Here is a 53,727-nt window from a genome sequence, read left to right on the forward strand (position 1 = left end):
TTCTTTTACATCTCCTTATCAAAGAGTAAAGGACATTATTATAAAATTTTGATATAAAAATGTGGTGTGGTACACAGAAAATTACTTGATTTGGGAATGGTCACAGTGTAAAGTCATCAGATCAGAAAACACAGCGGTGGCTTTCCCCAACTTAGCTTTGACAGAGATTGAGTGGTGGCTTCCGGAAAGGAGAGGCTGATGGGAGGTGGGGAGGGGGCAGCACTGGGCAGTCAGCAGAAAGGCCTTGCTCTACTATTAGAGACCCGTGCTTGGCACACACTGAAAAGCCCACTTACTGATATCTGTGCCCAAACTACCAGAGACAACAAAGAATTAGTCACAAAAAAAATCCATTTCGGGGCTTATTTTTTATCTTTGTGAAAAGGAATTATCTCTCAGGTGACTTTTTATAGTATCTCAAGAACTGTAAGCTATCCGTGACTGCTATTCTAGGTTGTCAGCTTGACGCACCTGTGAGAGGTCATTTTGCTTGGTTTGAAGTGGGTGAATCCATTTCTACTTCAGACCTTTGAGGTAGGAAGGCAAAGGGCTTTGATCCAGATCTTGAGGAGGGAAGGCCACACCTATAATCTGGGCCTCACCATCTGCTAGATGGCTTTATAAGGAAACGAAAGAAGGAAACTTCTGCACTTTGCCTGCTTGCTCTTGCCTTGCTAGTAAGTCCATTCCTTCGCCAGCATGAGACCTTCCTTCTTCAGAATTCCAGTGCCTCCTAAAGACCAACTGAGACAGCCAACTTTATGAACTGAGCGACTGTTGGAACCTTGGACCTTCTGTTTATCACCTGCCTCTGTTGGATTTGTTGGATCGTAGCCTTCCCTCTATACATACATACATACACACACATACATGTGTGTATATACATACATACAAATATACACATACATATGTGTGTATACACACACATACACACATATATACATGTGTGTATATATACATACATAATACACACACATACATCCATGTGTGTATATATACATACATACATACACACATATATACATGTGTGTATATATACGTACATACATACATACATGTGTATATATGTACATACACATATATACATGCATGTGTGTGCATACATACAAACATACACATACATGCATGTGTGTGCATACGTACAAACACACACATACATATATGTGTGTATATATACATACATACATGCACATATATGTATAAAGAGATTTCTATATGTACATATAAAATATACATATATCTATGTACAAATATATGTATATATAAAGAGATTCATTCTATGAGTTCTATAAGTTCTGCCACTCTAGAGAACCTTTACTAATATACCATCTCTGGTAATAATCATAGAAATTGCCTTTTATTGAACTAAAATTGGAGTGTGATTTGATAAAGAATCATCCCAGATTTAATAAAGTCTTATAGGGAAAGCACCACATGTCAGGAAATGAATCCTATCAGACAGCTAATGAGCATTTTTTATTGAAATGAAAAAAGTTCTGAAAATGTATAACCTAAGATTGCTTTAAAGCATCAAACAGAACAGACAGAGAAGTGCTAGGTGTCCACTCTTGCCCTCGGGTGGTCTGATTAAATGTGTCACATGAGACAGTGGCTACACCCAAGGAGCACTTGGTTTAATGGGAAAATCAGTTGGGGGAGGGAGGTACCATCCATGCAGTGCAGTATGTGTGCTGGGTTGGGACTGACAGGAGATAAGAAGGGAGACAGGATTGAGATCAGTGCTTGAAGGAAAGATTTGCAGAAAAAGCAGCTTTTGTGGGGGAGAGAAAAGCTAAGCCTCACACGCACCAGGTCAGTACAGTTGGAAGAGTCCCACAGTGACACACTGCCGAGGTCAGTGTGGAAACAAGAAGGTGGGCCTTGCCATCTTACCTGGAACACAATGTGGGGTAGGTGAATTCCACTTCACAGAGGTGGGTGCTCTAGCAAATAACAGTACAGCGCCAGGGCTGTGTGTGCGACTCAGGGAACTCATCCCGAAAGGTTCAGAGGACACTGGCTCTGTCTGTGCTGACGTGAATTTAATTCCTACGTGGGGACCCTCTAGCCTTTGTATGTGTCTTGATGGTACTCTCTTCTCCATGGAAGCCTTTGCCCCATCTGGTTTGGCAATTGAATCTCTCAAAGGTTTATACTGAATGCTTGGGTCCCCCAAGGTGTGAGGTTGTAAAATTCAAGCTGAGGCCTAGTGGGAGAGCCTTAGCTTATTGGAGACAGGCTCTAAGGCGGATAGTAGGACCCCCACCCCCTTCTTTTCTCTTTGCTTCTGGCCATGAGTGAGAAGTTTTGCTCTGCTATGAACTCATACCACAAAGTGATCTTTCACCACAGGTCTAAGATAATGGGTTCATTAATCAGAGAACCCCAAAGTGTGAGGCAAAACAAATGGTTTCTCTTTATAAATTAATCATTTGGGGCTTTCACTGTGGTAACAGAAATCTGGCACACACATCATCCGTGGCAGGAGGATGTGAGCTCATGAGCTAGATGCGGCCATTAGATCCCCAGCCCTCAAGCCTGATTCTGATACAAGCACAGAAACAGCTTTGGGCCACCCATTGTCCTCTGTCTGTCTCTGCTGCATGACCCTGAAGCCACCTTTGATCCCAGCTGCCTTCTGACTCAGCGGCTCAGCTCTGCCAGACATTGGAGGTTATTTAATATTCTTACTCACGACGTGTGGAGACAGGTGAATTTTTTTTCAGACAAGCGGAGAGTGGGTGAATGTAAGACAATTAATTAATGAACAGAGTCTTTCTCAGCCTTCAGGTACGCGAGATTGATGGGCAACTGTGGGAGAAAAGACACAAAGTGGATGCAAGGAATAGAATCAATGCCAGGCAATTTAAGCGACAAAACCAGGCTGGGGACCCCCTGAGAGGCCTGCAGGGAATATTGACTCTGTCAATGTGCAAAGAGGAGAGAAAGGCACTAACATCAAGACCAGAGTGCACAAAGGAAGCTAGAAAGATGGAGACAGCAAGAGAAACTCTGAGGGGAAACCATCTGAAAATATGTCAAAGGACACAACCAAAGTTCAGTGTTCAGTGACTCTAAACCAGACAATCAAAGGACGGGAACGAGTTTCTCACTGTGGCCACCGGAGAGGAAAGGGGGTTGCTGGAGGGATGGTTCAGTGGTTAGGCAGGCTTACAATTTTTGTCAGAGGACCTGAGTTCAGATCCCAGCACCCACAGTGGGCAGTGCACAAACACCTGTAACTCCAGCTCCAGGGGATCAGATGCCTTTTATGACCTCCACGACGGTTACCTGTGTACACACGAACACACACACACACACACACACACACACACACACACACACACACACACACGAAACAATTTAAAACAAATCTTAGAAAATAAAGTCTTAGAAAAGAGAATATTTTAAAAGCCATTTGGAATCTTTTTTATACATATTTATTTTAAGATATTGTTTCAACTATATATGTGACATGATAAAAACTATCATTCTATTGAGACTGATATAACACTATTAGCATGTTGATGTGTCTGATTCTATTTTTAATTGCCTAGGATGTTTTTATCTTGCTGGTAACTTTTTATTCTGATTTCCCATTTATTGTATTTTTGTTTTTTTAGTCATAATATGAATTAACAATTAATTGTATGATATCACTGAGGAAATATCCTTAGTTTCCTTCATTTAAAATGGCGTGGGGTTGGGGCTGGAGAGATGGCTCAGCAGTTAAGAGCACTTGCTGCTCTTGCAGGGGACCTCAGATTCAGTTCTCAGCACCTATGTAAGAGTTCACTCACTCACTCACAGTGTACATACACATACATGGATAAATGCTCATATGCATAAAATAAGAGTAAATCTTTAAGGGATTGGGGATTTAGCTCAGTGGTAGAGCTCTTGCCTAGCAACCGCAAGGCCCTGGGGTCAGTCCCCAGCTCTGAAAAAAAGAAAAAAAAAGGATTTTAAAAAATGGTATTTGTGTGTGTACGTGCGTGCGTGTGCATGTGTGGGTGTGTTACTCATGAGATACCTACTATGTAATAAGGGCTTAGTATGCTCTTTAATCCTCAAATGATCCTGTATCCAACATTTGATCTCTGTTATAAGTTCAGAGAGACCTGCAAATGTCTTCCCCAAAATGCTAAAAGGCAACACGTCAGGTTGTTGTTTTACTGAAAGTGTGTCTTGGGAGTGGGGGGGGGCTTTGGCTTCCATAGTTGAAAACTCAGGGGGCTGAACTAAGTGACTGTTCTGATTTATTTTCACTCTCAAGTTAAACGGTTGATTCTGCTGGCCTGGAGAGGGATGAAGTGGATGACCATGGTGAGTATGTGTATGCACGGTTCTTACTCTTATGACAGTTAACATCACTAGGGATCGTTTCGTCCACTCTCGGATTGTGCAAAGCTGGATTTGAGTGTCACTCACATATGAGGTTGAGTGACTCATTCAAAACGTCATTTTCTTCCTAGCCTATGAGGATAATAACAACAATAATCGCTCCCTTAACAGGGCCGTCGTGAGTTCTGAACTAGACAGTACAGACCTAACTGAGAGTACTTCGCAGTTATCACTGTTAATCGTAACAGTAACCACCACACTCCCACAGCACACCATGGTCGATAAAGTCAGTCGGAAGTACCCACCTCCCCCCAGTCTCCGCTTTGTCCTTTCCGATACAGAACACCATCTTCCAAGATAAAGCTGAGTTCCTAGGTCTTAAAATAGACACGAGAAGAAAAGTCGTACAAAGCTGTGTTGTGGGGAGCATGCATAATTCTCCAATAATACATGTACTGCCTTGATCATGGTATCCTATCCCATAAAGCTGCTGCTGTTTGCCACGCTGCTGTCTCACTCGGTCCTCTGTAGAGAGAGTAGCCTGTTGCTGTAGATTGCGCCTTCTGAATATAACAGCCATTAGCATTTTCAGCAGAGCCGCTGTGACTGCTCATAAGAGAGACTCAAGATGGGGCTTGTCCTTAAAACCTTGCCTGGGATCCCAGCCACTCCTTCCTGCATCCCTCTCCCAGATGTGCACAGCTCTCCGCCAGCTGCTAGATGGTGCTAGCTTATAGAGAGGGTAGAAGATTAACTACATGTGGGGACTCCATCTCCACAGCTGTAGGGGAGCTGCTACCTACGCTTATGTGGTGACACTTCAGTGGTACCGATATTTTGGCCACTTGGGCTCCTGTAACAACCACTTCCCTAGCTGAGGTGGGTAGATATCATTTATGTCTCCCCACATTCATGCACTAGCAGGGAACAGTCTCCCATTCTTCCATAAGATTTAGTCTGCCTGACTCTGGCAGTATCTCCCTCCCCATCTATGAAATGGCGATGTGGACCCCGGAGAGGACACAAGATCATTCTGGGGTCAACAGGTGGCATTGGTGTGCTAATGTCTAGAGAAAGGAGCAAAGCAGAAAAGTCTAAATCTCAGACACAAGGCTCTCTAGAGTTCAAAGTCGGTTTTCAACTGCGTGCGGTCTTGGGGTATGAAAGAATATTAAAAAAAAATGACCCCAAAACACAGAGGGAATCCATTAACAGTCTAGTGACATATTCAACATTAGGGGAAGCCAAACAAGAAGGAAGGGAGGGAGTAGGAGGTGAAGGGCATTGCAGGCTACTCTGTTCCCCAGGACAGACTTCAAAGTCCTTAGAGAGAAGCCCGGGTTGTGGATGGCTGTTGGCAGTCACAGTGAAACTGTCTTCCCTGGATTCAGCTTTCCCGTTGTTTACTTCCACAGCATGATGGCCAGTACAACCTAGCAGTATACTCAGGTTATGGCTCAGATAAAGAAAATGCTGGGAAAAGGACTTGAAATATATCGCTCGCTCACTCGCAGGCTTGCCAGCTGTTATCTGAAGGTCATTGTAACCTTTAAGACGAATAAGAATGAAAAACCTTAAGCGACAAAGAGGAAGAACAAAGAAGCTGTCAGAGCTCAAGAGCTGGGCAGAATCTTCCCTCAGCCTCTCCTCAGAATCCTTAATGCCCCAAAGCGCGTGCACAAAGGGGCAGTTTTAAGACAGAAACGTAACAGCTAGGAGAAAGCTAAAGTCCTCAGATTGGAAACTAGGACACTTTAGGGGAAGCAGAAAGCTGAGGAAACAAATTATATTTTCAAAAGTCAGGCATGCCAAAGAGGGAAATACTTAGCTATCCCAGAGAGGGGTCAGATTGGGAGTTCTAAGTGACCAGAAATTTCCAAAGCACTGAAATCAGATTTAGAAATCAGAGTCCTGACTGGAGGTATTATTCAGTGGTAGAATTATTCAGTGGTAGACTATGTGCCAAGAAGGTAAAGAGCTCAGGTTCAACCCCTGAAACCGTACAGAAAAAGAAATTAAAAAACAAAAAAACAAAAAAACAAACAACAACAACAACAACAACAACAACAACAAAAAAAAAACAACCAAGCTGTAAGTCTCAGGGTCCTGGGGGACGCAAACACTACCTGAAGAGTTTGTGTTCACAGTGAACACAGCCAGCAGGTGTTTCACTGGCAGGAAATTTAAATTAAGTATTACATAAATTTAAGTCGATAATGTTAAATCGATTGTCCTTGTTGGAAAAAGGAAGGAAGGAAGGAAGGTAGGTAGGTAGGTAGGTAGGTAGGTAGGTATAAAGCACATAAAAGAAAAAACTAATTTACTCTGTCTTTTCCCCCACCCCCACCCCTCCTCTTAAAGCCCGTTGGGATTCATTCTTGGGGTCTACCTACTTGGATGACTTTTCCTATGATACTTAGCCCCGCCTCTCAACACCACCATCAGATAACACTTACGCCTAATTCACAATAGGAATTTAACCCCAACAGGAATTTGGGTGGTAAAGATTCGATTCAACCTTTAAATGCCTTTAAACAGCACAAAGTTGTGAATGTGTGGTTCTGAAATGATTGTACTGAGTTACTGTCAAAATGTCAGAAGGGCAGCAGACCTTCCAGAGGCTCCAGGGGAGAACTCGTTTCCCAGTCTAGAAAGTGCCTCCCCCGAACCTCTGTTTGCAATATTGCAACTTCTGCTTCTATCAATCACTTCCCTGACTCTAGGCTCCCCGCCCCCTTTCTTTATAAGGACCCTCATGGTTCCACTGGCCTGGTTTCAGATTCCAGGACAATCTTGTCATCTGCAGATCCTTAGCACATCTGCAAATCCCTTCTATACAGTGAGGTGATACATTCTCGGATTCAGAGGATTATGATGCGGGCCATTATCCCACCTACCGCCCACCTGGAACAGGGAGTAATTTTTTTCACTTCAGATAACCACAAAATCCATCAGCAAACAAGACTGTGTTTTATGAGCTTTTAAAATGAAAGAAACCAAGTCCGCGAGCTGGCCTCTGACAAGACTCTTCTGTGTCGGGGTAACTGGAGTCCAGAGCACAGTCTCCTTGTAGTTCCTGATTAACTTAAAACCCAAGGTGATTTCCTCACCTCTGCATCCCCGCCCCTCCCCCCACGTCCCCCGCCCCCTCCCTGTTGGAACAGAATCACAGCAGTCTACTGAGAACGAAGCAGGCTAGAGGATGGAGGAGATTGTTTGAGACCCACCTTTGATTATGGGCCTCTCCTCATTTACAGACAGTTATTTAGGTACGTTTCACTCGGAAGATCCTGTTGACAGCTTGGATGCACACGGCTGTGTAATTACAGGGCTCTCAGAAATAAGATGGTGGAGAAGAACTTACATGATAAGCATAATGCTGGCACAGCTTTGACTGACAGCTCAGAGCTATGCCAGCACCCCTGCTCCATCTAGACTTTTCCTTTCTAACCCGTGTTCCGCCTTGGCGGGGGTGGGGGTGGGGGTGCCAAAGAAATTTGAAGAAGTGATTTCTTTCCTGTTTGGTTAGAAATGAGCTTCAGAGACCTGGGACATCCCTGGAGTCTGAGGTTGGTAAGTTTATTAGGTAGAACCACTTTGGGCTTTACTGGAAGTCTCAGAGGGGAGGGGGAGGGAGGGAGGGAGGGATTGAGAAGGAAGGGAGGGAGAGGGAAAGGGAGAGAGAGGGGGAGAGAAAGGACAATAATGAAAGGGAGAGAGAGGGAAGGGAAAAGGGAAAAAAGAAAAGATATATTGACCTTGTCATGGACTTGATGTTCTTCCAAAATATTTGTGTTAAAATGCTACCTGCTATTGTTGATGATGTTTGTCGATGTGGTCTTTAGGAGTTCATCAGGAATTGATGAGGCCAGAGGGTAGATCCCTCCTGACTGGATATATACCTTTTATAAGAAACACAAGACAGCTTCATCCCAATTTCTGCACTTCTCCACATGAGCACAGAAGTGAGTAGGGGCGGGGTTGGGGATTTAGCTCAGTAGTAAAGCGCTAGCACAAGGCCCTGGGTTTGGTCCTCAGCTCTGGGGGTGTGGGGAGAAGTGAGTAGGGGCCAGATGTGGCGGCACATGCCTTTAATCCCAGCACTTGGGAGGCAGAGATAGGTAAATCAGCATAGTTGAAACAAATATATTTTCAATCAGAGTTGTATCTTGCACATCCCTTGAGGGCTATGGGGTTTCCTGTGATATTGTCAGTCCCAAAGGAGCTACATTTGGCTAAACAGAAGTCATCTAAAGATCAAGAATATTTAGACTGAAGTATGATGTCCAAGTTTACTGAGCTTCTGTGTGGACAATTTTAAGCTACTAAGCCCTATACCAAACTCGTCTGAAGTAAGAAAGTATTCACATTGTTAGAGATATTCTGGATCAACAGAATCCACAGAAGCCAAGTGCATAGTCTGTGATCGGGAGTCAGATTGTTCACAATCTCCGTCTGTTTTCTGTCCCTTTTATGAGCTGCTGCCCTGATGGCCCCTCCTGAGTCTTCAGTTTTCTCACTGTGATTGGTTCAAATTACAGAATAATAAGGCAAAGATTGAGAAAGGTTGGGAAGGTATGAAAGAGAATCACTTTAAAAAAATATTTGTGTGTGTGTGTGTGAGCATATATTTGTGTGCATGTTTGTGCGTATAATGCATGTAGAGATTACAGACAGCCTGAGGTACAGTTCTCACCTCTGCCTTGCTTGGACAGGCTCTGTAGTCTACCTCAGCACACGGCAGGCTAACTAGGGCATTTTCCCATCAGCACCTCCAAACTTGGGGTAAGAGTGTTAGGATCATTCATACATAATAATATACTCGGCTTTTTGTGGGTTCTGGGGATCCAGACTTGAGTCCTTGCGTGTGTTTTTCAGCCAGTGCTTTACCCTCTAAGCCATCTTTCCAGCCTGAGGATCCTTTCTTACCTGCTGAAATAACCTGGTCCAATCTGTAATAATAGAAACAGCATCTTGTACAGCCTGTCAGAGCGGAGGGTTGGGATAATTTTCATCCTAGCACCTGGTTTCCACAGATTCATGAGGAAAAAAAACATGCCTTCTGCTCCAAGATGGATTTATTCTGACAAGGGAGTCACACCAAAGAGAAACGAACACATATAGCCCAAGCCCTAAGGAGTGCAGGCAAATGGAGAGGCTGTAACAAGATACTGGATAAAAATCTCAGGCCTAGAGAACCTGGAGAAAGAGGTGCTCACACAATTTGATCTGATCCCAATGGTGCATCTTCAGAGGGAGAAAAACAAAACAAAAACAAAACCAAAAGCTGATAGTCAGTGTAGGCCACGGAGATTAATGAAATAACCTGGGGTAGGAGGATTCTAGGAAACTGAGGCAGGACTATTTTGAGGCCAGACATGTCCCAAATGCTATACCACAGTACGATTAAATAAAAAGATCATAGAGGAGGCAAAGGGAGTTGTTTTCCTACCTGCTATGATAGACAGACTAATGTTCCCTGCTCTTGAGATTTCTGAGTTCAAATCCCCAGGACCTATGAGTTTCTTATGACAAAGGAGAATTAAGATCTTAATCAGGTGATGAGGGAGCTGTCCATCAAGGAGGGGCAGGAGGCCATGGGAATTATAAGGACCCTCAAAAGTACAAGAGTCCAGAAGACAAGATGAGAGCAGTGTGAGGTGGTAAGTAACTTGATAGCTTTAAAGATGGAAGAAAGGGCTTAGCAGTTGGAGAATGTTCCAGAAGCTTAAAAAAAATGAAGGAAATAGTTTTCCCTAGAGCCTCCTGGAGGGACACAGTCCAACAGATACCCCAATTTTAGCCTACTGGGGTCCGTTTTAATTCCTCCCTGTTGTAAGATAACGCATTTGTGCCAGTTTAAGTCACTCAGGAGATGATCGTCCTAGCAGCCCTGGGGCATGCTGAGTGAGGGCTCATCACAGATGGGTGGCTAGACCTTGATGAGTGCTATCGTGTGCCTCCTGTTACCCAAGGGGACCTCACAGCCCTGAGATGTTCTTAGAGTCACTAACTTTAATGCCTCAGTACTAAATTAATGTGCCTGAGAAATGCAGAGGGTTCACTGCTCCCTGGGAGAGATTGCAGAAAAAGTACTACACTTCTTTGCTAGAAACTAGAATTTCATATACCAAAGTCCTGGTGTAGCACAAAGCTCCTTAAACTCTGGGGTCCATAACAGAATATGGGGCAGTAAGACTGGAGGACTAATAAAAGGTTTCCTAACACATGATGACCAGATATCAATTCAAAATGAAATGAGGGAAGAAGCTGAGGGGATCACGGCAGGGCCAGATCGTGTGGCATCCTGTGATGTCACCTCGGTTTCCTAGAAGCTGTTAATCTTCCTTTGGGCCCACAAAGATTCTAGGTCCTTGTCTTTGGGCTAAAGAGGCACCATTGGGAATCAGGTCAAAGTGCTTAAATACCTCTTCTCCCAGGCATTCTATGCCTCTCTGCTCCAAGCATTTAGATGTTCTGAACATACAACATGCATACTTTGCTCTGTGCGTGTCATCATGCCACACCCTGCTCATCATGCCAACAACTGCTGTCTGAAGCGACCTGGCTCTGGTCTGAGACCATTGCAGGTGATGAATTATAGTACGTTCTCTGCCGTACAGAAGAAGTTTCTTGTCCTTACAGAAACATAACGCTCATGTTAAAACAAATCCTCTTAATATTTTCCTGGCAGCATTCTCAGTACGCAAATATCAAATGGGCATACCTTACCTCTGTGTTGGTCAGGGTGTCTACCTTTAAAAACTGATGTTTGTACTGCCGACTTGATTTCATACGAAAAAAAATATCGCGAAATGAATATTAGCCAGGGAGTAAGATAGAGTATCCAAAATATCCCTAACTACACTTCCGCTGTTTTACACTATGTATTCACGTGAAGTGGTGACCTCATCCCTCATTTTTACAAAATAAAAACACAAGTCAGTGTTGAAGACACTCTATATTCTACAGTACCAAATATTCAACTAAGATTTAATTCTTTACGTAAAAACAAACAAGTAAGTCTATCTCCTTAGTGTGCAAATTTGTTTTATCTTTAATAGATGGTAAATTATATGCTTATCAAAGAATTACTTTAAAATAAATTTATTTTATTTATTATAACCAAACGGTGGCTTTGTATACCTATATTATAAACCTGTACACCCAGGGAGCCCTTGTGTAGTTGATAATATTGATAGTGAGTAAAAGGTCATTATCTCCTTAATTTCTGAGGGAGGCCCCATTTTATTTAGTATCTACTCCTCCCTATAAAAGAGGTGATTGATGTCAGTCTATCATGATGCTCACCTTTGTCTGTGACTAGTGTCCACATAACCCATGATGCAATTGTATCCAATGAGCTATCCATAGCTATGGAGCCTTCTAGTTAAATTTGGACAGCCTCTGGCTGTTGTGGTGAATAGGTGATGTCTGGAGTTTTCAGCGACCGTCTCCATGGAGACCAGAAGACTACAGGTTAAAGGTGGCAGAGGTGAGGACATTCCTCGGGCACTGGTTTTGCCAGTGGCCCCGAATGAGCAAACACAGAGTTGCCCTGTCTGTGCTGTTTTAATTATGGATTGTAATACCTTGGCTTCTCTGTTGGTTGCCACTAAAGTGTTGCATCTCACAAATAGGTGGCTAACTAAACATAGACGTTAATGAGATAAGATGCCCATTCCAGTTGAAGGTGCACCTCGGAAGAAAGTACACCTTTCCTGTTTTCCTCTGGCTTCCTGCTTTGAAGTGAGGTTTACTGTCATGATTACAGGTTACAGTCCATCACAGCAGGATGGACAAGGCAGCAGGAACGTGAAACAGCCGGTCATATCACGTCGACCACAGTTAAGAATCGAGAGAAATGAATGCATCCATGCATGCTTATTATTGAGTTAACTTTCTCCACTGTTATATACACCAAGACCCACATTAAAAAGCTTGCAATCTCTAGGAGTGGTGGTGCATGCCTTTAATCCCAGCAATCCGAAGGGGCAGAGGCGGGCAGATCTCTGTAGGCCAGCCTGGTCTACAGAGTGAGTTCCAGGACAGACAAAGCTATTTAGAGAAAGCCTGTCTTAGAGGGTGAGGGAGCTTGTAATCTTAGCACCGAGAGAACTGGAGGGCATAGAGAGGGGGGTGGGGGCAGCAAAACTAATCAGACTCACTGGTCAGTCAAACTCCCTGTAAATAATACAAAGGATGATTTCATTCTAACGTAGGCTGTTTTAAAGCTGAGCCTGTTGTCTTAGTTAGGGTTTACTGCTGTGAATAGATACTATGACCAAAGCAACTCTTATGTAGAACAACATTTAATTGGGGGTGGCTTAGAGTTTCAGAGGTTCAGTCCATTATCATTAAGGTGGGAGTGTGACAGCATCCAGGCAGACATGGGGCTGGAGGAGCTAAGAGTTCTACCTCTTGTTCCGAAGGCAACTAGGAGAAGACTGGCTTCCAGGAAGTTAGAAGGAGGGCCTTAAAGCCCACTCCAATGGTGACACACTTCCTCCAAGGCCACATGTACTGCAACAAGACTATACCTCCTAATAGTGCCATTCCTTGGGCCAAGCCTATTCAAACTACCACATTCCACTCCCTGGCCTCCATAGGCTTGTTCAAACACATAAGTCTCTGGGGGTCATACAGAGCCATAGCATAAGGCAAAATACATTTAGTCCGACTTCAAAAGTCCCATAGTCTCTAACAGTCTCAAGAATGTTAAAAGTTCAAAGTTCAAAGTCTCTTCTGAGATGCTTCCAATCACTTAACTGTAATCCCCAAAGCAAGACAGGAAACCAGTTAGGCAAACTCCAAACTCTGCATTAACATGTCAGTCACATTTCTCTATGATTTAAAAAGTAGTTACCGAAGCACAGCATGTCTCCATCACAGCTCCCTTAAAATGAGCTTCAATGCACTGAGAGGGCTGACCGAAGAAAACTCATGTGGCCATCGCTAGGTAACCACCATTCCTGTCACTGGCTCTTTCTTACACACCAACTGCTTTCCTCACACAGAAATCTCTGCTAGACACCATTCTAGTCACGTGGGCTTCCTTCCCCTTCAGCCCCAACCTGCAGGTCAAAGGTAGGGTATATAAATGCAGTGTTTGTCACAAAAATAGAATGTCCAAAGTCAGTCAGCACTATTATTGTTCAGTCTCTACATATGCTCTCCTGACTTTCCCTAGGAATTCTAGTTCTATGTCATTCACTTGCCTGCCAGGTGTAATAAATAATAAGTATACACAGATATGTAAGCAAGCCAATAAATATGCACAGATATGTAAGCAAGTCAATAAATAAATACAGTGCTCATTCCTGATCTTAAAAAAATCATAGCTGTGTGTGCATGTGTGCATGAGTGTGTGTGCGTGTGTGTGTGTGTGTGTGTGTGTGTGTGTGTGTGCATGAGTGCATGTGTGCGTGTGCGTGTGTGTATGTGTGTGTGTTAGGAGTCAGGGATACAGATGTCATGATGTACATGTACAGGTCATAGGATAATCTGTAGGACTTTGTTCTCTGCCTCTACCATGTGGGATTGAACTCAGGTTGTCAGGCTTGGCAGCTAGTACCCTTACCACATAAACCATCTCTTCAGACTCCTGATGTTATCTTAAAGAAGGGATAGTTGTGATCAATTTCCCAAACAGCTCAGGTTCCATACCTGCCTGCAGTCTATTCCCACAGTTTCTCAACTGGGATCCCTGAGGCCTGCTTTGAACAATATCTTCTTACCAAGTGACATATTGAAGCTGGTTTGTACTGGATCACCATAGCTGGTGGTTGACTTTTCGAAAATAAAAATAAATCTGGTCCAATATCATGTGACTTTTTCTGAGGAGATATGAACAAACATCCACTTCCACAGGTCAAGAACCAGCAACAGATCAATGAAATGGTGCCCCAGTCTAGCTTTGGGGAAAGAGTGAATTTTCTGTTTACTTCGAGGAGTATGAATGGGGGTTCCTTTCAGGACCATGAGTAACCCAAAATCCCACCTTAATATGAATGATAAATCAGAAAGCTATGTCCCCAGAACTACTTAAACCACTTACAGTCAGCTCTGCCTGCCTGAGAGCACTTTCCCTCCAGCACTTGCTACCTACCACCTTGTGAATCTTGTAAACTTCAGGAATTTCCTAAGCCTTGTAAGTTGCTGTTTACTCCCTGAGTCTTAAGAAGCCTCTTTCCAGAAAGAAATGTTTCAATTAAAATAATAACTACACAGCAGTTGAGGAGTAACTTAATATTTACAATGCTTTCCCAGGATACATGATGGCCTGATCCCAGCACCTTGCTGTACACAGAATCAAATATTTTATAGTTAATTGAAATCAGCCCTGGCAGAATGTTCCACACAGTGGAAATTGATGACCACTGCTAATGACTCAGTGCTTTGCCCCACAAGGACAGGTTGATCAGCCCATTTCCATGCTCAACACTCTTACCTGCCTGAACGTGAGTTGTCTGTGCCAATCCCTGTTTGTGATGACTAATTCTGGTTGTCACTTTAACCAAATTAAAAAACATTTTTCAGCCAGCCATGGTTGCTCATGCCTTTAGTCCCAGCATTCAAGAGGCAGAGAAAAATGCATGGTCTTCATAGCAAGTTGAGTTCCAAGACAGGCAAGGCTACAAAGAGAGACCCTGTCCCCAAATAAGAATAAGAATAACAGCAAACAATTTTTTGAAAAAAGGAAAGACAGACAGACAGAGAGGCAGACTTCCCAGGACATTAGGAGGATTGATTGAGCCCAGGAATTTGAGGCTAGCCTGATCTAGGTGTTCCAGAGAGAATTAACCCAGAGAGAATTAACAGAGAGGAAGACCCCCCATGAATATAATAGTACTATGCCATCGGCTGGGGTCCTTGGCTGAGGAAAAAGAAAGAGGGGGAAGTGAGTTGGAGCTTACATCCCCCTCTGCTTCCTGCTGCCACAGGGAAGGACTGCACCCACCATGATGCTCTCCATGCCACAGAGAACCTCAAAACATGAACCAGAATAAATCCTTCCTCTCTTAGGTTTCTTCTTGTCAGACATTTAGTCTTGGAGACAAGAGTAATAGCTAATATCACCCTCCCAGAGTCTTATCAACGACCAATTGTTTATAGCTTGGCCTTCACTCAGGTGAGTCTTCACCTAGGTGTCCAGCCTCTAGCTCCTTGTTACCCAGTGTGGCAGATGACAGGACCCCAGACTTTGCACTGTCCAACAAACTAAAGCAGACCCTAGACATCCCAAGGGAATCTCTGCTGTATTTACAATCAAGTTCCCATATATCTGAGACAGTTCCTGTCAAAATAAAGCCAACAGACCATTTCATACATTAATTATCTCAGGCTAATGGGATATTTCAGAAGCTCCTATGAAATAAACAAACCCTGTCAATACGCCATATAAAAGATCCCCAGAAGATGGGGATCTAAATGACAATCTTCCAGCTGTATTTTAATTGAGATGATTCCACGTGACAGAATGAATTCCATCCACGACTTCCTGTCAGGCTTCATGTGACCTTTCCCCCCGCCATTTCTTGACAGATTCATCTTGCTGAACATCTTGTGGAAAATGTGAGGGGGGAAAATGCTTTTTTTTTTCCTGTCATGCTGAGATTTGAATCTCATGAATTTATTTTTCTTAAAATAACAGTTGTTGCATGTTCTGATTGCTTCTTGCTTCAATTATATTTGGCTTTAATTCCCTTCTCTAAGGAGCTACATGCATTTTCTCTCTCTTCTTCCTATCCTTCTCTGTAGATTTTCAATGGAGTAGAATAGCTTTGACTTTTGACCAGAGCCACAGAAATACTAATGGCATCAGGAATTCATTACATAGCCATAAATGGAAGGTTTAGAGTCCTGTATTCTTGGCAGTCCTTAATGTTTTTTTTTTAGGCTAAAATGAATAAGAAAATTCATGTTAGGTACAAGATAATTTGGTACAGGCACTTCTGTCGACTTATACATTAGTTCATTCTAGTCCTGTTTATGTGACTTATAACGAGCTAAGTCCTCTGATAGACTCTGGAGCTCTTGAGACTTCATAGGGAATGAACCCCATCTAATAGTAGAGATAAGCTATGTGCAGTAGCACGCACCTATGCTCCTGGCTATTTGGGGGCTGAGACAGGAGGATGATCTGGGCCTAGGCATTTGAAGCTAGCATAAGCGACGGAGCAAGACCCCATCTGAAAATTGAAGACAGTAGCGGGCAATGGCCAGACAAGCAGATGAACAGGAAGGACTCTGATATGAGTGGTGAAGTGGTGATGCGCGGAGAACAAGATGGGAGTGGAGAGTGGCCAAGCCAATGCAAGTGGACGTGGATTGGTTTCTTCTCGCGAGTGCAGTAACCTACCAAAAGTTCACTGGCTAACAATAACAAGATGGAATTCTCAGGCTGGCAAGATGGCTCTGTGTGTAAAGGCACTTGACACCACAAGTTGGTGGTACATAAAAAGCACTTGATGCCCCAGGTTCAGTCTCTGGGGCTCACTACAGTAAGTTGTTCTCTGACCTCCATGTGTGTATTATAGCATCACACACACACACACACACACACACACACACATCCACGCGCACACACACACACACTCCCCAAAGGGGGAAAATGACAACTTTTAAACAGGTAAGTTTATTTTATTTCTGTTTATGTGTATATGTGTGCTTTTGTGCCACATATGTGTGTGTGCAGGCATGACACAGAGGAGGGCATCCGATCCCCTGGAGCTACTAACTACAGGTGGTTGTGAGCCATCAGCGTAGGTGCTGGGAGCTGATCTTGGGGCTTCTGGGAGAGCAGCCAGGGCTCCCAACCCCTGAGCTGTCTCTCTAGCCTCATAGCATTTGCGTGTGTGCTCAATGACACTTTGTGACATACACAACTTATTCCAGTCAATCCTTAAAAACAGCTTCTAGGGGCTCACGCTATCTTTACCCCACATTCAAGACGAGTATTGCAGAAGTGTGAAACGAGTTAACTGTTTCATTGCCGTAGCCCCGCACAATATTTCTCTGGTGCCTGCATGAATTGATTCTCCTTCTAGAGAGGGGATGAGTAGATGCAGAGGAAAAACGAAGAGTTTGGGTCATGGACTTTACTCACATAGACGCTCATAAACTTCATGCAGTTACTCATGTCCTGTGTGCATCAGTTTCTCACCTACAACCTAATTGATAATTATTATTATAATATTTGATAATTGATAATTGATGATAATATTACCTAATACAATTAAAATAAGGATCATATGAGGTGATATTTACAAATATTATTTATGCACATGGTGCAGAATTAGCAATCAGTGATTATTCTTCTTTCTTTCCCTGCCTGCCTGCTTTCTTTATTTCTCTTTTTCCCCCTCCTTCTTTCTTTACTCTTTCTTCCTTCCTTTTATTTACTTATATATTTAATTTCCCCAGTACTGAGGACTGAACCCAGGGTCCTGTGCATGCTAGGGAAGTACTTTCCCACTGGGCTAACCCCCTAACCTCTGATGCTAGATGTTTTACTGTTGGGTAATTGGTAAAAGCTGTTGTGAGCAGAGAAGGAGGACCGACATGGGAAAGGATAGGTGTTAATATGAAGTTGGAGTGAAACGGCACACGACTTAGGTTCCAGTAAGCTTGGCTCTGCTCTGCTGCAAATGGCACGCACACTCATTGCGAGGTAACTGCCCCCAAGCAGATCCTTGCCTGTCTATTCTGAGGTGTCTCTCAGCTCTAAACTCGACCTTCCACATTTGTTTCTGTGATACTGGGACCAAAACTTAGCATCTTTTACGGTCTACGATTCCAAGGTATGCTAAATAAACACATGGAGGTGTCTGTCAGCCTAAGGCGGACGCCTATCAGCCATCCAAAGACTGAATGAACCCACGCATGCGCGCATGTTCATGGCAAGGACTGGACACTCGGTAGCAAAACTGAGAAAGCTTATACTCTAGGACTTGCCTTTTGGACTTTTGAACCCAGGCACCACCAACAGAGATAAAAACAAAAGCAAAACCAAAACCCAGCATATCAGCACGCACTCCAGGAGTTCAAAGGACAGTTTTCAGATCCCTAAATGCAGGTCGCTCCTTGGCTGAGTCGTTGCTAGTAGAGCATACGATCTTCTATGTCCTTTGCCACTTATGCAATAAAACCGTCGTGTGGGTTTATCTCTACATTTTACCCCTTGCTTATCTTAACGCTTTTCAGACACGTGACCTTATCATGTCTGCAGTTCCTTGGGCAAGCCTGGATGTTAATTCTTATGTGTCGAATGGGAGTGCAGGGTAGCTAGACCAGACCAGCGGCATTAGCAGGGACCAATTGTCCCCTTGTTCCGAGGTAGCTGGACCTAACCTGACTTGGTGGTGCATTTGAAAATGGACCACTGTTTTTTTTATTTCTTGTAGCTGGACAGTCGGATCTACATATCTAGTGCTTCCTTCCCTACCTCTCTGCTCTCTTTCAGCATCACAGGGTTATTTTCTAAAGTTAAATAGATGGATTTATACATTACCTATTTTATATACCTGTATTAAACCATCTAATGGCTTATTTGGCAGAAAAAGGCATAGGAGGAACATTTCCTGATGTCTTGTAGCATTTATGTAGCCCCAGAGGAAGGAGATGCAGGAAAAACAGAGGAGGAGCCCAGAACACAGCACCAGGAGTTACTCTCCCAGATCCAACACAGTTGGTCGGTATATAACTCAGGCTGCCCTCAGACTACACACAGACTCATGAATCACACTGAGCATCTCCATCGTGCCCTTTACTGTCTTCAATCACTAGCCAAGTCAGACATGTCTGGCTTTAAACCCAATCACAGTTGCTTTTTCTACTGGTTGACATCCTCATTGGTAACTACTGGAGGGTCCTTCTGGAAACTGCTGGAGGGTCCTCCTGGAAGGAGACAAAGAAACAGACACATTTTGAAAATGGCCTTTGAATTCACCTTTCTCCTTGTTCTTGATGAGCCTTGTAGAATCATGGGAGCAGCCGTGTCTTGTAAGTGGTTTCTGTAGAAGGCGCAGACAGAAGTTCTCTTCCCGATCAGCGCAGCATCCGGGCTCACCGCCGAGCATTGCATCTTGTTCTTCTATGTGTCTCTTAATCAAATCTCCCATGCCTAACCTTTCCAAGAGCCCTGGGAATTAATCACTTCCAAGTCAAGATGGAGAATGCCCTGTGGTCAACCTAAAGATACAAAAAGGTCGCAGACAGGCAAATGGCTTCCTCCCTGATTATAATCATCTAAAGATCTTTGTCACTCATGACCCTAGAGAAAAATTCCCTGGCCCTTTCTTCTTGGTAGCCATTCTTCATTGTAGTGAATTTTCTCTAGGGCCAAATCCATCAATGTCCAGTATAAAATCACCAACAGTTTGATGTTTTATTAACCCTTTGCAAGGACTTCCCACAGGTAAATAAGCACATGCTACAGAGAAGTACAGTGGTTCCCATAGCCACAGCATCCATACCATCTGGACCTCATTAGAAATGCAGATTCTCGGGTCCTGTCTGACCAATCAGACTGTGGGGGTGGAGCTCAGAAATCTTTGGGGATTTTGTTGTTGTTTTTAAAGCAGGATTCAGGAGTCAGATGCGGGGGTGAAAACCTGCAAGCTCAGAGAGGCAGAGAAAACATCCACCTGAGCTTCCTACTCCACCGATGTCCCAGAAGGAAAAGCTCCTTCTCCTCCTCCCAGCTGTCTTAAATACCCTGCAAGTCCATGTCTCTCCCTTCTACTTCTTTGTGTTCTCTCCCTGTCAACTGGTTGCTTGCTCTGTCTCTTGACCTAGCGTTAAAGGCAAGTTATAGGGCTAGTCACACCACAACAAGATTTTTCCAGTTCACAACCTTGGAGTTCATAATGTGATCAGATATCCTGCAACAGTTTTTGTCATATACTGGAGTGGAAAGATAGTAAGGTAGTGAGCTTATTAAGCCCTCCAGGCTGGCCTTGAACTTACCATCCTTCCTCTGCTGAGATTAAAGCCATGCAAATGTCTGGTAGCTTCTACAGAAGGAATTCCAACCCTGATTCTAGTCTCCTTAGACAAATGACAGCTACAGAACTGGAGAGATAGCCCAGCAGTTAAGAGCATTGGTTGCCCTTCCAAAGGACACAAGTTCAACTCTGAGCACCCATTGGTAACTCACAGACATTTGTCATTTCAGTTCTAGGGGATCTTAGACCAACCCTCTTTTAGACTCCTCAGGCACTAGGCATGCCAAGTGATACGCAAACTTACACATAAAATAAAGCTAATGTAAAATTTGAAATGGCAGATGCAAGTGTGTTGAATTAAGATTAGTCGCTTTCTACATAGGGGAGGGATGTAATCATGCCAGCTCCTGATTGGCTAACACTTGCCTAGGCCTATAGCTCAGTATTTATGTCCACAAAACATTGGGAGGCTTTGAGATGGGATTCTGTTTATCTTCATGGTTGGAAAGGGAGTTTACCTCTGCCACAGAGCTACAAGTGTAGGCCTTATAGAGGCTCCAAGGCTGTGCTACCCCACAATCAGTCAATTGCTATCAGGTTCCATTTCGAATTTGAGGTCCAGTTGGCTGCTTGAGGTCCTATCTTGTCCTCATATGTTATTTGCTTTTATTGTTAATTAATGTCCTTGGTTGAGTCTTAACAAGATGACCCAGAACTCACTTTAAAAAAAAGCTGACCTAGAACTTGCAATAATTGTTTTACCTCAACATACCACTTGGTGATTACAGATCTGTACCATTCACTGCTATTCTTAACCTTGTCAAAGAAGGTTTCAGAAATATAGCAGTGCCACCATTAGAAAGGAGGGGAGAGAGGAAAAGAGGAAGGGAAGGAGAGTGAACAAAAGAGAAAAGAAAGAGAAAGACAAAAAGAGAAAGGAGGGAGGGAAGAGAGGAGAGAGAATGGGAAAGGAAAGAGGAGGGGGGAGAGGAGAGGAGAGAGGGTGCTGACCAGCTGACTCTTAACTTCCAGGGCTCTCACACAGCCTCCTCCTTCCTCTTATTGGCTGTAATTGATGGCCTGCCCTTGCTACAACACCAAGTCAAGACAGGCTCTATTCTTCAAGTTCCCAGACTCGCATGCTGATGGAGGGAGTGTCGTTTACAGCTTCTCCTGCTAGAGTCTCCGTAAATTACAGCTGGGTTTATGGGCTAAATGTTCAGCAGAAATACCCAGCTTCGTGCCCAGGAATTTCCCTGCAAGAATGATTACTGTGGAAACGAAGGCTGTGTCTTTCTTTCCCTACCAGTCTAGGCAGTTAACAGTGAATTAATACTTCCCTGGGAGCTGCAGAAGCGTCTCCCACACTACTTCTTAGTTTATTAAAATGAACATTAAGTATTGGGAGGAGAATTAAATTGTAGTGTGGTGACAAAAATCACAGTAAATCACATTGGTGTGGCCACCCCTTCTGTAATAGCTCAGCTTGCCCTCATCTGAATCTGTGAGAACCTGTAATTAAAGGAGAGGCCTTCGTCTCAGCTCAGGAGGGCCCCATCTGGGATGCTCTGGCCTGGTACCTCCAAGGCAAGCAGGGAAGGTGGGTAATTTCCCTTGCACAACCTCTCAGGGATTAGTCTGTGCACTTATGTTTGAGCAACAGTCAGCAACGAAGCCTAGGAGCTAGTTCTCAAAGTCTGAAATGAGCTGTTTGAAATTAATGGTGTCTGTCTCCTACCCCACCTCTTGATTTAATTCATCTTGTGTATAATGTGGCTATTTAAAAATGTATAAATCCCCCAGACAGGTAGGTGTAAGCCCAGTGGGAAAGTGCATGCTTCATATTCATAAAGCTTTGAATCTGATAACTAGCAGCATAAAAATTGAATGGATGGATGGATGGATGGATGGATGGATGGATGGATGGATGGATGAATTTCTTCCAGATGACTTAAATGTATAGCCATATTTAGGAACAAGTTGCAGAGAAGTCAAGATATGATGAACATTAAGGCTTTATCAAGAATGGCTGGACATCCTTGGTAAGTTACTCTTTCTGTACCTCAGTTTCTTCATCTGTCAAATGGGTAAAACCTACTTCACATGTCACATGCATTGTTAAATGAAATTAATGCATCTACATCCAATTGTCTTAGTGCCAAGGGCCAGTAAGTATTATGTATTAATTATCGACACTCTAGTTATGGTTATACCTATTATTTTTCTTGACCTTTCTAAGGATCATGTGGACAAAGAATCTTATGTTGACAAGGACATGTGGGGCTTTTGCCATTTAGAAATTGTTTTCCAAAGGTGACTTCCAGCTTGGGGTCATGAGCTCTCCCCATATCCAATCTCAATTGTCCTGACATTTAGATTTTGCATTGGTTAAGACATAGTGTCTTAACTTAATGAGGAAGAAAACAAGACCAGATATTGAAGTCACTAAGATATAAATTATCTTAGTTAATGAAGATAACTTATCCTAAGTGTGCATGTACGGGGAACCTGTAGTGTATATAGAGTTTGGTGCCATGCAAAGTGTAGGCACTCAGTGGGATCTTGGAACAAATACTCTACACATGGGCAAACTACTTTAGTAGGAGACTGACAGTTCCCTTAGTACACGGAACAAGTCGCTGTCTTCTCATCCCCTTGTCTTCTACAGTCTCTTGTACCAACTGTCAGGGTTGCCCATGAATGAGAAAGCCACTCCCTTCACCCCCTTCCTTAGGAGTTCCAAGAAGTTGGGGTACCCCTTCCAGCAACAGGGCAAAGACAGTCAAGTTCTTTACAACCGCCCCCTTTGCTGCAGATCCAAAGGACAAGGCTGTACCTGTCAGCAACGTTCAGCACAATGGCCCAACCTTTCGATCTTTGCTGCTGTCCTCCTGCCTCGGTGGCTGTGCCACTTCTTTGTCACTTGTGTTTCAAGCCTCTTTCTGGCATCTAGGTTTAAGAATAGCCAGAATCCTTCCTGGTTTCTTAACCTCTTCTGGGGACTTTTGATAACAAGAGGTCACAAAAAAGTCTTTATCACAGACCCAGTTATTTATCATATAAAGAACCAACACTCCTCCACTTGGATATTAACCAAGCCTAAGTTAGTACATATTTTGTCAGAAAATATGACTCTTCTAGTCCGGGAATTCTTTTCCTGAAAATAAGGTTTAGTTAGCAGATCTCCAAGCCTCATTTGTCTGGTTCAGTAGTTCAATCCTTCATCACCCGGCATTCTGATGAGTACAATTCAGGGATGCTCACTTGGGAACACACAGGGAGCACTCTAAGATCCACTAGGCTTGTCCCACACGATACTGCCTGCCCTGGGTGATAAGGCAGGGAGCACTCTAAGATCCACTAGGCTTGTCCCGCATGACATTGCCTGCCCTGGGTGATAAGGCAGGCCTACTGAGTTCAAGGAGGGGACTATTTGCTCCTACTGTAGCTTACGACCTCCAGTTGTCTCTGTATATAGAAAATATGTGACTTAAGCCTCCATTTCTTTTATTTCACAGGCAAAGAAGAGGGGTTCCGCTTATGAGGGCCCCCTCAAAGCCTTCTCCAGTATCCTGAGCAAACATCTTGCTTCCTGCCTTTGAACACAATTGTCCAGTCCTTCTAAGTACATGATAATCCCTCCTTCCTGTTGTCTCATATCATTGCTGGCTTCTTTGTCTAAAATTACGCCTTAAATATCTCTCTAAGTATATCACCACCCCCACGTCTATCTGGCTATTCCAAGTTTTACTTCTGGTCTACTCTACTGAAGTAATTTTGTGACAGCTCTCCCTGCTCCCACACTCCCCTGTTCCTGTCTCTGTGTCTCACAGTACATGGGAGTGACTTGTCTTTTACATGTATAAATCAACCTATGTCACTCCCCTGCCCTAAACTTTCCCGCAATGCCCTCCTCATGCATAAAATGCTGTGGCAGCCTGACTGTGTTTTGAATGCTCAGTCCCCCGCTTTTGGAATCTATTTTGAAGGCTGTGGATCTTTAGGAAGTGGCTTGGGTGGCAGAAGTTCACTGGGAGCAGGTATCTGGGGTCTACTCCCACCTTTGCTTCGTATTCTGTTTCCGGTCCACTGTGATGTGGAGAGTCTAGATCCTTCCACCAGTCTGGATAGAACCACTCCCACCACCGTTCCTTTCCTGCCACGGCAGAAGAAATCATTCTGAAAATGAACGAAAGTAAACATGTCCTCCTTTGAGTTGCTTCTGTCCTGCATTCAGTGATGCAGAAACAGCTAACGAAAGCTCAGTTCCCTTTATCTTTCTCTCCGCCACCTACCTGGGATCTCTCCTCCGGCCACACTGGCCCTGAGCTCCTGTTCAAAACCCTCTTACACAGACAGCGGAGTGCTCAGAAATGCTGGTACTGAATGCCAAGCCTCGTCTCAATGTGACGATGTCCCCTCCTGAGGAGGGTACCATCTTTGATACCCCCTTTCCTTTTACCCTTATCTAATACCCTACTGATGTACCTTATATTGGCTCTTTTCCGTTTGTTTTTCTCTAGGGGTAGGGAGGTATAGTAGTTAGTTCCAGATGACAAAACAAGTATTACAGACCAAAGGTAGTTGAAAAAAAAACCAAATAGATGCTTAGTTTTTTCATAGTTCTGGGATCTAAAAATCCATGGTCCAGGAGCTATCAGGATTTGTTTCTGAAGAAGCTTCTCTTCCCGGCTTTAGACGGCTGCTTTCCTGTGTTCTCAAGGGGCCTTTGCGTGTTCACCTTAGGAGAGAGAGAGAAAGCTCATGGTGTCTCTTCTCTTATGACGATGTCAGTTATCACACACGGCCCTGCCTTAACAATAGCCCTTAGCTTTTACTGCTTCTCTAAAAGCCTCTCCCCCCAAATACAGTCACATCGAAGGTTATGACTTCCACATACAGGTTCCAGGAGCACAGTTCAGTCTGCAACAAAGGTTAACCCTTACAGCAAGGACATTGCCCTTTCTGTTTACTGTTATTTCAGAACCGATGTTGAGAAAAAAAATACCCAAAGCATCAACTTTGCAATCAATTAATGTGGATTCCAGCTCAGACTCCAAAGCCTTAACAGCCGTGTGACTTCAGGCATCTCCTAAGCTTTTCTTAGACTGACCCTTGCCTTGGTGCTGGGCTTCTCCTCTGCCACATAAAAATAGTAGCAATCTTTTTCTATAGATTAGAAAGGAAACCATACGTAACATTCGAGCATGATACATGAATAATAAAAAGCCTGAGACCAATGTATGATAATCGATAATAATAATAATAATAATAATAATAATAAACACAAACCTACTTTCCATTTCACAGGAGCTGAAAGGGTCTTGATAAAAATCCCCTATGCAAACTCCACTGCCCTCCATCTTCCTTATCAATGGGATGCCTGTGTTCTTGGCTGCTGCAGTATTCCCAGATAAAGCTGCCCTATCCCAGCCTTCCTCGCCAATAATGAAGGCCGTGGTGTGTATCTGTTAAGTGATCTGAAAACAGAAGTGCTATAAGCCTAAGATGTAAGGTTCTCAGAATAGCAGATAAAAATATAAGACTCCTAGATAAATTTGAATTTCAGATAAACAATAACTTTTTCCAGTATAAATACGTTCCAAATAGTGCGCGAGAAGCAATTGTGGTTTATTTGCAATTCCAATGTAACTGAACATCTTTGATTTCTATCTGGAAGTGTTTTCCTGAGCAGTACACTTGAAAAATGTCCCCTTAAATATTAGCATTCTCCATAGAAACAGGATCAATAGTATATACGTCTATATATAGACGATAGATGGAAAGATACTTCAGTTGTAGGGAGTTGGCTCATGGGAGCTGACGGATTCTGAGGCCTAGAGTCAGCATGTTAGAAACCCTGTGCTAGAACTCAGCTCTAAAATTCCTGTGTGTTAACGGCTTAGTCCTTAGCTCAGCGTTGTTGGGAGGCAGAGGAGTGTGGAGGAGGTATTAGGATATAATCTTAGATCATTGGGGACATCCCTTAAAGAGGATTGTGGGACACTGGTGGTTTATCCCCTCCACCTCCTCCTTTTTTAATAAAGTCTGTCCAGTAGCCCTAGCTGTTCTAGAGTTCACTACATAGACCAGGCTGATCTCAAACACAGAGATTCAACCCCCTCTGTCTCCCAGGTGCTGGGGTTAAGTGTAGACCACATGTCCTGTTCTGGTCTCTTCCTCTTTCTGGTTCCCATCCGCCATGAGAAGAGGGGCTTGCTTGCCTAATACTTTCTGTTCTATGATCTATTGCCCCAAATCAACTAGGCCAACCAGCCACAGGTTCGAGTTCTGACATTGTAAGCACAGAAAACTGAATTCGATGGCCATGGTTGATATCATAGTGGGAACGATAATGCTGTGAGTCTCAACCTGAAACTCAGGACCTCAGAGCCCAGAGCAGTTGGTGCTCTCATTCAAGCAAAGGCAGGATGAGGGTTATGATAAGAATTGAAGACCATTACCAAGAAAGAAAATGGTTTCTTACTCCAAAGAACATCAAACTTCTGTTCTATCCAGGCCTTCAGCTGACTGACAGAAACCCACCTATATTAATGAGGGCACTGTGATTCTCTTGGTCTATAGATTCAATTGCTGGCTTCATCCAAACAAAGTCACAAAAAACACTCAGAATTATATCTGCCCAAATACTTGGGCACCCCTCAGCCTGGTCAAGTTAGCACCTAGAATGAAGCATTGCAGGTGAAAAGCCATTTTAACTTCACCTGCCTTCTTCCCTTCAGTTGTGTCTTCTTCCTAAATGCAGCTTCCCTCTAACCTTGTGAACTTGGCTTCTAAGAAGAATGGGTCAGAAAGCTAAAATAGTCTAGGTTTATGCTGCTCAGAACCTTCAACTAGTAGCTTTCAGATTTTTTTTCATAATATGTAAGAAATGACATGTATGCATTCATGTGCTGAGAGGCCACCATGGACATAGAAAGGGAATCCAAAATGACTTGCACAGACATGCTGCAATAGCAGCGAAGGCTGACTTCCATTTCTGTGTTGTGTCAGCATCAATCAGAAACAGGCAACATAAACACTAAGAGATTAAACTCTATGAATGTGCCCGGATGCCCACAGGCCTATGTAGACAAAACTTACGCTACTTAAATGTTCATGCATCCCAACAGTTCAGTGTTTCTGTTCTTCTGGCCAAGGGGCTAAATCACATATAAACTCACACTTCAATCTAGACTTTGAGATGTACATAGCCAGTTCTATGCCTTGGTTCCTGTCTTAGTCAGGGACAAAACACTATGACCAAAAAGCAAGTTGGGGAGAAGGATTTACTTAGCTTACACTTCCAGATCATAGTCCATCATTGGCGGAAGTCAGGACTAGAACTCAAGCAGGGCTGGAACCTGAAGGAGCTGATGCAGAGGCCATGAAGGGGTGCTGCTTACTGGCTTGCTTCCCCTGGCTTGCCCAGTCTGTTTTCTTATAGAACCCAGGACCACCAGCCTAGAGATACCATCACCCACCATGAGTGGGGCCCTCTCCCAATTATCATGAATTGAGAAAATGCCTTACAGGGGATCTCATGGAAACATTGCTTTCAACTGAGGTTCATTCCTCTCTGAAGATTCCAGCTTGTGCCAACTTGATGCACAAAACCAGCCAGGACAGCCCCTGAGCCTAGCCAGATGGTGAGATTTCTGAGAGTTGAGAATTCGTTCTCACCACCATTGAACTGCTCAGTAGACAGGGGACGCTCACTCACTGGCACACGTGACTGAGCTTGGAGACCTGACACATTATTGAATGGAGATAACATTTTATTCAATAATATGCACCTCGGTTATAGACTATAAAGCAGGAGTCTATCACGCAGAAAGAACTTTCCAGAAGAAAAAATGGTCCATTGCATTGCACCATAAAGAAGGAAAATGTTAGAGATCATTCTTAAGAGGAAAGAGCTTGGACTTGCTGTCGTTGGTAGGGATGTTCCCATCCACCCCAGCACCAGCGTATTCGCACAGCTGGGGAATGGTTCAGCAATGGCAGACTCACACAGACACCTGGGAGCTCAGCACTGAGAAAAATGGTTGAGAGACTAGACTGTAAGAGAAAGCATAAGCCACTTGCGTGCTGGGAATAAGCTCACAGGAGGAGTGAATCATCTGTATGGACTAGGAATGAAGTTGGGTTTTCCAAGGCAGTGAGTCCTGTCTATCACTCATCAGCACCGCCCCTCACTGTTTGCTGCATTCTTCTGTTTTGTTGCAATCAGGCGTTTTGGTTGGTTGGTTGGTTTTGGTTTTGGGACTTTTGTTGTTGTTATTGTTGTTTGGTTTGGTTTGGGTTGGGTTGGGTTTTTTCAGGGGCTGGGAAAAAAGAACGAAAGAAAAAAGCGACCATGCCGTCCACAGATCCCCAGTCACTGCTTCATTTCTGTTAAAACCGAGAGCTCAGAAGGACACTGGAGACACCCCTCTGGGTTCTGGGTCATGGCTCCTCGGTAGAGTACAGCCTACTACCCAGGGCTGACAGCATTTTCTGAAGCAGTCAGAGGTGGAGGACCGAGCAATCTATGAAGGACTACTTTCTTTTTCATATTTGAAATCAGCTCTGCCTGGTATTGAGCAAAGGAGGGTTTATTCCCTCCTTCCTGGAAAGGAACACATAGCTTACAACAAATGAACCGTAATAAATTCAGAGAAAGGACTGTTCTGCCTCCTAAGAATGATCCCAACCGCCCTTTCTGACCTCTGCAGGCACTCGGATGTTGTGGTAAATATTAAAAAACACCTAACCTTTTATCCCACAATACTGCCGGCACCTGCAGGGTCACATGACACTGCAGGGTACCTTATCTCAGTGGCTCCGGGCTGCCCCAAGTACGCTCAGACCCAGGTGATCTGCGAGCCGTTCCAGCGGGGCACCTTGCCATGCTGGTCCCTGGAGTTGGTGCCGGCACAGGTGGGCCATATGGAGCTAACCATAATTTAACTCTGGTTGGTATCTCTCCTGTCAGCTCTCTACTAGCTGCAAACTCTCTGGTTCCAGCTATCTGGTAAAATCAAGACTACAAACTGCAAGCCTACAGTCAGATTTATATGTTAAATTCTCAATCCACAATACATCCACACGATAAACTCATAACCAATTGATAAAGACATAAACTGCCCACTGAGATAATATATATTGACCTAGAAATCCATCCCTTAAGAAATATTCGTAGCAACCTGTATCTATGTAGAGATGCATGGTGAGGATCGTTTACATCTGCCTCTAAGTTGTCTCTCCTCTTTTGCCTCTCCCTCCCCTTCTAAAACCTCTGTTCCTGCCTCCCTTCCTTCTCATCCAATGACAGGCCTCGTTGTGTCTTGTGTCTCCTTTCACCTGCATAATGACATCAAACTACACTCAGTTAGATACATACACACAAATCCCTAAAATATGTATATGTGTTTGTGCATGTGTATGTGTGTACACATGTGTGTGTGTGTGTGTGTGTGTGTGTGTGTGTGCATATGTCACACAGATATGGATGCCCATAGAAGTCATGCAAAGGAGTCATATCCCCTGGAGCTGGAGTTACGGGCAGTTATGTACCCCATGATGTAGGTGCTGGGAACTGAACTTGGATCCTCTGAGCCCATTTCTCCAGACCCAGAATAGTCTGGGGAAGAAAAAGATTGAAGACACAAACTCTCAAGTAGAAATACCTGTTTCCATGCTGACAGTCTACTAAGTTACAGTTTGGAAGAAGAAACTGGAAAAGGTGGCTGACTACAGATTTCAGATTTTTGATCTGGAGAATCCGTGATGGGGAGGCCTAACAAAACTCCAGAATGACTGTACAGGAGGAAGGAAAACCAGTAGACAGTTCATAGGTTGTACACTAAACCTGTGAGGAGGAACCTGTGAGAAGGATGTGAGATTAGAGCACTCAACTACCCTGTACTGACAAGCAGGCTGCCTTTGACGATGGATTTCAGCCCTCTCTAAAGCTTGGGATTATTCTGCATGGGGATCTTCCTCTCTGGAGGTAAAATATAAGAATGAGAACAAGGTAGGGGTTACTTTAAAACACCCATGCTGAGGTTCCACCCCAAGGGATTGGATTGGAGCTGAGGTGGTAGAATTATCTTTTAACTTCAAGGGAAGTTCTACTATGCAACTATAATTGAGAACCAGACACTAGGGTATCCCCACTTCCTGGTCAAAGAAATGACTACAGTTTTAACTGACCAGTCTTTGTTGCTCAGTCTTCTGCTTATTGAATTGTTTATCATGGGACCTGCATTGCATTGCCTCCCACAATCTACCTACAAGCTTCTGGCTTCGGGTTTGCTACGATCAGTCATTAAGAGAAGAAAGTGCACGTGCTAGTGGGAACAACGTATTCGGCCTCCTGTTTCAGAGCATCCATCCATCATGGCAGGTTCTCTGGCAAGACAGAGAGCAGCATGGCAGCAGAAGTGTGTAGCACAGGCTGTTAACCTCATGGAAAACAGGAAGCAGAAAAGGAGGATGCAGGAAGGCCAGGGGAAGACATTACCCCAAGGATACACCATCAATGATTTCCTCCAACTAGATCCTACCTAACTCCCACCTTTCACCAGCTCCCAACAGTGCCGCCTATCAGTGAGAGGGTGTGGTTGGTGACTGCCTTTCTGTGTGTTTATTTCACTTACATGATGTTCTTCCATTCCACCCACATTCTTATAAATGACAGATTTTTAAGGCTGGATGTGTGTGAACCACTTCCTTTATCCATTCATATGATCATAGACACCGAAGTCAACTCCATAGCTGTTGTGAGCAGAGAGCCCTTATCTTCCTCTCTGGGAACATAGGAAACCCGTATCTTTTCTGCATATTGATCTCAAATATTTTGAATTTTTGAGGTAAATATGCAGGAGTGAGATTGTTGAATCCCCAATACCTTTTAGTTTGGTTGGTTGGGTGGGTGGGTGGTTGGGTGGGTGGTTGGTTGGGTGGTTGGTTGGTTGGTTTTGGATGGGAAAAGAAGGCATTACTTCATTTATAAAGTCTTTTGCTATATTAAATGCTAGAGGAAATGAAAATGCATAGTTTGGGAGGCAGGGAAGAGAAAATGCAGGGAACAGCTTTGATCAAAATGCAAAAGGCTAGGGAGATGGCTCTGTGAAAAAACTGCTAATTAAGGGCGAAGTCTACCCATAACCCCTAGGCTCTGTGCAATAGGGAGACTCCCTTCTTTAGCAGGTTTTCTCCTTCTCTGACATTGTCTGGGGGATCCTAAGCCCCCACACTTGCCTCTTCCTGAGGAATGTCATGTAGCCTCAGTTAGATTATAGGACCAATTTCCTTTCCTCTGACAAAACCTGTTCAGTCAGCATCTGAGATTCCTGAAACGCTTCCCCGTGCAAACGAGGTATTTCAGATACCCTAAGCCCCCAGCCAATGACCTTTGCCCACCAGGGTGTCTCTACTCTCCTCAGTCCCCCAAAACTTCATAAGCCTTCAATCACCCTCAGTTAAGTTGATCTCCTACTGACTACAATCCCAGGGTGGTTTACTCACCGTAAGTATTCACAGGACTGTATGGCTGACAACTCACAAGAGTGGGGAGACCCACATGGTTCAGTTAATAGTGCTAGCCATACAAGCATGGGGACCTGAGCTGGGGTTCCTAGCATTCACACAAAGGCCAGGCACAGTAACACCAGTATTAGAGACAGACAGGCAGATTCCTGAAGTTCATTGACATACACAACCTCGCCAAATCAAAGCATTCCAGTTCAACAAGAGCCTTATCTCAAAAATATGGTGAAGGACTACATCCAAAGCCAACCTCTGGCCTCCATATGCACATCTGCACACACACACGTACACACACATGTGCACACTTGAGCACACACACAGACACACATGGACACAGCACACATACACATGCTCATAAACACACACACACAAACCTGAACAAACACATGCATATCAAGCAAGTGCATACCTCACATGCACTAAAATAAAATGCAAGACCACAAATGATTAGGAAAGACACAGATGAGATAACATGTTGTGAGATCTAGGAAGAGAGATTTAGTTGCACAGTCACTGAATGGCATTTCTTCCCACTGAATGCCTCACTCGCCTCTACTATACCTGTTCACAAGGGAAGGCTTTGAACAACCTACCTTCCTGATGATCTCTAACCATGAACAGACCTCCTGAACACTGCAAGGCCTGCAACTTCCTCACTCTATTTGGACAGGGTCCATTAAATCAAAATTATATCATTCACATAAAATAAAAAAGAATGGTGCTTTTATAAATGACCTGACCATATCCTATGGACACATCAATTTTCAGAAACATAAAATTAGAAAAAGTTTTCCATCAAACTTCAAATTTTCCAAGCTCCAGGGTGCAGGCGAGAGATTGTTTTCATGATTATAGTAATTTTCCTGAATGCCAATGGGCCTGAGTTCTGGTGAGGAGCTTTCTCTTTGCTAACCTGAATGACTCTAGCCCACATGGCTCTCCCTTTGGGGAACAGAAGAACTGTTTGTAGCCATTCAGCACCTTCCTTCCAAATATGACTCTCTGTACTTTCATCTCGGGAGCTGACAGGGTTTTTACTGCATGCCATTGGGTCTCTAAGAATATCACAGAGGGCAGTAGACGGGAGCGGGCAGGAAATGGTGCTTTCTGGACTCACATCAACAAGACCTCCCAAAGGCCTCTTGATTTGTTTATGAGTGACACTGATTAAAATAATGCGTGAGGTTCCTTTTAAATGTGCCCAAGGCTTACCTGTGCTAAGAAGAAAGCAATTGCAACGCCAGATAGAAGATTAAAGGAGAGAAGATTATAGGATTTCCTATGTGGGAAATCATAACCTCCATTGTGACATTTGGAAGGTGGGACTTGTCAGAGATGGTGAAGACTTTTCAAGGAGATTGGTGACCTTATAAAAAGAGTCTGATGTCAACTATCTAACCCTAAAGGGAACGAGAGAGAGAGAGAGAGAGAGAGAGAGAGAGAGAGAGAGAGAGAGAGAAGAAGAAGAAGAAGAAGAAGAAGAAGAAGAAGAAGAAGAGGAGGAGGAGGAGGAGGAGGAGGAGGAGGAGGAAGAAGAAGAAGAAGAAGAAGAAGAAGAAGAAGAAGAGAGAGAGAGAGAGAGAGAGAGAGAGAGAGAGAGAGAGAGAAAGCGCTGGTTCTAGAGCCAAATTTAAAGGACAGTGGCTTGGGAACACAGGCTTAGGTCACCCAAATTCAGAGATGGAAGTGGTTTCATGAAGGTTTATAATTCTACAGACCAAAAAGAATCATAAGTCAAGACCAGTTTAAGATACATGGGTGGATGCATCAGAGAGGTGGCTACAGCAAGATGGGAGAGCTGTTTTATGGGCTCAAGATGCTATCCAGCGAGATTCTTAGCTCCTGGTTAGTGGAAGCCAGGGGGATCTGTTAAATTGATAGATTCTGAAAGAGCTTTAAGTCTAGTATAATAGTCACAGGATATTACATCAGACGCAGGGTCAGAATGGCCGTTTAGGGATGGGGTGCTAAAGTTGGCCTGGGATAAGGCAATTGGCCTCTGGACTCTCAGCACCTCAATCTTTCTACATCAGTTCTGAATAGTCAATCAGGGTCTGAAGACACAACTTCTTTCCAGAAAATTTCCTTAAGACCAGCAAGCTGCGGGGCGTGCCTAATGAGATCATGGGTAAACAACCAATCAGGTGTGGATGCGCCGTGCTAGGGTGTATATAAGCCGCGCCATGCCGGCGCCCCTGGCCCTCCCTTTTTAATAAATAATAAACATTTTGGCTACAGAAAAAAAAAAAAAAAGACCAGCAAGCTGCTTAGTTCTCTTTCTACCACAAGAGAAATGAGACGTTGTCTGGCCGCAACCAGAAGGAGGAAGTTCAAATATTGTCACCGTCTAGCCTCAGGAGCTGATGATGAGTCCTGTGGTGGCCGATATTTCCTTACAGCAGCCTAGGCTGACTAAATAGGGATTTTCTTTGACAAGTAGAAGAGGGAACTCTTTGTCTGGAGGATAAATAGACATCAGCTAGGTCAACAGAAGGCAAGGAAAGTATTTGCAAAGGCCTTTTAGCAGATAGGACTGTGGTAAATAGAAGTCAGAGTTTGTCAGCATGACTAGAATAGAGTATTGGGAGTAAAGAGCATGATCTAAGACGGGGTTAGGGTGTTGGGACTAGTCCATTCAGCACTGCACAACACTGTTGAGGACTTTTTGTTTGCTTGCCTGCATCAAACAGAGAGAAATTCATGGAAAACTTTCAACCCGAAGAAGGGATTTGCAGTTTTGTCTTGCAAGGTGATCGCTCTCGGGGCACGGGAGGAGTGATATGCTACCCTAAGATGCAAAACAGCTACCATGTTCATCAGACAGACCAGCTGAGCTTGCCTCTCACAGTCCCTCACAGCCCAGGTATAAGGACTGTTTCCACTAACTCATAAGAGGGAAGGATGGGGAAGACCCTCTGAGCCTTACCTGAGATTCTAGCTGCTCCTAGCAGATGCTAGATGCTGCTAACGAAGTAGAAGACTTGCAGGAGTTGGGGGTGGAAGGGTATATCCTGAGGTGGCTGCCCCTCCAGCCATCTGTGTTCAATTCTGCCCTAACTACATGTAGCCTCTGGGCTCAGGAAGTGCTAGAATGTGTAAGTTAGGAGGCACTGACTGGAAAGAGGCTGAATCTGTGTAGCTATGAGGAAGCCATCATCCATGCTGGGTGAAGATTTTCTAGTGTGGTTACTATAGAGTCAACCACCCTTCCATCAGTAACCCTTCACTCATGGGCAATAAAGACCAATAAACACACCAGTTCCTCAATTGAGCTTTGGTACAGTCAAACTTTGGTCATTGGGACCTTATGGAGATGTAGAAAATCAGTTAAGGGATCATCACCATGGTCCATATGGGAGATAGTAGGAGTCTGAGTCCCAGTAGATATAAGACGGGGTTGGAGGAAAAAATCATTAGACCTTATGACAGTAGAAAGGGTTGGGGGTAGGGAAGATGGCATTTCTGTATTTCTGGCTTGTTTACTAGCTAATGGACCATTCACCCAGATGAATAAATTGGAGACCAGGGGAAAGAGGTTCAAGATAGGGAATGCTGTGTTCAGGAGGCCCTTAATAAATCTAAAAGAAGATATCTGGGAGGAAGTGGGCATGGGGTACTGCAAGCAGAAACATGACAGTCATGTGCTTGATGTTAAACCCAAGGTAGAGAAAGTACAAAGTCGCATAGGGAAATTGAAGTTGGGTAGAGTGAGGTACAACTACAAAGCAGAGGATATGGCCAGACCAGGGGAGGAAAGTTAAAGGGCCCAGGAGGATCCCTGGGAACATAATCAGGAGGTATACATGGTGAAGGCTGGCATGGTGGTACGTGCCAGTAATCCCAGCATTTGGGGAGAGAGAGAGAGAGAGAGAGAGAGAGAGAGAGAGAGAGAGAGAGAGAGAGAGAGAGAGAGAACACTGTGATCATTGGCACACACACACACACACACACACACACACACACACACACACACGTGCAGACACATTTTTTAAAGGATGGATATAAAAATAAGTCCTTCAGAAGGAAAGACAGCCCAGCAGCTAAGAGCATGAACAACTCTTACACAGGACACAGATTCAGTTCCTGGCACTCTGAGTCCTATATAACTGCCTATATATAACTCCAGCTTCAGGGGCATCCGATGCTCTAGGTATCCATGGGCACTTGTGCTCATGGGCCCATGCTCACACATAGACAATAGAAAAAGCAAGAAGTCCTTTGAACTGGTTGGTGAAGACACTATAGAGATCTCTGTAACAAATGATAGAATTCTCAAGCAGGTTTCTTATTAAAAGGAAAGAGAAAAGGTGGAGGGATGGGTTTACAAACATGACCATGCTTCTTGTGTCTGTGCTTCCGAGGGGAAAGGTGAGGGCTTTAGTAGTACAGAGTTGACCATGTTAGAGATTTGCAGGTAGCCTTTACAAACGAATAAGGGAAGCTATAGATGAGAGAGAGTGGGTCTCATGGCATTGGATCAGTGGAGCCTCAGCTCCCTGCCACTGTGCGTTTGTTTTCCAGGACTGACGGACTAATAGACTAAGCTACTTACCACAGCAGATACTCAGTGCTGGAAGCTTTGAGTCCAAAGTCAAGGTTTCAGCAGCGCAGCACTCCCAGCAAAGGCCATAGGAGAGATCCTTCCTTGACTCTGGCCAGCTGGTATACCCCGGAGCAGTAATTCACATTTCCTGAGGCAACACGAACAAATATGTATTCACCTCACGTTGAGAGCTCACCTAGACCCAAGGGATGATTTCATCTAAGTCCAGCCTGGTGAGGCAGTGAATCTCTCAGGTGTTACAGGAACACAGGTGACTTGGGTACCTGCATCGTGAGAGTGCCCTGGACAACCTGCAGGCAGCGATACCACTGAAGACTCTTTTCCAGCACTTGCCTACTGCTTACGTAACTTCCTGAGGGGACCCATACATCTTGTAAGTTCCTTTTAAGTTTCATGAGCCGTTACCCTTCCCTCTCCTCCCATGAGGAGATTTTTCAGCCTGATGGAAGCAACTATAAATTGTGAAACCCTCTCCTCTGGGTCTTATTCTAGTTTCTTGTCATACACAAACACTTGTTATTGGGGTCAAAACCCACCCTAAACCAGGAGGCCCTCACATCCTTAACACTTGCCTTGACAGAGACAACTTTTTCAAATAATCTCACATTCACAGGTTCCTTAGGCCTCGTCTTCATGGAATTATTTATTATTCGACCTAGGATTCCAGTCCCACCTCTTGGGGCATCATTTTATTTGATCTGAAAGCCTTTCTTCTCCAAACTTGAAAGCCAACAATCTAAGCCCTACTTTCACCACCAAAACCCAGAACAACTTAGTGAAATGGGGCACTGACTTTTCCATAAAGCACAGTGTCCTTCTCCCCCACTGTGAGGGAGCAGTTTCTGTCCAGTTGATGTCTCTAAGACTTAAACAAGACACATGAGAAGCACAAATGGCTCCTGAAGCTACTTGAGCAGATCTGAGTCTCTAGTACACTAGACAACATATATTGGGGTCCCAGTACACCAGAGACCGACAAAATGGCACCAGCCTAGAGTATTGCCAGTTTCCTGCCCCTTGTCCACAGACACACCACCAGGACATGCTGTTCCTCATATATACCTTTGCATGACTTGGGTCGCACACCATTTGGGCTCATTGGATGTTAGCACTGTGTGTCCTTAGCTGATTGGATGATGTATATAAACATGTCAGTGGACTTCCACATTGAACTAGATCTGCACCCCGATGCTGGTCTCCAGAGTCTGCTTCCTGGCTTACTCATCATGACTCCACTGCCCTCACCCCCTGAGCTGCCAAGAAAATGGCCCATAACACCCATGTTCCTGCTCTTCTTCCTAGAGGGAGCCTGGAATTCTAGAACCCAGATCTCTCCACAAGGAGGGTAATGTGTTTGGGTGTATGTATTTCCTGGAGAAATAATGCTAAACTGTATTGTCATGATTCATCACCTCCCGCCCTTGTCTTTCAGGGTATCTCTTAGGACTAATACTATTTTGTGGGTGTCAGGGAGGGGAAGTAAACTGACCATACTTTAAGCATATTTTCTTTTTCTGGGTTCCAAATGGACTTTGGAAATAAATCCTGTTGGGCAGAGGGGGATTCTATTAACATGAGTGATCTACTGAGAGAGGACTAGAACTCAAGAGTCCTGACAGCTGGCGGCTCTAACTATGAGCCCGGAGTCATGAGGCTATGCAGTGAGTCTGCGTTTGGGGAAGGAGGAAGTGGAAAGAACTCGGTAGCTGCTCTCCTGCCTGAGTATAAAAGAATGCTCATGCTTCCAGATCAATAATTAAAGAGATTTTATGACTGAAGAACTGAATCTTCTTCCTGAGATAACCAAAACCAGATTACTTCATCTTTCCAGTCCAGTAAACAGCAACTGTTTTAATAGTAAAGCAGGAAAATTCCTCTTCCGAAAAAAGCTCATAGGACTGTATGTAGGCATTTCACTTAACCTCACAACAGTATCTGGGAAGTATTTCCAGACAGCACTTCTCTGTGCATTTAGAGAAAGTAAGGCATGGAGGTAAGACAGGTCATGTTGTCGCTACCACAAGGCAATCCATCTGTGCGAACGCCACGGATGGCTCTTAAGAGTTGTCCTGGGAAAGTGAGTCCATAGCTGAGAAAGGGCTACAATGAGTTTCACTCTCTTGGCTCTGTTTTACTTTGCAGCCCATAGTTTCCAAATAAGGCAACAGGCAGATTGGGTGAACCCTCACCTCTCTACCCTGCCTTGGAAGTTCCAAGGATAGAGACAGGGACAGGCCATTTCTACCCCTTTTCAAACAAACATGCAATGATACTGATGGGAGTCAGTATGCTCTTTGCCTACATGGATAGACTGTACAGCGACCACACCTAGCCACCTTTCCTCCAGACTCACCTCTACCTCACAACACCCTTCCCAGTGCATCATGAATGCTTTTCTTCTTTCTGGCTGACTACTTTTAGGCTCCATGTGTGGGAGAGAACAGTAATAATAAACAAAATAAAAGGTTCTCAGGGCGCCGTTTTGTCGTCATGGGTTTGTATAATTTCTACTGTCTCCTTTACTGTTCCCTTCCCGTGGAATTCCTCTGGGATCGCAAAAGGTACAAGAGAGAATTTCACTCCTTTAAAAAAATGCGTTGGGACTAGTCTTGTGGCCCAGTGCATGGTCTGAACTAGGGAAGGTTCCGTGGACTGATGCAAACAATGTATATTACCCAGCTGTTGGACATGCTTGTCCTCCAAGTGTCAGATCAGCCCACGTAACCTACCATCTAATTTTATTCTGGTATTGATCTGCTGGTGCTTTGTCTATTGATTACAGTGGGGTGCTGTAATCCCCCACTGTGTAGAAATCGGAGGACAATTTGTAGGAGTCAGTTCTCTCTTTCCACACTGTGGGGTCCAGGGATCAAACTTAGGTCATTAGGCTTGGCAGCAAGTCCCTTAACTTGCTGAGCCGTCTCAGAGGCCCCATCCTGAAGACCCTGAATCTTTCTTCACGCTTGTTTGTGTCACTGCGTGTCCTGTCTTCCGACTCGGATGTTCCTTCTTCCATTTGATGGTCCCTGAAGGATTTCAACTGAATTATCGTGGGACTGTTTGAGCTCATACTCCATGTCCTCGGTTTCTGTATTAAATGTCTCACTCATGCTTCACATGGTTCTGCTAACTTCATGAAACGATCTGTCTACATCTTCTAGGACCGCATTGAGCTCTTTTATAATTATTCTTCTGAATGCTTCACTGGACATGTCATCTGTTCAATTTCTTTGCAGTCTGTGGTAGAGGACTATTACCATCTGCAGGGATATTACGTTGTATGGGGTTTTTTTATGTTTGTTATATTCCTGCAGTAAGGTATGTATATCTGCGGGGAGCCAAGATCTCTACCAGTCTTATGGGATGACCTTCTTTGTAAGTGGCTTTCTCCTGAAGACGTACCTTGGAAGTACATTGGCTTTATTTCCACCTAAGCACCGTAGTGTAACCTCAGCAGTGATTAATGAATTTGGACACGCTGTCTCTGTGGACCATGCAAGACTGTGGACACTGCAGCTGTGGTGCCAGAACGCAGAATCTGGGAAATACATCCGTGTGGACTCTTCTATGGTAGAAGTGGTGGTCCCTGCCAGGTAGTGAAGATTTGCTCAGGCATTGCTGACTTGTTAATATTGAGGACCTCTGGCACCTCCTGGTAGCACTAGTAACTTGAAGGACCTGAAGAGGTTTATCTCTGACCAGTACGGGTTCAGACCCAAGCTCTCCCTGGGGAACACTGATGACAGAAAGCACAGCACTGCTGCTGTGTTCATACCCAGTCTAGACAGGAGTACCTGCTCACAGTGCTGGGGCAGCCAGCAGTGGGAACAGCATCGGTGTGGTGACAGAGTGATAGGGGATTACTGTGGTGCAAGTTTACTCCTAGCAACCCCAGCAGTGTGACCTCAGCCTGTCAACCACTGTGCATGCCCAGACACACACACACACACACACACACACACACACACACACAAAGAGAGAGAGAGGGAGGGAGGGAGGGAGGGAGGGAGGGAGGGAGGGAGGGAGAGAGAGAGAGAGAGAGAGAGAGAGAGAGCAATGAACAGGAATGGGATATGATAAGAACTGGAGAATTTCTCTTCAGACTTCCTTTCTCCTCCCCACTGCAGGCTATCAGACAAGTTGTTCAGCACCATCCTGTGTGAAAAGGGCAACAGTGTAACTATCTTGATGCCTATTCTGTTCCATTTGTAGCAGGGGCCTGTGACAGCTCAGGGTGGAAGAGTGGTGAGAACTTGTAAATATCTGCCTTCAGTGCACGGAAATGAACCAGCAAATGGGGACAGGCTCCCCGTTCCTTGGTTCTTAAGAGCAGTGTCCTCCTCTACCATCCAACTGACATCCATTGCAGCTGAGTCACTCTGCTGGGCAAAGTCGAGTGAGATGTCTATTGGTTCCAGGGAATGGGAGGGCACGTCTTACTACCTACAGCACTCTTGGTGGTAACTGGGAGATGATACAAGATGCCTTTCTGAAGCTAGGTCACTATACCAATGGAAAGCTGCTTCTTAATTTGAGCCAGAAGCTGGTAATGACATGAACCTTTCCAGAGCTGGGGGTGTCTGCATCCCTGCTGACAAGTCTGCCTGGACTCTTCTTTGCCCTCTTCCTACAGAGCAGAGAATGGATATTTCATTTCTCATATTATGCTATTGCCCTGAGTATCTGAATCCAACAATGACCAGAGTCTCCTGGGCCGGTTTCCAGTGTTCTCCCTTAGCCACTACCTCTGCAGTCATCCATGTGAAATGAATGGATCCATGTGTATAGTGGAGATAAGTACTGGTGTCATGAGGCTCTCCACCATGTTGTGGATCTTCATGCTAGCCCCTTCCTTTTGTATTTTGGAAACCCCTACTGTTGTCTGTGGGCCTCCTGAGAACTTTGCTTGACCTTCCCACTCTGGTTCTTGGATTGTCTGATATTCTGAGGTGCTGTCTGAGTACATTTGATCATTGGTGTCCACATGTGAATCCATATGGTATACCCCTGACGGAGTGCTGTGCTAAAGAGGCTTCCTACCGTCATAGGCTGGCCTAGTCACAAGAATTGGTAGTTGTCTTGCACTCTGGGTTTGCCTCTGAAAAACTGAAGACATCTGATCTCTGTGCATCAGTCTCCCATTATTACAGTAGTTAAAGCATGGTGTCTGTACTGGTTTGAATGAGAATGGCCCCCATAGTCTCATCATAGTCTCATGTATCCAAATACTTGGTCCCCAGTTGGTAGAACTGTTTGGGAGGGATTAGATGAAGTGGCCTTGTTGAAGGAGAAGTGTCACTGGAAGCAGGCTTAGAGATTTTAAAAGCCCCTGGCATCCCCAATTGTGTCTACCTCAAGGTTGTATCTCAGGATGTGAAATGTCAGCTCCAGTCTGGGTCTGCCTGCTGCCGTCCTTTCTGCTGTAGTCATGGACTCAACCCTCAGAAGCTGTAAGCCCCAAAGAAACTCTTTCTTCTATAAGTTACTTTGGTCAGACTACCTTGTCATATCAATAGAAAAATAACTAAGCTAGCATCTGACAGTGAAGTGAACTTGACTAAGACTTTACCTGACTCTGAATCTCAGGTTCTTCATCTACACAATGGCCATGGTATTGGGGGGACATCAAGTACAAGGAAGGTTCAGACAAATCCAAATTAAATGCTGTATTATAATTCTCTCTTTTTCTCTCTCCCTCTCTCTGTCTCCTCCCTCCCCGCACCTCCCTCCCCCTGCCTCTCTCTCCCCCCTTTCTCTCTCTCCTCTCTCTCAAGTTCTCATTTCTGTTGAATGAATACTGATAGTCTCTAACCCCTCTATCAGAACAAAGGCATAGCAAACCATTCTGTTCATGTGTGTTGCTGTGCGTGTTTACCTTGAAGCCAGAATTTGCACTGATTTTTTTTTTCAGGTTGGCTGAAAGGAGCTGCTGACTATAGTTCCTGGCTAAGCTAACAATTCTCTGCAGCATCACCTGGTTTTAATTCGATCTTAGCTTGATTTTAAATCAGCAATGCAATTATTGGGAACTGGCCTGAAATCATTGCCCATTGCTTTGACTCTTAAGATTATAGCTACAGCACTGTTCCCACAACTCATAATCAGTGATTCCTTCTGTGTCTGGATTTCAGGACATCTGAAAGTCTCCTGGTCCACAGGTCTGCAAATGAATTTTGAATTCTCCATAGACATCAAATTATCTCAAACATAACTTCTAAGTCTGATAAGGTGACATCAACAGAAGGCAATTTGTTTTTGTACTGTATAGAATAAAAATTATATTCCTCTAATTCTAGACATTCTAGGTAAGCAACCATCTAGGTTTGCCTAGCATTGAGTTTTGCTGGACTTGGGAATTTCAGTTTTACAGCCAAGACCATTTAGTCAAATTAGGACAAGTTGGTGATCCTGGAAAAGAAGAGCTGAGTGTTAGCACTGTACCTTTCCATTCCTCCTCCACGACACTAGCCAATTGTCTATTCCCCATCTAACTGATGTTGATCCAGGTAAGATGTGTTTCTCCTATTGGCAGTTGGCAGCACTCCTCCACGGTCTTGTGGAACTATAAACAAATAAACATTTTTCTCCCCAAGTTGGCTTTTGTCAGGGTTTTATCCCAACAACGGAATGAAACTAGGTTAGAAAAACCCAGGTTCTTTGGACGCTAAAGAATGTCAGGGGCTAACCTAAGTATAGGAGCTGAGACTTTCCTCTCTGGAATCCTGGGAATTACTTTTTCCTCGATTTTATGAATAGGGTCAGTCTTCCTCCCCGTGAGATGGGAAATTGATACACTCTACTACATTCTAGCTTTGTGGTCTTGCATAGGTCCTTCCTAGTCTCAATTTCCTGAATCCTTGATTACAAAGCTCCTTTTAAAATCAGAGGTGATCTGGAGATGCTGTCCAGGTGTAAGCAGTTGCCTATTGCCCACAGATTCAATCGCCAGAGCCAAAGAGAGGAAGGAAGGGAATGAGGGAAGGGAAGGGAGGGAGGGAAGGAGGAGATGAAAAAGGAAATGAAAGAGGAGAAATATTAATGAAGGAGAGTAGGGCAGGGAGGAGAGGGGAACCGGTGAGGAGATGCTTAGAGGTCAGGATGTGCATTTCACAAAAGACACTGAACTCATGCCAGCTCCTTCCACCCCTCTGTGGTGAGGCTTATATCCAGGCATGGCGCGAGACACCATCAAAATGTCTCCCTGTGGATTTAGATTCAACATCTCCCTGTTAGAGTTGCATTACATCAGAGACAGAAGGGGTTGTTGTGGTGGTGGTTGTTGTTATTGTTATAGTTATATTGCTGTTTGTATTGTTGTTGTTGTTATAAGAATTTGTTTTCTCCAGAATGACTATCACTCATGATCCCTGAGCTCCTGAGATATAAAAACCTAGATTCCAATGGCTGACAGGATGACTCAGCAGGCAAGAGCACTTGATTCTCTTTCAGAGGACTGGGGTTTTGTTCCTATCACCCACATCACACAGGTTACAGCCACTGTAACTCTAGCTCCAGGTGATCCCTCTCCTGGTCTCAGCAAACACTCCTTCATATACGCGTATAGCACAGACGCAGATGAATATTTTTTTTAATGGCTCGGTTCTCAAACTTAGTCATTTAACAAGTAAAGAATCCGAGGCCAGAACAGATGGGTGAGTTACATCCTTGCCAGACGGCACATCTAAATTCCAATCCTTTAACTTCCCAATTTGCTCATCCAATGTTCTTCTGACCCTTTCTTCAAGGATTCTGTCTCTCAGGGAGTGCAATAAGTTAGGAGTCCAAGAGTAGAACCCTTGGGGAGAGAGTCATGCACTGCTTGTGTTTAATTAAAAGGCATGAAGGTTGGTTTTGCTAGAAGGCATTGAGAGGAAGAATTGGGTGCTAAATGCAAATTATGCCTCGGGCAAGCCAAGAGGGGTATCAGGAGCACTAATTAGCAGGAGGCCAGCTAACATTAACTTCAGTTTACTGCCGTCAGATTAATTCTGATCATGGGATGGTTCCTGATCAGCAGGATGTTTGCCTCTGTAACAAATGCCTAAAAGAGGAGAGGTTCATTTTGGTCTCAAGGGTTTCGGTTCTGGGTTGATTGGCTCTGTTGCTTGGGGGCTGTGGTTGAGGCAGTATGTCATGGTGGGACGCACATGGTAGAGAAAAGTTGCTCACTCCAGAGCAGCCAGAAGCAGAGAGGAACAATAGGAAACAGCCTGAGTCAGGACACACACTTTAATGTCACATTCCAAACAACCACTTCCTCTGACTGCTCCCCCCACCCCCTCATGGTTTTACCACCTCCCAAGAGTCTTTAAACTTTGGATTCATGATCAGTTAAACCATTCATTAGGCTAAAGACCTCAGGATCTAATTGTGTTTGGAAACACTTTCCCAGACACACCCGGAAGTCTCGAAATCCAATCAGGATCACAATGACAGTAACCTTTTTTCTTTCTTTTTTTTTTTTTTTTTTGGTTAATAGACATAATTCCATAGACACAAAATTTGGGCTCCCTGACCTGGAAATGTAAGGTACCACCCACTGATATAAAGTGGGCTGTTGGCACCAGCCCCAGAGACAACCAGATGAGCGCACCTTTTGTATCTAGAGCGTGGGTAATAGCAGGCTCACCCTGTGTTGTCAGAAAGCCTGCAGTGCTTCTGACTCCAGCCTGATGTAGCTCTCTAACGCAGGCTGGTGCTTTCAGACAGGCTCTCCCCTTGGCGCATCCTGCTGGGAATGTGAAATCACTTTTTAAGCTGGGAAGGACCTGAAAGTGTAATCAAAAAGCCATGCCCAATTTGCTCAGCCCAGGCAGCTGACAGCGGAAAGGTAGAAAGTGCTTCTTGCCAAGGATGGCTCGTGAAATGGATTAGAGAATCAGCGATGTTAGTTCAGCTGTGGTTTTGCAGATCATAAGTAACCCCAGTGGCTACTGTGTCACCCTCACCATTTTGGTGAGGCGGGGACTGTAACTGATCATGAATTACTTTAACTACACCCCCACCCCAAACTGCAGATACGAATCTGGATTCAAGGTAATTTCTCTCCATTACACTGTGAAGAAAGATGAGCCTGCTTATCAGGAGCTAGGAGAAGTTCAGAATTAGCTAAACCCAGTAATGCTGTACGACAAAGTGCTTCTGAGGATAATCGAAGGAACATATAATGCGATATTCTAAAACCAATTGTTCATTAGATTCTAATGGAAAATAAACCATAAGTGAAACTGTATCTAACAAAAGAGGTCTCCTAGATGTATCTGTAACCTCCCTGTTCTAAGCTGCACTCAGTAGGGCAGAGAGTTCCAGTATAACAAAAGAAGTTAGCTCTTGAAGTTTGTCAGAATAGATTTGACACATAGTCATACAATAACAAGAAGAATAATAATGATAGCTAATGTAAATGTTTATCATGTGCAAAGAGCAAAGCTAATCACATCTATGTATCTTACAGTAGACAGGAAAATAAGCGTTGAATGGTAGGCGTTGTCATAGTTACCACGTTAAAATCCTATGAGTTAGGTACTGTTATTGTCTTGATTTCTCAGGTAAACAGGTCTCAAGACAGCAAGTTTATGAAAGCTGGGAGGAAGGGAAGGGCCTGATTATTTCCTCATTTGTAACCTATTCAGGAGCCTATGTTTGGACTGAGATGATCTAGCCCCTTCCTGGTGTTCGGAATGTCCTTGTTCAAGTTATTTTCATCCACGTGGTAAACAAACTTTGTGACTGAAAGGGGCACGTGGGTCGCTCGTGTTGATTTTAATTTATGGTTGAAAGCATGGGTTTGGGGATGGAGTTCTGACACTAGCCGGCTATGTGAACAGCTACAGTTATCTATCTTCAATCCAGTTTCCTGATCTACAAACTAGGGTTAATAACCCTTCCTTTATAGGGTTGTTGGAAGAATAAACTCCCAAAAGTTCTCCATAAATATTGCCTATTTCTAATCACTAAATGTACCTGTCTTACATGCAAATCAAATGGCCTTCTTGTAACATACCTGCCTGGGCTGTCTATTTAAAGATGTGGCTACCGTCCAAAGGACATCTTTTTCAGCTTGGAAAGATACCATCATCTAAGCTGACAGCTATAAATTCTAGAATGAAGATGTTCTGATGCTGAATGATAGTTAGAAATAGCCTGAAGCCACAGAGGATGGGAGGTCTATGGTATCCAGTACTATCTGTCTTTGGGCTTTGTAGACACTGGTGTTTGTGTGTGAAGCTGACACGAATTATCAGTGTTCTCTATACACAGAGCATGTGGGAAACTGTCATCTCAGCCATAGCCACGGCTGTCACTCTGCAAACAGCAGCTCTGTCAGTTTCTAGAGGAAAACGAAGGCCTGCCTTCATGGAAGACATATGAGATGCGGCAGGCAGACTCTCCGGTCATAATGTAATGGCCCCACATCGGCCATGCCTCTGGTACTTTTTCATCTCCACATCTCAAAAGTCCTTTCTCCCCAAGAATCCATTGGTGGGAGTTAAATATACCTGGAGGACCCCAAATATTAGACATTCAACATGATTAGCCCCTTAATTGGGTAATCCGTGGTTGACATCTTCTCCAAGCATCCAGATGAGAAGCCAAAGCTTTCACGGGTAAGACCCAGGAGGTAAGGGAGCAGGCAACAGACCCAACCTATCGCCTCTGTTTTGGTCTCTATCCACTTAACCATCAGCACTGGATCATACCCAGAAAGAACCATTCAGGGGCTAGGGAGATGACTCAGCAGCCAAAGTCATGAGAAGCTGAGTTCAGTCTTCTAGAACTCACACAAAAACTCAGGGCACACACAGCCTGTCTATAACCCCAGCACTGAGAAGGCAGAAACAGAAAGGTCTCTGACGCTTACTGACCAGAACGTCTAGCTGTGTTGGTGAATTCTAGGTTCAGAGAGGGAGCCTGTCTCAAAAAATAAAGTAAAAGATTGGAGAAAACATTGACACCAACCTTTGCCCTTCATATGTGTACATGAACAGAAGAAACATTCACTAAAAGTGGAATGAACTGTGGCAATGTCTAGACTGTTCTATGGAAAGCCTCTCTAAGAGCTTAACTCTGACACCCTTTCAAAGGGTGCCAGGAGCAGTCAGGGCTTTCCAGAACGCATGAAGGGCCTGATTATTAAATTACGTTTGTGACTCGCCCATTGAAGTCTAATTAAAAATCTGCCTAATAAAAAATCTGCTACTCTGCCTAACGATTATTGCAAAGGAGAGAATTGTTGAGTAATTCTAAACATTTAACCTCCGTCTTCGGTGGAAGATATGCTCTTACTGAGCACTGGGCTATTGGGGGTCCTTCTCTTTAGACCTAGGTCCCCGACATAGAGGCTGCACTGCTATTGTCCTGCTAAAAAAGCTACCTCCCAATGACTGGACACTGGGAATTATTTTAAAGGTGAAGTGAAAAGGATCATGGAAGTTGGTACCTATGACCATAGAAGGAATTTTCTAGTTCCGTGTCGTTGAATGAAAAAGCTACCTTTTCCATCAAAGAGAGAATCCAAGATTCATACTTAAATTTTCAATTTGAAAAAAAATTAAACTTTTTAATGCCCTACTCCATTACATGTATTGTTTTCCTTTTATTTTTAGGTCAGTTTTAATTCTGAGTCTCGTGATTAGTCTTCAGACGCATTTACGGCCTCTTGGGGACTTGCTTTTGTGATTTATTGAGCTTGTCCTGCTGTGACTTAAGTTGGCATAGTGTTAGAACCTTCCAACTTTATTCCTCAGAATTCCACCCTAGAAAACTTTATATTTGAATTTTGCAGGTCTATAATACCTGTTCAAATCCAGCAATGGTACCGGCATATAATAACAATGATTATAAATGGTAGGAACACCATTCATTCTTTTACCTCTCCTGTCCTAAAATAGAATTCAGAAATAGCCTAAAGTGAGAAGTCAATGTCAGCCAAAGCATTAAGGGCTCCTTGTTCTTCTCCCTATTGAGAACTGCAGCACAGGGTAGGAACGCCTGACTCCAGAGTCCCAGGTGCACAAAAACATCTTTTCTTGTGGCCAAAGGGGAGACAGATTTTGGACACAAGGTCTGGGATTTGGCTTGGAAGTTTGACTCTCCTTTATTAGGTAGTAGGATTGGAGAATACTTCCTAACTTTCACAGCTTCTATTTCCCTATTTATTGAAATAATTAGAATGGGTGTATCACAGTGATAGGCAAGGTATCGTGTCAGTAATCCCATCACTCGAGAGGAAGAGTCAAGCAGATCACGAGTTTGAAGCCAGCCTAGTCTATACCGTGAGACTCTGTCTCAAAAACCAAAGTAGCTTGGTTGTTCAATGTTTATAGCATGTACAAGACTCTGGGTTCAATCCCTACCATGAAAAAGATAGAAAAATGAATAGGCATGCCCCAGCTTATGAGAACTACACAAGAGAATGCTGGGAAGTGAGTGGCAGAAGCAATTTAACCCTTGCTCATTATCTCACTGATTCAACAGTTGGTTATGAATTTCTCATTCCCTCCATAAACCAGTCTCCTATCAGAATCTTTATCTAGTCTTGTCCTTGGCAGCCGTCCTCAAAGAAAATGATAATTCATGATGGTTCCGTGTGGAATGCTAATTTGAAAACCTTTCAAGCAACTAGCAAGGCTGATTTAACGCAGAGAACAATAAATAGTAGGTAAAGAGCGAGTTGAACGGAGTCCTCCATAGTCCCTATAAAGATACATCCCCGACTAAATGCCTAGAACCTGTAATGTACTTATTTTTGGAAAAGAGCACTTGCAGACGAACTGCAGTTAAGGATCTTGAAGTGATGGAATCATTCCAAATGAACCAGCTGAGACTTGAGCACAATGGCAAGTATCCTTGTAAAGAAAAGAAGAAGAAGAAAACCAGGAGGAAATCAGACAGGCAGTGGAGGAGATATGCTCACTGTGTTGACACTGGAATGTTAGAGGCTCAAGTCCAGGAGTGCTGATTGTCACCTAAAACTGGAAGAGGCAAAGAACAATTCTTCCCTAGTGCCCCTGAGAGGAGCTCCAAGCTGTAATAAAACCAATTTCTCTTGTTTTCAGCAGCCGAATTGTTAGAGTAGTCATGGGAAAGCAGTACATGCTATTGTGATTATTATTAATAAATACAAGTTGATTGTACACGTTTTTAATCCTTTATGTTTTAGCCATGATATAGAGAATGCAGAGAAGACTCTATCAGCTGGGGAGATAGCTCAGTCAGTAAAGTCTTTACATGAGAACCTGAGTTCAGATCCCTAGTGCATATATATATATATATATATATATATATATATATATATATATATATTGCAACGGAAGTGTCTTAGTTAGGGTTTTACTGCTGTGAACAGATACCATGACCAAGGCAACTCTAATAAGGACATTTAATTGGGGCCGGCTTACAGGTTCATGGGTTCAATCCATTATCATCAAGGTGGGAACATGGCAGCATCCAGGCAGGCCTGGTGCAGGAGGAGCTGAGAGTTCTACATCTTCATCTGAAGGCTGCTAGCAGAATATTGGCTTCCAGGCAGCTGGGATAAGGGTCTTAAAGCCCACATCCACAGTGACACCTACTCTAATAAGAACACACCTACTCCAACAGGGCCATACCTTCTAATAGTGCCACTTCTTGGGCTAAGCATATACAAACCATCACAGGAGGGAACCTGTAATCACAGCACTGAAAGAGGGAGACAGAAAGAGCCCTGAAGTTCACTGGTCAGTCAACCTAACTAATCAGGGAGCTACAGGTTCAGTGAAAGGCTCTGTGTCAAAAAGATGTAAAGTGGGGGCTGGGGATTTAGCTCAGTGGTAGAGCGCTTACCTAGGAAGCGCAAGGCCCTGGGTTCGGTCCCCAGCTCCGGAAAAAAAAAAAAAAAGATGTAAAGTGGAGAAGCAATTGAGGAAGACACACAGTGTTGACCTCTGACCTCCACATTCTATACACTAATAGGAGGAAGGGAAGGAGAGAAAGGCAAAGTCCCTACCCCAGTAATTTTCGAACCAGAAATCTTATTAAAATATTGGCAGTCAAAATAGAGGTCAAGGGCAGATGGACGTTTTTCTGAATCCTGAAGTCACATTATGTTATGCTGCTTTCAAATCAACAAAGTGTCCCATGACTGCTATAAAGGACTAAAACAGGACACCACATTTAAAGAAAACACTGACCTTCATTTATACTTGCATACCAGTTTGGGTGGTGCCTGTCAGTCACACCCAAGCACACTTGACCTCAATACCAACAGGAGGCTTTCCACCCCTATTTCACAAGCCCTCAAAATCCAGTGAACCAAAACTGGGAGCATGTGTGACCCCACTCCCTCCCCTGTGTAACAAGCAACGTTCATAACTGCCAACACCCTTTAAGGTGTTGTTAGCGAGGGTGCAAAGTTGGCTCCATTCTCCAACTTTCCTTCAGAGTTCATGTATCATCGTTTGGCATCTTCGATGTTGACTCACTCGGGATGCTGTGTTCCTTTCATGAGTACATAGTGAGCTAAGGTTCTGTCAAGGGTATTGCTATGTGTTTAGGAAGGAAACTTTGTAAAATTTCTTTTCAACTCTGAAAATTGAAAGTTAGCTTTCTTATTACAAAAAGAAGAAGAAGAAGAAAACAATTTCTCCATTTCCTGGGGGTATACTATAACAAGAAGATGAGAACACACCAAGAACAAAACCTCAGATTGATTATATAAGGGGTAATAAAGGTGGCTGGAAACTTTGAGCAGCAGAATGATGCATTAGAACCTGTGCTGTTAGTAAGATTGGAGTTCTGGGCAATTGTCTTATATCTTAGCTCAAAGGAGGTGAATGAACTTTGGAACCATTGCTCAGGGTGAAGACGTACACCCCTGCGGTTTCGGTATGATGCTCTGAACGCCTTCGTTTAGTAAGTACATGACCTGAGACTAACCCCACCCCAGACAGGAAGTGTGTTTACCCTTTCCTGACTCTAGGCATCAGGCAAACGTTATGGCCATCTCCAACCTCTAGCTACAAACCGTACCTGGAGACCTAGTGGCTCAGTGCAAGTCAGAATACTAACTTGACCGCTTCTCAAACCTTTGTTTCTTTCTTTCTTTTTTTTTTTTTTTTTTTTTGGTTCTTTTTTTGGAGCTGGGGACCGAACCCAGGGCCTTATGCTTCCTAGGCAAGCGCTCTACCACTGAGCTAAATCCCCAACCCCCAAACCTTTGTTTCTAATGCATAATAGGATCTCAGTAAATATTAACTGGCAGCCAAACAAGCATGTATGAATGGGTTGATATGTATGTATGTATGTATGTATGTATGTCTTGAATATCATTATAGTATACAATGAACATGTATGAAAATGTGGACATGTATGAACGCATGTGTTGAGCATCACTAACAAAAAAGCGTCAAATAACCCATGAGTCAAGAAAGAAGTCTTTAGTAACCTGCCCAGCAACAGACGCTAAAAGTCTAAAGCAGTTTCCCAAGGTGTATTCTGTAGATCTAACAGGGAGAGTTATCATGTGTTCTGTGATAAATAATTTTTCACAGCTAGACATAATAGTGGATAAGTCAGGTACCCATTACGCGCATAGTCTGGCAATGCATTTGAATGGTAAAATTCGAACACGGTGACATGTGGATAGGAGCCATGAGAAAACACAAAGAGGTGTATTTCAAATAGGACAGCCAGGAAATGCCTCCCTGTGAACCGTCTTTTGAGCAGGGACTCGGAGTGAGGAAAAGAGCCATGCTAATGTCTGGTAAAGAATAATCTAAGCAGAGAACAGGTGTCAAAGCCCTGAGGCAGGATAACAAGCAGAGAGGCCGGCATGACTGAACAGGAATGTGAGAAATGAGATCCGAGTTAACAGAGGGCCAGATCATGCAGAGGCTCACAGCCACGCTGTTTTGTCTGCGCTGTGGCTGCGATGTGGTGCCATTCTAAGAGTCTGAATGGGGACTGGCAGAAGCTTGCACACAGAGTAGACTGTGAGTGGCAAGTCTGGGGATCTCTTGGATGGCTAACTTAGAGGGTGGGAGGAAGATGGCCTCTTGGACTAGAACGGCCTATGCAGAACTAGTGAACAGCAATCAGACTGGGTCTATGTTTTCGTGGAGTGAATGAGTGAATAAGATTGCCTGGGGTTTGCATGCTGTTTATTAGAAAAGAGAGGAATGACAAGATGTTGAGACAAGGCCTAAGAGTGTCACTTCTCTGAGTATCTCTCTCTTGGCCACTCCATCAACTACCAATGTCCCACTCTTGGTCAGCAGCACAGTCCAGTTGCCAGGCTACCTCGGAAGCCCAGGAGAACCTTCATACATGACTCTCCTAGGGCAGATCCTCTGGCCTTCAGGACTCGTCAGCTTTGACTGGAGCTACAGTTAGGATTCACTAGCTCACCAGGTTCACCCTGTCCCCTTTCTTCTGCCTGTAGAATTTGCTTGTGTACCTGTAATGTGTCCCCAAGTAACCACAATGGCCCATACTTTTCTCTTTCTCAACATTTACTCTATCCACGTTGCCTTTATGCTGTGCGTGAGGCTCCTTGCCAACTACACAGATAAGCTCTCCCTTCCTTTCTCAGATAGTGTCCTCAGGCACCTGCCCTCAGCATTCTGGTGGACCTGCCTAGAAGCAACCCATCACCTCCCTGTCATCATCCCAGCTCGCATCCCTGCTTGTGTAAGAAAGTATAGTCTCACCTAATTCATGTTCAATCCCATTGGGTAATATAAGAGTATTTCCAGTAGCACCCCCTGTGACCGTTTGCTTCCTTAGAGTCTGCCCACTCCAGGAGGACCTGTCAAATTCAGGAGATGACATGGGAAGACAGTTTAACTACCCACCTCAAAAACCCTCCCTCTTAATCACTACCCCAAATCCCAAACTGACTGGTAGGTTGTCCCTTCTCCTCTCAGAGTGGGCTCCTCAACCCTCAAGGACCGGGCATAGTCTTAGTGTAAAGCCATAGAGAGAGCCTAATCTTTCCGTGGAATCTGCCCCTGGAAGCTCAATGAAACCCCGTGACATTAACTCCATATGGTCTCATTTCTCCACTAACACCACACCCAAGACACTGAGAGGTAGAAGGCAGAGCCTTAGTTTTCTCTTGCTCTAGACACATACAACTCAGAATATGATTACTTGGGCAACTATGGTATGACAAATGCTTGCGCAGATGTTGTACTGCAATTACCAGAGAGGGACGGAAACTCCCATTATTGAATACCAAGTTGTGAGCAAGGCTTATATTAGGTACTTTACGCATGTAATGTTATTTCATCTTGATATTCCCTTCGAGGGGGATTAAAACACACACACACACACACACACACACACACACACACACAC

The 53,727-nt window shown here is 44.0% G+C and overlaps 2 long non-coding RNA genes across 2 annotated transcripts; both read right to left on the reverse strand.

The window, feature by feature from the left end:
- Positions 1-19,098: 19,098 nt before the first annotated feature.
- LOC134482828 (uncharacterized) lies at positions 19,099-23,727 on the reverse strand. The gene is made up of 2 exons (XR_010059423.1): positions 23,128-23,727; positions 19,099-19,242 (listed from the first exon to the last, which is right to left on the reverse strand). It is a non-coding gene; the product is annotated as an uncharacterized LOC134482828 (long non-coding RNA).
- A 269-nt stretch (positions 23,728-23,996) lies between these two features.
- On the reverse strand, positions 23,997-37,043 carry LOC120097842 (uncharacterized). The gene is made up of 4 exons (XR_005495651.2): positions 36,379-37,043; positions 25,588-25,771; positions 24,780-25,032; positions 23,997-24,470 (listed from the first exon to the last, which is right to left on the reverse strand). It is a non-coding gene; the product is annotated as an uncharacterized LOC120097842 (long non-coding RNA).
- Positions 37,044-53,727: the final 16,684 nt, after the last annotated feature.

Source organism: Rattus norvegicus, chromosome 17 (assembly GCF_036323735.1).
Source record: "Rattus norvegicus strain BN/NHsdMcwi chromosome 17, GRCr8, whole genome shotgun sequence".
Classification (NCBI taxonomy): domain Eukaryota; kingdom Metazoa; phylum Chordata; class Mammalia; order Rodentia; family Muridae; genus Rattus; species Rattus norvegicus.